Source organism: Papio anubis, chromosome 1 (genome assembly GCF_008728515.1).
Source record: "Papio anubis isolate 15944 chromosome 1, Panubis1.0, whole genome shotgun sequence".
NCBI classification, from domain to species: domain Eukaryota; kingdom Metazoa; phylum Chordata; class Mammalia; order Primates; family Cercopithecidae; genus Papio; species Papio anubis.
In genome coordinates this window covers 123,642,392-123,703,339 of record NC_044976.1, presented here as the reverse complement: position 1 = coordinate 123,703,339, position 60,948 = coordinate 123,642,392, and the positions used below count along the sequence as shown (strand labels likewise).

Below are 60,948 nucleotides of genomic sequence, written 5' to 3'. Positions count from 1 at the left end.
GTTTCAGACTTGCATGGGGTCTGTGGCTCCTTTGTTTTGGTTAATTTCTCCCATTTGGAAGGGGAACATTTACCAAATGCCCATACCCCCATTGTATCTTGGAAGTAACGAACTTGTTTTTGATTTTACAGGCTCATAGGTGGAAGGAATTTGCCTTGTCTCAGATGAGACTTTGGACTTGGACTTTTGAGTTAATGCTGAAATAAGACTTTGGGGGACTGTTGGGAAGGTGTGATTGTTTTTGAAATGTGAAAAGGACATGAGATTTGGGAGGGACCAAGGGCAGAATAATATGGTTTATCTCTGTGTACCCACCCAAATCTCATCTTGAATTATAATCCCACGTGTTGAGGGAGGGACCTGTTGGGAGGTAATTGGATCATGAGGGCAGCTTCCCCCATGCTGTTCTTATGATAATGAGTGAGTTCTTATGAGATCTGATTGTTTAAAAGTGTTTGGCCGTCCCCCCGCCACCCCCCTCCCTGTCTCCTGCCACCATGTAAGACGTGCCCTGCTTCCTCTTCACCCTCTGCCATGATTGTAAGTGTGGCCCCGCCTCCAGCCATGGGGAACTGTGAGTCAATTAAATCCCTTTCCTTTATAAATTACCCAGTCTCAGGTAGTATCCTTGTAAGCAGTGTGAGAACGGACTAATACAATGGTATTGTGTCCTTTAAAATATAAGAGGATAGGTTTCACATTAAGTGTTCTTACCCAAACCCAAACCAAACCAAACCAAACCAAACTAACCCATAACAACACAACAACAAAAAACCCATAGGGAAATTTTTAGAGATGATGGATATGCTTAGTATCTTGATTGTGGTGATGATATCATGGGTATATGCATATGTCTAGATTCATCCAGATGTGTACATTAAGTGTGCACAAGTTTTTGTATATCAATTATACCTCAATAAAAGCAATAAAAAAGAGTATTATAATCTCTCTTGGACCCTTTGCCCAGCTTCAAAAATTATCAACAATTTGTTATTCTTGACTTCATCTACTCTCCCACACTTTCTTTGTTCTTTTTATCACTGAACTATTTTACAGTTTCAAATATCATATCATTTCACCCATAAATTTATCAGTATGTGCTTTTAACAGATATCTTAAAATAGCCACAAGATGATCATCACACTTAATGAAATTAATGATTATTCTACATGTAATCTAGAAAAGATATATATGAAACTTGCACCTTAAGTTCTAAAAGCTGAGCAATAATTCACAAAGTACAGATAATCACTGACTTATGCTAGTTTTCCTTACAATGTTTTGATTTTATGATGATGCAAAAGTACTGTGCGTTCAATAGAAAATGGTATGATATTCTTGGGTGATGCTGGGCAGTGGCAGTAAGCCCCAGCTTCTCAATTTACCATGTGGTTTACCCTGTAAATTGAGGAGATCTGTACATTTGAATAAAGCCAAACAATCTTGTTCTGACCTTATGCACAGGGTGACATTCAGAAGAAATATTAGTCTGAGTTCTAAAAAGGAAAAACAATTGAAAATCAATTTAAATACTGATGTTTACTTAACAAATGGCAAACTGGAATTATATTGCAATAAAATAACTTAAAATCCTCTTTATCTCTCTCCCCCAAATTTGTACTCATTTTTGCATGGCAGCTGCCCTAACCTTCTCTTTTGCCTTTTCTGTCCTTTTTAGTATGACTCTGTCTAGGCTTTCTGGTATTATTTTAGTCCTCTTCTTTATCCATTATCTGGTTCAATATAACAAAACAAACTTCTCTACTAATCAGCAGTGGGCAGTGAATGGTGAGGGTAAGGGGGGATAGAGAAAACTGTGTATTTAAATGTACTGCTCTTACCAAATGTTATAAAAATAATATTTAATATTCTACTACCTCTGTCACAGGAGACATGAACTAAAGAAACTCTGCAATGTCAGTGTCTTTTAAAATTCTTTAGACAATTCCTTCTGTAATCCACTGGTAAGATGCATGGTGTTTACAAAGTTATTCAGCAATCACATGCATTGGGACAAATTGTCATGGAGTATCCAATTATAGGAGCCCCAAATCTAAATAGTCAAGGCTCTATCATCTGTAATTCCAATTGCTATAGGTATGTATGTGGATTTTCGCAGGGTTAATGTAGTGGAAAGATGAGATGTCTGGAAAATCATGAAATCACATAGTAATTCAGTAGAATATTAAATGTTATTTTTTTCTAGTCACAGAGGTAATAGCATATTCTTTCCCCCAGAATTCACAAGATTGTTGTGACACTCATGTAAGTCAACAAAATTTAGGAACTAAAATCATTAATTTTTTTTAACAACTATTTATTTAGCATTACTGTGTTCCAGGTATTGGATCATGTCGAGTGTAGAAGGTGAAGTTGCAGTCCGACTGTTCAAAGCACTTGCAAGCTCATGGGAAAAGGATATGGGTGGGAAATCAGCTTAATGCAGATGGGTTGCACTAAACACTTAATGCAAAGCTCAGAGTGTTTTATGGGACTCTTAGGTAGGGGCACCTGCCCTAATGGGAAGGATCCAGGAAGGCTTTTCATTGAAGTGATGGCTTTTAGACAATTGTGTGGACATTAACCTGGTAAAACAATAACAATATGGCATATTGCAGGTTAGTAAATAAATTAACTGAGGATAGAAAAAACTTGTATGTGGGCAAAATTACACAGTTTGATACATGATAGCACACAGCTCAAAAAGTGGAGTAATAAGGAATGAGGCTACAGGCAAAGGAAGGACTATGTAATGGACCTAGAACTTACTCTTGTAAGTTAAAGTATTTTAAGCAAGCAAGTGATGTAGTCAGATTTTACTTTTTAACGTATTACTCTTATGGCAATGGAAAGATGGATTTAAATCAAACAAGACTGAGGAAGAGAGCTATATCAGGAAGCTATAGTAATAATCAAGCAAGAGATGAGGAGGCCCTGAACTAGGGCATGGCAGTCAGCATAGAAGGAGAGATATGGATTCCAGAGATACTCAGGCTGTTGAACTGTCAGAATGAGGTGTTTAGATAAGTAGCATGTAGCAGAAGGGAAAATGTCAAGATAACTCAAGTAGCTGGGTGATTATTGGTGTATAGGATAGAGAATACTGGAGGTTCTAGTGGTTTGTGGGAAAGATGATCAGTTTCTTGGTACTTGAGGATATTTGGACAGAGATATCTAGAGGGCAAGGGGTTATTTAAGTTTGAAGTGAATTCTGGAGTGCAAGTGTAGATGTGTGAGTTAGTAGATTTGCGATGACTGAAACCATAGGAATCATTGATATTGTCACTAGAGAATGCATATGATGGTAAGATCCATGGAATGAACAGCAAAAGACTCCATTTGGCATTTAGAGGAGGAGGTTCAGATCAAGGAGGAGAAAGATTAAGCACAGGAGTAGGAGAATATTAAGTGGATGTTATGAAAACCAGTAAGTAGAGACTTTAGAGAAAGATGGAATGATTGCCACTGTGACATGTAGCAGAGAAGTCTAGGAAGATAAAAATGGAGAATGACTCAGTTTATCTGACAGAAAAGTTGGAATAATTTCAACAGATGGTGGGCTAAACCCAGACTGCCATGGGTTGAAGGGTTAGTGAGATGTGGGACAGAAGAGACAGCAGTTGTAGATGACTCATTTGACAAACCTCTAACTAGACTAATAAAGAAAAAAGGAGAGAAGATTCAAATTAATAAAATCAAATATGAAAGAGGAGATATGAAAACTGATGCCATGGATATAAAAAAGATCCTAAGAGACTACCTATAAAAATTAGAATTGGATAACCTAGAAGAAATTGATAAATTACTAGAAACATGCAACCTACTGAGACTGAATAATGAAAAAATAGAAAATCTGGACAGGCCACTAATGAGTAAGGAGATTAAATCAGCAATGTAAATACTGTGATAAAAGAAAAACTCAGGGCCACATGGCTACAGTAGTAAACTCTACCAAACATTTAAAGAACTAATGTATTAATAAATTATTATGAAACTTTTCCAAAAATTGAGGCGAGATCACTTCCAAATTCATTGTATGAGGACGGCATTACCCTGATACCGAAGCCAGATATGAACACTACATAAAGAAATTACAGACCAACATCCCTGATGAATATAGAATAAAAAATCTTCAACAAAATACTGGCACACCTAATTCAATAGTTCATTAAAAGAATAATGCAGCATGACCAAGTGGGATTTATCCCTGAGATGCAAGGATGGATGGTTCAATAAATTTCCTTCTTTCCTAAAAAAAAAGGATGATTCAATGTAGGCAAATCAATAAATGTGATACACTACAAAAACAGAATAAAGGATACAAATTGTATGATCATCTGAATAGAGACAGATAAAGTTTTCCACAAAATACGACATCTTTTCATGATTAAAACAGTCAATGAATTAGGTATAGAGGAAATGTATCTCAACATAATAAAGGCCATATATGAGAAACCCACAGCTAATCTACTCGAGGGTGAAAAATTAAAAGCTTTTCCTCTAAGATCATGAGCAAGGCAGGGACGCTCACTCTTGCCACATCTGTTCATTTCTAATTCTATTATTTTTAATTCTATATTCTCAGGAACTTAAAGACATATTTTGTAGTAGCAGCATATCTTTATTTATTTATTAAAATGGAAATAATTTTATCTGGAGCATAAAGTAGTAGGCTATAAATGTTAAATCAAGTAAAATCAAATGGTCCTTGGGAAATGTCATCATCTCTCTCTTTCCCTTTTCCTCTTCTTTCCACTCCCCTATCTTCTACCCTCTCTACCTTCCTTCATTTCTTCATTTCTGGGACTCCCATAAAATAGCTTTGTCCTACTTTCCAAAATCTTTAGGCAAATCAGGAACTTTGGGACCAGGTAATTCAGCTTCATAATTCCCAGCTTTCCACAGTTGTTTTACTAGGCTTACTATTTAATTTATTTTATTTGCACCTTACGAAAACATCCATCGGAGAAGTATTATTACTACCATTTCTCAATGAGGAAGCTGAGAATTGAAGAAATGTTAAGAAAATTGCTCAAAGTTACACACCTAATTAGGACTTAACTCAATCATTGTGTTTATACCATGGCAATTTGCTAACATAGTTTTTACTCACAGATTTATTCATTTCAATTTAAAAATATCTTTGAACATTTAAATATTTAAATATTTTGAATAAGCAAAAAATAAACATGATACCAAAATTCAAAAGAGAAGAAAATGGTCATGCACTGAAAAGTTAGTCTCTCCCCCACTCCTATCCCCTAGATACTTAACTATTCTCCTGAGATAACCACTGTTACTAGTTTATAAGTAAACTCTAGCAAACCTTCATGTAGAGACTACGTGAGTTTCAGAGATTTAATTTGCACAGAGTGTTTCAAGTACCCATTATATGTGAAAAATGAGGATCATCTGTCCTTTAGCTATTTTCTCTTCATACAAAAAAATTATTCTTCTTTGTGAAGCTGGAAAATCTCATTAAGCATTCTTTTCTTTAAAAAGCCCAATCCTCCATCAGTTTATCAAGCATAATTGATAAACCAAATAATTTATTGGTAAAAATAACTTTGGAATCTATTAGTAATTCATGAGGCAAAAAAAGTAGGTCTAAAATTGTGTTGATAGAACTGTTTTAAGTCACGTAATCCTTAGCTAATTCTTCAGCATGCATCAGCTATAGTTTCTAGGATTTCAACATGAGAAAGAATGCTGTGAAAGTGCCTCACCCATCCCAGGAGCATCCCTGTTCCTTCTGGCATCCCTGAAGTGTGTCAGTTTCCTGATAGTAACTTAGATGACTCAATTGTTTGGTTTCAGAGTACTAGGGAGGGATGACTAGACTCATGTTGTTCCTCTGAGATGCTGAGAAAGAATTTAATAGTAGGACTCAACTCAAAGACGTTCCTACCTCTTCAAATTCCCATGTTAGGTCCTCAGTTTGTTTCTATTTCTCTATTGTACCAACCCCATCAAGTTTGAAACATTGCAGATACAACACAGCATTATTCTAGTAAAGAGAACAAGGCATGAAATCTTCCCTCAGATGGTGAGAGGAGGTTTCTCCGGAAAACAAGGTGGTGACCCTGCAGGTGCTATGGTACCCATGCCGTCTAATTAGTAGTGACTACAGCTGGAAGAACGGGGGATGCAGGGCAAGGATCTTCACTGAATAGGCCTTACTCCAAACAATGGCATTCTTTATCATCTTTTTTGACATGTTCGAAATTATTGGTTAGTTATGATTAGTTATTAGTTATTCTTATTTCTTCTTCATTTTAGAGTTTATATTTCTTAGAAGACCCACTATGTAATGTGCATAATTTTAGGCCCCCCTTTGAGTTTTTGCAGGAGACTTTTGTGGTACGTATATTTTTTATTTTTGTTTTACAGCTGTGTAAACTGTGTTTCAAGGAGGTTAGGAAATATTTAATGTCACACAGTAGTGGTGGCTGTAGATGTATGCATAACCAAGGTACTCAAGTTTTCTCCAAGTTGGGACAGTGAGCAATACTAGCTGAAGTGTTAATATGGTTAAATAAGCTATACTAAGAAATTATCCGTGGGATCCGTGCCAGCCATATTTTACTTATTTAGGTAAAAATATCCATGAAGTAAATGGCGGGATAAATAGCTTTACAGAACTTCATTCCTTGAACATGCAAAGAAAGGCTGAAATCCTACTAAATTCATTTCAAAAGAGAGAAATTGTGAAGGAGTAAATTGAATTAACTTGTAGGAGAAAGTAACACACAATATTTAAAGAGTATGAGTGGAAAAGCTTCAAAATGGATGCAGCACATACATTAAGTCAGTTTGGGAGAAAATGGGAGAAGATGAGTTTGGGTTTCTAGTAGACCACAGGTCGCTCATAGTTACAAGGGCCATAGAGATGAGGTTAGTGTGTAAATCTGCAAACGTGAAGCTTTAATGAGGGTCCCCAACATGACTCTCATGGCCTAGGAAACTGAGGGATGGTGTTGCCTTGTTCAAGCCCATTAATACCATGTCGGAACACACCCAGGGTGGGGCTGTCAGCATCTAGGAAGCTGATATATGATTTTGTGGCCCTGTTCAAGTCAATTAATTGTCAAGAAAAGCCTAAGGATCAATAGGCCATGATAAAAGGGGAAGTTAGTTGTAAAGAAAAACTGCAGTTGAGGGTTAGGATATAGCCAGGCTGCAGGATCAATACATACTGGTCTCTACTAAAGAGAACACAGCTGGATACTGGGCATGTGAAATTGAATGGGAGTAGTTTTACATAAAAGACACTTTGGAAGCTGGGAAGTAGGAGAAGCACCATCTCTAATTATAGGAAAGCACCACAGTTGTCAGACAATTTGTCACATTCTACAATTGCCACTGGCATGAGGAACCTGAGATAATGTCCCAAGTGAATCACTGTGCACTTATCCTGCTGTGGAGGATCATGGACTAGGAAATTTTGTGACACCAGCGTGGATTGCATGTAGGTGGTATTTTGGTTGGGAAATAAGCACATCATGCTAGTCCTGGGCTGTTCCCTGTGTAGGGCTGCCTGCCCCTTATAAAAGGACTCTCCACCACACAGGCTATCTTCTTGACATTCAGTTGTAGATCTTTGGAGACTCTGGTGAGTACAAATCTTAGAAGCCTTTCTTGCACTTGGCTGGTGTGAGGGTTTAACTTGGGGACAGAAATGCCTATTTGTTTTAACCAATTTATCCTCATGGATAGGAAAAAGAAGATAATGAGGTCTTGAAGGTAAATTTTAGCTGGTATTTGGTAGATAAACATGAAGGTGATGAGGAACCTGGAGTCAAATAAACAAAATCTTAAACTAAAGGAGAGTGAGAGACACAAGATGCTGTTCTGTCTCGTGCTTCACATCTGTTCCAAATACATCTTCTTGGAGTGCAATCTCCTTGGGTGAAGGGTGCAAGTTTTTGCAATTCTCTTCAAAAACTCATGGCTCAGCACCACAGTCAGCTCATTAAAACTGGTAACGAGGGCCTCATGGAAGATACAAGTACAGATTTGTTTGGTATTGGCTAGAATTTCAATATCTGAGTTTTTCTTCTTCAGATAGTGTTTGTATTCAGACAACACTTGTTGCTGTCTCATAGGCAATTTTATTTTCAGAAAAAGGTAGAATGAGAGAACAGCCAGAAAGACTGAAGAACTGAGGGTAAGAGGTCCTAAAAGTGAAGTGTGAAGAAGCAACATAAAGTCATAAAGACTGTATTAGGGATCAGAGTTGGTCCTTAGATACTGGAGATTTGATGTTCTAGCTAATTGCTCCACCAACAGGACTATCTCTCTTATGAGCACTGTTGCTTGTGTATCTTTCAGATTCTCTGAGACTGAGGAGAGATGTCTTACCAGCAGCAGCAGTGCAAGCAGCCCTGCCAGCCACCTCCTGTGTGCCCCACGCCAAAGTGCCCAGAGCCTTGTCCACCTCCGAAGTGCCCTGAGCCTTTCCTGCCTCCTCCTTGTCCACCTGAGCATTGCCCACCTCCACCATGCCAGGATAAATGCCCTCCTGTGCAACCATACCCACCCTGCCAGCAGAAGTATCCACCCAGGAGCAAGTAACATCACTAGAATTCATCAGGACCATGAAACAACAAGATCCAGTGGCTCTTCTTAGTCCCAGCACTCCATCATCTTCCCTTCAGCTGTGGTGAGAGGCTGCATCTTCCCTAACCTCTGCCTGGCTTGAGAGCTGACAGAGAAAAGGCTTAGTTCTGAAAGCCGATATCATGTTGTTGGAAGATGAGCAGCCAGATCATTGCCTAATCTCGCCTTGCTGTCTGTGATGTAGATGGTGGTTCCTATCCCGAGAGCAAGTGTGTTTATTCTTTTGCTTCTCCCCAATAAAGCACATGTTTCATGGTTAGGCCCACATTGCTTTTGTTTGCATTTCGTGTCTTTAACCTCTTCTGTTAACTAAACCAAAGTGAGTGTTTCTTTTCATTCCTATTGAATTATTAGAATTATTAGGCTTTTCCATCACTGAATTCAGTGTTGCTTGAAATGTGTGTTTTGGATTGGGTACAACAATTGATTCTCTTTTATTGGTTTTAAACTCATTTTTACCCCTTCTAGCTTGTATGGCTGAAAAAATTACCTAAACTGTCTTAGCTTCAGTTTCATCATCTGTAAAAAGTAAGAGAGCATGTATTCAGCTGAGTGTACTTATAGCAATTAACTTATTCACAAGTGTTTCCTAATTGTCTATCATGTGTCAGCCAGTCTTCTATGCCCTGCAGATAGGGATGATGATGACCAAACAAAGTCCTTGCTCTTAAAGAGTCTATAGTCTTAAGGGAGTTACATATTACCGCCCCCCCCAACCTACAACCTCCACACATGTCCCACACACATAGGACAAATTATAATAATGCATGGGCTATATTTAAATAAAATTATTTAGAAAGACTCTTTGAAGTGACTTTTGGCTCAAAGACATGAATGACTAGAAGAGGCAGCCATGGGTATATCAGGGGTAGATTGTTCCAGTTGGAAGAGATGGCCAGTGCTAAAGAAATACAAAATAACAGAAAGGAAAATGGTGGTCAAGGAGAAATGTTTGCAAATGAGGTCAGAGATGTTGGATCTCTAGGATACAGTCATGATTTCGATATATATTTGAAGTTTGACAGTCATCTTATGAGGATGGTCAAAGTCCTAAAATTTTATTGTATATAACCCAACAATTATATAATTACTTTTGCATAGCATTTTAACCAAAAGTATATAGGGTGTTTCAAACATATATTTTTTAAAAAGTTGAAAAGAACTGAGGAATAGATTAAAACTCTTTTGCTAAGAGGGACTGCCCAAATGAAAAGTAGGTGTACCTGTTTTCACATCTTTTTTTTTTTTTTAAATTATACTTTAAGTTCTAGGGTACACATGCACAACATGCAGGTTTGTTACATATGTATACATGTGCCATATTGGTGTGCTGCACCCATTAGCTCGTCATTTACATTAGGTATATCTCCAAATGCTATTCCTCCTCCCCACTCCCCACAACAATAGGACCCGGTGTGTGATGATCCTCTTCCTGTGTCCAAGCGATCTCATTGTTCAATTCCCACCTACGAGTGAGAACATGCGGTATTTGGTTTTCTGTTCTTGTGATCGTTTACTGAGAATGATGGTTTCCAGCTGAATCGTGAATGAACTCCCATTCCCAATAGCTTCAAAGAGAATAAAATACCTAGGAATCCAACTTACAAGGGATGTAAAGGACCTCTTCAAGGAGAACTACAAACCACTGCTCAGTGAAATAAAAGAAGACACAAACAAATGGAAGAACATACCATGCTCATGGATAGGAAGAATCAATATTGTGAAAATGGCCATACTGCCCAAGGTAATTTACAGATTCAATGCCATCCCCATTAAGCTACAATGACTTTCTTCACAGAATTGGAAAAAACTGCTTTAAAGTTCATATGGAACCAAAAAAGACCCTGCATTGCCAAGACAATCCTAAACTAAAAGAACAAAGCTGGAGGCATCACACTACCTGACTTCAAACTATACTAGAAGGCTACAGTAACCAAAACAGCATGGTACTGGTACCAAAACAGAGATATAGATCAATAGAACAGAACCGAATCCTCAGAAATAATACCACACATCTACAGCCATCTGATCTTTGACAAACTTGACAAAAATAAGAAATGCTGAAAGGATTCCCTATTTAATAATTGGTGCTGGGAAAATTGGCTAGCCATAAGTAGAAAGCTATAACTGGATCCTTTCCTTACTCCTTATACGAAAATTAATTCAAGATGGATTAGAGACTTAAATGTTAGACCTGTTTTCACATCTTACAGGGAAACGTATTTGATTAGTTTCATCAAATTGCAGCTAGCAGAATGCTTAGGAAATTTTGTTCTTGCTGTGCTCCAAGCCCCAACAGGAATGTTAGAGGGTAGAGTTTACACAAGGCAATACAGAATAACTCCAAGTTATTGTCTTAACAGTAGGCTGTTGAATAAAGCTCTGGCTTAATATTGTTGACAGTTCCTCTTAACCCCAGGCCACATTTTGTCTTTAAGAAAAACAAAAATAAAAAATCCTTCATTTTAGGCGAAATATAATCAACCCATTCAGAAAGTTCATAAACTTTAGCTGTACAGGGCGAATAATTACAAGCTAAGCACTCATGCAACCAATGCCAAATTCAAGAAAAATGACATTATCAAACCTTCTAAAGACCCCACATTGCCTTATTCAATAACACTCTACACTTTCATCACTGGAAGTAAACCCTCTGCTGACATTTAACATAATTACTTTCTTGCTTTTTATTTTATTTTTTAACCATTAACATAGAGGTGTCTATATTAATAGACATAGTTGAGTTTTCCAGTTTTTGAATTGCATATAAATGGAACCATACAGTATGTCATTTTTTTGCCTGTCTCCTTTCAACCATCATTGTGTAATTTTTGCTTATTCATGATTGCATTGTAGCATATCATTGTATAAATATACAATACTTTTGTTTCTTTATTTATTCTACTCTTGGTTGACATTGGGTTGTCCCTATTTGATATTGTTATGAGTAGTGCCATCATGATGTTTTCTTCCTGCCTGTGGGTGTACATGATCACACATTTCTCTAGGGTATATGCCCAGAAGTATGTGCATCTTCAACTTTGGTAGGTGATGCCAAACTGTTTTCTAAAATGCTGTCCCAATTTAAATGCCTAGAGCTGTGTAGTAAATTTTATGCTTCCTTTCCTTCTTTCAGTTAATCAATCATTGTCACCTTTCTAAGCTTTACCTATCTGGTATTGGCATAATTATCTTTTATTGTGCTTTGAATATGCATTTTATTAAATATTAATGACCTTTAGAAGCTTTGAAAAATATGTTTATTCATTTTGACATATATTCTTGTGAAGTGCCTGCTGAAGGCTTTTACCCATTTCTATTGAGTTGTTTTTTTCTGACTAATTTTTATGATTTCTTAATATATTTTGGATACCTAGCTTTAATGGTAACTTGGCTAACCCACTGTAACTAAGATTTTCTCCTGTTTTCCTCCAGAATTATAGAATGTTTTATTTTTATCTTAGTGATACATTTTGAATTAATTTTTGTATGTGTGAAGTAAGAATCCATATTCACTATTTCCCATATCAATGTCCAATTTCTTGAGTACCATTTGCTGACAAGTTTCTTTTTTTTGCCCATTAAATTACTTTGACACCTTCATTGAAAGCCAACTAACTATATAGATATAGACACATATCCATGTGGGTCTGTTTTTGGACTTTATTCTATTCTATTGATCTCTATGTCTATTTTTATGCTGATACCACATCTGATTAGTTTGGTTCTAGAATAAATATTCATTTGTGCTGCTCCAAGTACTATATATTTCCACAGGTGTTTTATAATTAGCTTGTTCATTTCTTTAAAAAACACTGAGGGGTTTTGACTGAAATTATATTAAATCTATGGCTCAATTTGGGAAGAACTGACAGTATTGACAAAATTTAGCAGTGTTGGCTTTTTGACCCATGAACAAGGAGTATCTCTCCATTTATTTACTTTCGAGAAGTACACAGTGTTCAGTGAAAGGTCTTTCACATCTTTTATTAAAGTTTTTTGGTATTTACTTCAAAGGTTATTATAAGTGGATTTTAACATTTTATTTTTGAATTGTCTGTTGCTATAGATATTGCTATGACCCTGCTTGAAGTCACCTGAATGTCTGCATTATTTCTACAGCCTCCTTACTCTCTCCCAGTTTTCATCCTTGCTCTATATAACAAATACTCAACACAGTAGTCAGAATTAACCTCTCAAAGATAATGTCACTTTTCTAGTCAGATAATTCCCTTCTAAATCAGAATATGAGACACAGTCTCTACAGTGGTCCACAAAGCCCAACATGAACTGAAACTCATCTCTGAAATCTACCTCATCTGTATTTATTCTTCCTTCCTTCTCTCAGAAAAGCTTAAGTAGGGTAGGAAATTGCATAGTCATATTATGAGGTGAGAGGCAGCATTTTTTTTCTCTCTAAAATTTTGTGTACCATTTTATTATTATATAATACATATTTCATACCTACTACTAAAAAATACAATTAAAATGTTCAAGCTAGTCCATTGAAATAGTAAGGTACTGAATGAAATGATTTGTTTTGTCAAGTGTTTTCTTTGATATGTATTTACCATATGTTTATCCTGGATTTCTTTATCTTTTGTTAGTATTTATGTAGTTCAGGCAGAAAAACTTGGGAAAGTTACTAAGACTAATACTTAAAACACACATGCAAGCATCTTCTTTTTTACAAAACGGGGAAAGTCTGTAATTGTTTGATTTGAGACAGATTATTTTAGCTCTTCTTTTGTTTTCATCTTACTCTCTTTCATTTCTTCCTTCTTCCCTCTGACATACCCACCCTATTTACCTGATTTTTCCTTCCTTCTTGCCTTCATAAGTTTTGAGTATATATTTGCCAGGCACTAAGCTCAAGGGATAAACGATAAGCCATTTTGCTTGCCCTCAAAAACCTTAGAATCATATGTGAAATAAAATAATTGCAATTCTGGTATACATACTATGTTAAAATTATGTTTGAAAAGCATAATTGGGGTGATTTGATTCTACTTGAGAAGATAGGGGTGGAGCTAGGAAAACCTCCAGATGAATCAGCAGATTGTAGAAGCATATGCAGGTGATCATCAGGGAGATAGGAGAGCTGAAAGGTGAAGTATTCCAGATGCAGGGACATCAGAGAACCCACACAGACGCAATATTCCAGAGACTGCTTTGTCGTTCAGTAGGTCTGGAGTAAATGGTGCAATTGTAGGTGTTGTGTAAAGTTGTGTTAGAGTACACACAGCCCAGTTGTGAACCTTCTTGTGGTTATCTACCAAAATAGCTACCATTTCTGTCTTATTTACAATGATACTGCTATAAAGTTAAAAAACTTCAACAGCACAGAAAAGCTATGATCCTCTCTATCTGAGTCTATGCTCTTTCTTGTTGTCCAAAGATAATCACAGTTTATTTCCAAAGTAACCATCATTAACATGAACAGCCATCATTATAGATACTTTTCCATGCATAGTAAGTAGAAAAAGAGAAAGAATAGAAAAGTGCCGTAGCTGGAATTTTAAATGCATTCATTTAACTTAACAGAGGAAAAGGAAATCAAGATGATAATTAAGAATTGTCAAATGTCAGGAAAAATTTTCTCCAGTGCTCAGATTTCTGCAACATTGTGAATAAGCAGATCTTAAAATGCAAAGCATTTGGAGTCATTATTTTCTTATCTCCACATTTCAATATCAAATAGTATTACAGAATTACCAATATAAATGTTGAGTAAATTTGTATCTTCCCAACCCATTTTCACTTCAACATTTTTGCTAGTCATATAGAAATTTTCACATTGCTAGGGTTTATAAATACTGATGCTCTGTTTTATGACCTCAGTTCGTACATATGATTATGCTTATTTCATTATTTAAAATGATACACTGCAAACTACTATTTATCTTACCATAGCTCTCCACCTATGGGATGTTTAGTAGATTATATCTCTTGGATGGTTGTATTTGACAAAGCAGTTTTATAAGAATTTACTGCAGGAGCTATATTTATTAGCTTCTTCCACATCTATATTTTAAAGCTTCAATGGCCTTTATTTTCTTGTTGGATTTTTCGAAAATTTAAAGGATGATTTAGAGTCTGTTCTCCTTCTTCCTTTTCAGATGGTCATTTCTGGAGGTTTCTGTTTGTTTTTTTCCAGTCTGTGCTGACAGCTCTCCAGGTCTTCTGTACACCCCTTGTCCTCTCTCTTCCCTTCTTAAAGTAATTTCCTGGATTAAACTCACCATTTCTCCGCCTTTCTGTTTCTTGAGCTTATGCCACTGCTCATTGAAGAATATCCTTATGTAATTCCTTAATGAAGAACGTGTGGGAGAAATATTGTCTCAAAGCAGATACAGGACTCAGCTATCTTCTACAATTTGTGCAGCTAAGAGGAAAAAAAAAAACACATTGGGCTTTCCCTCATCATTCTACTCTGTTTCTCTTTCTTTCCTCATCAACTCTCATACCCAATCAGGAGGACTTTTGGCTCCTTTGTGCCCTGAATTTAAAAGATCCTCTTTAATTGGGTCTTCAAGTCCACCTCCAGATTTATAAAGAAATTCCTCTTCTGAGTAATTCTTAGCATCAAACACTGTATCAGCAATACAGGCTGCTAGGAGTCAATGGATAAAGACCTTAAAATTCCGAGTGAAGTTTATTTTTATTTTTCCAATATGGTGGATTGGAGACATTGTTAGCATGCCTCTCTCACTTGGAAAGACAAAATAGTGTGTAGAGATCCACACTGTGAACTTTTTCCCAAGAAGCAATGCAGGAACTTAACAGGAAAACTGAAACGAACAAACAAACAAACAAACAAACAAATGAAACAAAAAAACCACACATCCTTTGAAAAAGCTGCAGGCTGCAACCTACACTGTGAGCCAGGCAGAAAACAGAGTTTTTAAGAGTGTTAGCGGGGAAGGACTGCCTCCAGGATATACACCACTAGGTAACCTGGCAATCCAGGCCATGGGAGAAGGCCTTAACCCTCTCCAGAGCTGGAACTGATTTATGGAGCAGTGGAGAATATAAAAGTAGAAGCAGCAGTGGGAAGAGCCTTGTGTGTATTCCCAATCTCCAGAATTTACATGTGATGGTGAGTCTATGCATCTTGTTCTCTGCTGTGGGGAACCACATAGGCACGGTTCAATAAATAGGTTTTAGGGGATTCCATGCGGTTTTTGTTCACTTCTCTCCATTTCTTTAATGTGGCGATTAAGAGCACAGTTTTTAATTCCTTAAAAGGTGTATAGTACACATATTTGAGGGCAGCAAGGAGGAAAAGTGCTGAGGGGACTGTGGAATCTGTCCTAGCAGAGAAATGCCTCTATGAATTGGGTGGAAAAGACAGCTCTAAAAGTGCAAAGAATAAAGTCAAACCCAGGATTATATAGGAAAAAAAAAAGAGATGGAGGAAAAAATTTCAGACTTGAAGAAGGGTCTACAAATAGCACAATGTGGACAGTCTCCAACCCAGAGCCAAGTATGCTTTCCTGTGAATAGAGAAAAGCTCAAACCCAGGGAGGAGAAGTGACCTACCTGTGATCACAGGACTTGGCAATGATAGAACTATGTTCAGTTTCTCATTAGTTCTAGCAAATTGGCAAATTATACTAAGGGAGTAGAGGTAGAGTTGAGTTCATGTACAACAATATAGAAATCAGCTAAAGTGGATCAGAGCAGGATGCTTTATAATTCAGGGAAAGGGTAAGATAGAAAGGGATCCTTTCCCCCAATCAAGAAAGACAGCCTTGGACCACCAGTTAGAGAATCTGCCAATTTTCTCTCTGCCATAAATCACTGAAACTGAGAGCTAAGGCAGGGCCTCCATGAGTCATGAGCACTTAATTCAGCGGGAGATCTCAGAACAGGATATTTCCTTTTTTGAGATTCCCTGTCATGCCAGTTATGGATACATTTGCATTTTGGATGGGACATTACTTGATCCAGCCCATTTTAGGCAGTTCTACTTCCCCCTGGGTGGGGCAGCAGGCCCTATAAAGAGGTTCTCTGCCATATAACTCCTAAACTCCTGGTACTTGAGCACTGATCTGCTTTGGAGAACCCGGTGAGTCTGCTTCCTTGAGTTCCTCTGTTCTTTTTGCCCTCAAATGTTGAATTTAATCTGAAGACAGAAAGCATGGTTGATCCAAACCTCTGAATACAGTTTCGACACTACTTAGTGGATGGAACCTGAGGATTAAATCATAATGATACACTGTTTTAGCTTTTTTTTGTAAGCAGTTTGGTATTCATATGAACAGAGAAGTTAACAGGAAGGCTTTGATTTGAAGAAGCGGTAAAAGCAAAGTGTTTTTCCTTTTTTTGATATCTTTCTGGTGTCCTTTTCAAACATTTGTGTTTTAACAGGTGTCAGAGCCTGCAGTTCTTCCCAAACGGCCCTTTGCTCTGTGGCCATCAGCCCACTGGGACTTTACAACAGATAATGATGATAGGAATAGCTTCTGAGATTGCCCAGGGTGTCTGAACTTGTGACTGCCTTTCTCAAAGTGATTATTTTCATGTTTGATTCTTTATAACAGAGATATTTTCTTTGGAAAAATTGCATGAGAAAACAGAGGATTTCCCAGGGTTGATAAAGCAATTTGCTAAAGTGGAAAGGATAAACCAGAGTCATGAAAAGGGAATGAGGAGTTTAAATAATTTTTTGGAGATTGGAGAAATAATATCCCATAGTATTACATAAACGTTGGCTTTTCTTTGTGAGAGGCCCTTCCTGTGAACACTGTCATATCATTTCTTTCAGATTCTGAGACTCCAGCAGGATGTCTTATCAACAGCAGCAGTGTAAGCAGCCCTGCCAGCCACCTCCTGTGTGCCCCACGCCAAAGTGCCCAGAGCCATGTCCATCCCCGAAGTGCCCTGAGCCCTGCCCACCACCAAAGTGTCCACAGCCCCGCCCACCTCAGCAGTGCCAGCAGAAATGTCCTCCTGTGACACCTTCCCCACCCTGCCAGCCAAAGTATCCACCCAAGAGCAAGTAACAGCTTCAGGGTTCATCAGGACCATGAATGGATGAGGATAATTAGCTCACCTCGTTCCACAACTTCACCTGCATCTTCTCATCAAAGTCATCCAGGGATACACGGGAGCTTCTTTCCCCTTAGCCAGTGATCTCCCCGTGATGTTCCCTGACAGCAAAAGCTTCCCTTTATGATGCTGCCATACTGCCACTATCCAGGTGGAGACTTAGATAGGAAGTCCTCAGCTGTACCGGCCTTTCAGAGCTTCTCCTTGGGTGCCATCGAAGAATTCTGTTGATGTTTTCTGTGTCTGTCTGTCTCCTGGGCATGAGTTTCTACCACTTGTGCATTTGTCACTTTCCTTTCACTCCCTGAATAAAGTAGCTATGTATGTATTTTTGTGAGTGGATATTTCGTTTCTTTTTAAACCTACTTTATTAACAATATCATATGATCATTTGGATTTACTTCTATCTTTCTTTGGTCCCCAGGACCAGGCTTTCATGATTATTGTAGGAAATTTGGGTCATACTAAAAATTATTTCTGTATTATTTTAAACCCGTGTTATTTTCCTTAATTAGCATTTGATTGATTCGAGGAACATATGATTCAACTTCTCCAAATGTCAGTCTCTTTACTGCAAAGTGAGCAAAATAACATTTACATAACAAACTAGTCTAAGGCATAAAATTGAATTACTATCTGAAATTTGGTTGGCACAATGCCTGACACATAATTAGCAGTCATTTAATTGAGGTTTATTAGCAGGAATATATCATCATTGTCTTCATCATCATCACTATCATCATCACCAGCATCACTACACCACTACAACCACTACCATAGTTGCTCCAGCAAAAGAGTAGCTAGCTTGGATATAACTAATACAGGAAATAAGAAGAGTCTCTATTGTTATTTTTTATGAATTTGTAATACTTGTACACAATTACGGGGTACATATGATATCTCGTTACACGGATAGAATGTGTAATGATCAAGTCAGGATATCAGAAAATTTAGATTATCCATCACCTGGGGTATTTATCTTTTTTCTTTGTTAGGAACATTTCAATTTTTCTCTCCTAGCTCTTGTGAAATATAGAATACATTGTTGTAAACTGTAGTCACCCTACTCTGCTATCAAATATTAAAACTTATTCCTTCTATCTTTTTGTTTGTACCCATTAACCAACATCACCCCATCCCCCACAAACACCCTTCCCTGCCTCAGGTATCTATCATTCTATTCTCCATGATATCTATCTTCATGATACTGACTTTTCTAGCCTCCACATATGAGTGAGAACATGTGATGTTTGCCTTTCTGTGCTTGACTTATTTCACTTAAGATAATGACCTCCAGTTTCATCGATGTTGTTGCAAACAACATGATTTCATTCTCTTTTTACAACCAAGTAGTATTTCATTGTAGGTATATACTATATTTTCTTTTTCCATTCATTCGTTGATGGACACTTAGGTTGATGGACACTTAGGCTGATTACACATCTTTGCTATTGTGAATAGTGCTGAAATAACCATGGGAGTTCAGGCATCCCTTTGCTACACTGATTTATTTTCCTTTGTATAGACACACAGTAGTTACATTGCTGAATTGAATGGTAGTTCTATTTTTGGTATTTTTTTGTGAAATTGCTATTATTACCTCTGCTTTTAAAGTCTTACCGGAAAACTCCTTGCATACTCTAACATCATAGAGTACGTTTCCTGTGTGTTCTTCTAGTAGTTTTATAGTTTCAGGTCTTACATTTAAGTCTTTAATCCATATTGAGTTGACTTTTGTATATGATGAGAGATATAAGCCCATATTTCATTCTTCTGCATATGAATTCCATTTTTTTCTGAACAATTTATTGAGAAACTTGTCCTTTCTCCAATGTATATTCTTGGCATCTTTGTCAAATTCAGTTGGTTGTAAATATGGGGGTTTATATTTGGGTTCTTTATTATTTTCCATTGGTTTATGTATCTGCTTTTATATAATAGCATGTTATTTTGTTGACTGTATCCTTGTGACATATTTTGAAGTCAGGTAGTGTGATGCCTCCAGCTTTGCTCTTTTTGCTCAGGATTGCTTTGGCTATTCAGGGTGTTTTTTGGTTCCAAATGAATTTTAGAATTGTTTTTTCCTATTTCTGTGAAGAATGACACTGGTATTTTGATACGGATTCATTGAATCTGTAGATTGCTTTGGGCAGTATGGTCATTTTGACAATAGTAATTCTTCTGATTCATGAGTATGGAATATCTTTCAATTTGTTTTCGTGTTCTTTTTTTTTCATCAGTGTTTTGTAGTTTTCTTTCTAAAAAGTTTTCATCTCCTTAGTTGAATTTATTGCTAGGTATTCTATTTTTTCTTTTGTAGGTGTTCTAAATGGGATTGCCTTTATCATTTCTTCCTTAGCCAATGCATTATTGGTGCATAGAAATGCTACTGATTTTTATTTTGATGTTGTATCTTGTAACTACTGAATTTATTTATAAAATCTAAGAGTTTTTTGGTGGTGTCTTTATGCTTTTCCAGATACAAGATCATGTCATCTGCAAAGAGTAACAATCTGACCTCTTCTTTTCCAATTTGGATGGTTCTCTCTTGTCTGATTGCTCTGACTAGAACTTCTAGTACCTTATTGAATAGGAGTGATGAACGTGGGCATACTTGTCTTGTTTCAGTTCTTAGAGGAAAGGTTTTCAGGTTTTCCTCATTTAGAATGATGTTGACTGTGTGTTTCCCATACATGGACTTTATTACATTGAAGTATGTTTCTTCTGTGCTTAGTTTGTTGGGTGTTTGTATCATGAAAAGATACTGAATTTTATAAAATTCTTTCTCTTCATCTATTGAAATAATTATATGCTTTTTCCTTTATGCTATTGATGTGGTGATTTATATTTATAGGTTTCTTTTCTTTTCTTTTTTTTTTTTGGGACGGAGTCTCGCTCTGTGGCCCAGGCTGGAGTGCAGTAGTCGGATTTCAGCTCACTGCAAGCTCCACCTCCCGGGTTTACCCCATTCTCCTGCCTCAGCCTCCGGAGTAGTTGGGATTACAGGCGCCCACCACCGCGCCCGGCTAGTTTTTTGCATTTTTTGGTAGAAACGGGGTTTCACTGTGTTAGCCAGGATGGTCTCGATCTCCTGACCTTGTGATCTGCCCACCTCCGCCTCCCAAAGTGCTGGGATTCCAGGCGTGAGCCACCGCGCCCAGCTCTATCATTTCTTACATGGGAAATCTAGGAGCAATGAACAGCCTCAGGTTTTGATTATCAGAGAATGTTATAATTTTGCCCTCATTTTTAAGTACAATTTTGCCAGAAGCGAAATTCTAGGTTACCAATTTTTCCTTTCAGCAGTCTTATTATATCATCCCACTGCCTCCTGATCTCCAAGGCAACTGATGATAAATTGATCAACAGTCTTATTAAGGATCACTTATATATGAAGATTCACTTATCTCTTGTTGCTTTAAAGATTCTGTCTTTGATAGTTTGATTATAATGTGCCTCCATGTAGTTCTCTTTGAATTTGTTTTACTAAGGGTTTGTTGAACTCTTTGGATGTGTAAATTTATCTTTTACAGCAGTCACATATGTGAAACCTTAAAGTATGTAGCCTTTAAGGCTGACTTCTGTTACTTATCAATTTGCATTTAAATTTCAACTTTGTCTTTGTGAGTCTTGATAGGTCATTCCATTTTGTCACTGTACAGTATTCCACTCTGTGGATGTGATATACTACAATTTATTTATCTATTCATCTACTGAAGGGCATTTTGGTGGATTGTAATTCTTGGAAATTATGAATGAAACTACTATAAACATTTGAATATAGGTTATTTTTTATGGGCATATTTTGAAATCTGTTACATGAATTTCTAGGAGTCATGATGGTGGATCCTATGGTAAAATTATGTTTAGCTCTGTGAGATCATGAATCAGCTTTGATTTTTCTGTTTATATTTTACTTAACTTCTCTTTGACTTATGGCACAATGCTGTCAGCCTTCTTCTATGTTAGAGTTTAAACTGCTTTTCCACTCCAGAGTTTTTCATAGTTTTGTCCAGGTTTACTTGCTTTCCTTTATTTATTTATTTTTTGTGTGTGAAGGGAGGAAACTTTAAATCCATGCACATTCACTGTTTTAAAAGATTCTTAAGAGAAGTGTCAGATTTATTCTGTTTCTTAGCCTATGTTTTAAATCTCCCTAACACAAAGCATATAAGATCATCCTGTATTTCTGATAGCTCTTGAAATTATTCTTTTAACTAGTCTGATCTAACATTTACAGAAAATAAAACTAGAATTTACAGGCCCTTTTTGCTTTGGGAAGGTTAATGCTAATGAATGATTCAGTTCCTTATAAGGACTTAAACTGAAATTTAGGTAATCTGCCACCAGAAGAAACATGTTATTTAAGTGAGAGAATTTTTTATTGTCCTGAACAGCTAATCATAGTAATAGTAAACTAGATTAGAGATTACATTATATATTTTTATACAGAATGCTAAATATTTACAAATGTCAATTTTCTGTAAACTAACACAGTTAACATATTGCATTTATCATATTTAGTTTTTTATTTTTGTACTTAACAGTAGTCAGAAGACAATCTTAGTCCAAATAACTAGGAACAATTAAATTATCTTGTTTCTGTACTTTATTCTACATTTCTTCTTTGATTAACTCTCATTTTCACCACAAAAGAGTAAGTATCAAGGTTAGCCCATCTTATTATTTCACCACACCTCATTCAAATAAAGTATTTTCATTTGCTTCCCCCTAAAATCTTCGGGCACTGACCTAAAAGAAATATGATATAAAAGATCTTAAAGATAAAGCAAATAATTTACTCACCATCAAACACACCTCAGACTTGATGTTCTGGCTCTATTTCCTTGATTAACAATGTATTACATTAGTATTATGAGTACTATCTGTAGTCATAAGTCTAAGCACATAAAGTACTAAGTCCTAATGTACCTAATTTAATGGTAGCTATTATTATTATCATTATGTACTATTATTATCACTATGTTCTATTATCCTTACCACCTGTCTTAGTAACCATCAGTTTCTTCCAATTTCATCATAATCAGACCAATTTTACGATTTCTATCTTTCTGGCTCTTGGATAGTAGACAAACTCATTCCTGATGTTTTTACCCTAGTATGATCTCTCAATTTTGGTGAACTGTTTCATAGACACGTATGGCTATTGGGTGCTTGTGGCTTCCCTGTGTTTATGTCACTGGTAGAAGAAAGGGTGATTATTATTAGGATTTTTCTTCAAGAAAGATTATAATAGGGAGGTAATTAAATATTGGGGTATAATAATAAAACAACTCCTACTCACATCTGGCCCCACCTTTAGTGTTTGACCAGAGATGCTTAAAAGGAAGAAGATCATTATCTCACTAATTGAGCTATGGACAGACTTGTTTCTTGTCAGCTTTTCAAAGAAGAATTTTAAGAGTCTTTACAAAATAATAGGTAACATTTGGAGAATATTTTGAAAAGGAAAATAAGAAAATAAAAATCATCTGTAATTACAGCAACCAAACAGAATCACATTTAATAAAATGTTTTAGGTATTTCTTATCTTTTCATAAATAAATGTTAAAATGTTGTCATGCTTTATATATGTTTTTACTATAATTTGAATGTTTTAAATAATATTAAATAGTCTTCTAAAACATCCTTCCCAATGATCTTAAGAATTCTGCAGGGCCTGGATGTCTCAGGGCCTGGATGTTCTAACTAGGGGAAGCTGTGACCGCTAGCTGCCCCTCTTCATGTTGTGGCCATTCCTCATGTAGCTGGTCTGTGAGGAACTCTGAGTTTCAAGTTCACCATCTCAACTTGTAAAGTGACCCTGTCTGAGATGCTGGAAGCACTAGGGCTGCTGGCACTCTGGTGCCTGCACTGCTGTGATAAGCAGCCTGTTTGAGTGGGGTGTCCTCAGAAGGGGAGTCTCAGGGAGTGACCCAAACTGTATTATCTCACACAATGATCTCATTTGGCAGCAAATTCTCCAATTTTGCATGTCAGAAATCAGACATTTCTCTAAGGATTTGTGTTTTAGATGTGATGTGAGGCTGTTGGGGAGTAGTAGGTGACCTATTGAATAAAGGCCGTTTACTTTGTCGTCTGATGTGCTTGGCATGTGTAATAGTTTGTAGGGATCATTTGGTGAGAACACCATTTGTAAACACCTCACTTTAAGGTGCTGACGCTGACGTGATGTTTTTATTTCTGTACTGTCCTGGCCAGTAGTGATCTTGCCTCAAAGCCCTTCCTTACTGACAGGAGCAATGGCAGTTCTGGGAACCTAACCTGCTTAACTGAGGGATGTGATGCTTGGTTGATTCAGCACTTCTGCCCTTCCTGGAGCATAGCTGGTGACTGCTCCAATGATTTTGAGTCTTTCGTCTTCCTCATTTTCCTTTCTTCTTCTCCAATTATAAACCACATTCTTGCAAAGCTTCCTTATTATTGGTCTAAGGAAGCTCTAGCAACATCACCTTAAATATTCAACATACCGTGTTTAGTAAGCCTCACTGATTGCAGGAAGAGTTTATGAAAGATATGAAAGAGGAGTCACTATATGTGTTGACAATATATATGTTGAGTGAACAATATGTAACAAAATGGATAGATGAGAGGTGTACATTGGGGTGTGACTTGATAATCTAGCAGGTCATGGGACTAGGGGGCTTATGGAAAAGACAAAGAAAGAACATGAAAACAAATTAAAAAACACCGAGAAACTCCTAAAACCTGTTTGGAAACAGACAGGAAGAATACATTTTAGATTATACTTAGTTTGTATTTTCCCCCAGATTTCAGACTTTAAGTGCTCTGACCATCTCCACTCTGCAAACCTACTTCTAATTATTTACATATGATAATGTGAGTCTGTGCAGCTTGTTCTCTATAGGACGGTTACAGGGAATCACATAGGCATGGTTCAATACCATGAATGCTTGTAATTTTGTTTCACGTCTCTCCATTTCCTTAATATGGTGGCTAAGAATACATTTTTATAAATAAAAAGACAATAGTACACATCCTTGATGGCGGCAAGTAGCAAATGTGCTCTCACCCTGGAATCTGTCCTGGGTGACAATTGCCAGTACAAATTGGATGGAGAAGATAGCTTCAAAGGGGAAAGGAAAATCGTAAAATCCAGGGTCCTATGAGAGAGAAAGATAGAAGTGGAGGAGAAAGTTTCTGGCTTGAACAGGGTCAGCAGATGGCACAATGCGGTCAGCTTCCAACTCCAGAGGTAAGTGTGATTCTCCCCTGCTTATAATCCCAGGGAGGAGAGGTGACCTGGCTATGGTCACACAACTTAGCCAAAAAAAAAAAAAAAAAAAAAAAAAAAAAAAAAATCTGGGGCTAGAATTCAGGTCTTTGTTAGGTCTCCCCTTCCTTCTAGCACATTGGCAAATTGTATAAGGAAAGTAGAGGTAGAGATGGGTTCATGTACCACAATATGGCATTCAGCTAAAGTGGATCAAGGCAGGAAGTTTTATGATTTAGGGAAGGTGTAAGACAGGAAAGGATCATTGCCCCCAGTCAAAAAAGAGAGCCCTTGACCACCAGTTAGAGAATTTCCCAATTCCTTCTTTGCCATAGGTCACTGAAACTGAGATCTAAGGCAGGGCTTCTGTGAGTCAGGAGCACTTAACCCAGTGGGGAGATCCCAGAACAGGATATTTCCTAGTTTGATAATCACTGTCAGGCCAGTTATGGATACATTTGCATTTGGCTTAAGACAATACTGGATCAGCGTAGGTTTTGGCAGTTCCATTTCCTGTTGGGTGGTGCAGCAGGCCCTATAAAGAGGTTTTCTGCTGCAGTGCTCCTGAACTCCTGGTACCTGAGCACCGATCTGCCTTGGAGAACCTGGTGAGTCTGCTTCCTTGAGTTCCTCTGTTCTTTGTGCCCTGAAATGTTGAATTTAATCTGAGTACAGCAAGTTTGGTTGATTCAATCCTATGAATGTTGATTTGATACTATTTAGTGGATGGAAATGTACGATTAGAGCACAATGATATGCTATTTTAGCTTTCTTTTGGTACACAGCTAGGGGTTCATATGGACAGAGAAGTTAGTTAAGGGGAAAGCTTTGATTTGAACAAGAATAAAATAACAAAGTATTTTTCTTTTTTCTTTGCTTTTCTGGTGTCCTTTTCAAAGGTTTATGTCGTAGCAGGTGTGAGAGCATGCAATTCTTCCCAAACAGCCCTTTTCTCTGTGCCCATGTGCCCATGTCAACCCACTGGGATTTTACAACAGATAACGATGATAGGAATAGCTTGTGAGGTAGCCCTGGGTATCTGAACTTGTGACTGCCTTTCTTGAAGATGTTATTTTCATAGAAATAACATGCTTGGTTGTTTACTACAGAGGTATTTTCTTTGGAAAAATTATATGAGAAAACACAGGAATTCCCAGGGACAATGAAGTAATTCGCTGAACTGGAAGTGAGAAACCAGGGAGTCTTGAAAAGGGAATTAAGAGTTTAAATAATTTCTTGGAGATAGGAGAAATAATATGTCATGGTATTACATAAGCTTTGGCGTCTCTCTCTGGAGGAGTCCATTCCCATGAACACTGTCATATCATTTCTTTCAGATTCTGAGACTCCAGCAGGATGTCTTACCAACAGCAGCAGTGCAAGCAGCCCTGCCAGCCACCTCCTGTGTGCCCCACACCAAAGTGCCCAGAGCCATGTCCACCCCCGAAATGCCCTGAGCCCTGCCCACCACCAAAGTGTCCACAGCCCTGCCCACCTCAGCAGTGCCAGCAGAAATGTCCTCCGGTGCCACCTTCCCCACCCTGCCAGCCAAAGTGTCCACCCAAGAGCAAGTAACAGCTTCAGGATTCATCAGGACCATGAAAGGATAAGGATAATTGACTCACCTCGCTCCACAGCTTCACCTGCATCTTCTCATCAAAGCCATCAAGGGATACACAGGGAGCTTTTATCTGCCTGTGATGATCCCTGATAGCAAAAGATTTCCTTTTTGAGGCTGCCATACTGCCACTGTCCAGGTGGAGACTGAACAAAGGAAGCCCTGGGCTGTGCCAGCTCCCAGAGCTTCAGAAGAAAGAGCAGCTGTCTCCCTGGGAACCATCAGAGAATTCTGTTGATGTGTTCTGTGCCTGTCTGTCCCCTGGGCATGAGCTTCTACCACCCGTGCAGTTGTCACTTTCCTTTCACTCTCTGAATAAAGTATCTATGCATAATATTTGTGAATGGATCTTTTGTTTCTTTTCAAATCTGCTTTATTAGCAATATTTTATAATCATTTGGGTATATTTCCACCTTTCTTTCATCCACAGGCAGGATCTCACAATTTGGGACATATCAAAGATTATTTCTGTACAATTTTAAACCTGTTTTATTTTCCTTAATTAGTGTTTGGTTGATTTGAGGAACATATTATTCAACTTCTCTGAATGTCAATCTCTTTACTGCAAAGTGAGCAAAATAACATTTACTTAACGAACGTGTCTAAGGCATAAAATTGAATTACTATCTGAAATTTTATTGGCACAATACCTAATACATAATTGGCTGCCATTTGATAGAGGTTTATTCACAGCAACATATCATCATTTTTTCCAGCATTATGATCATCATCATCATGATCATCATCATCATCACTCCCCATGACAACCACTACCATATTTGTTCCAGCAATAGAGTGGCTTGGTTGTAACTAATATGGAAAATAAGAAGACTCTCTTTGCTATTTTTTATTGATTCTTAATACCTATACACATTTTGGGATACATGTGATATTTTGTTACATGGATCAAATGTGTAGTGATAAAGTCAGGATATTAGGAAATTTAGGGCATTCATCACCTTGAGCATTTATCATTTCTCTCTTCATTGGAAACATTTAAAACTCCTTTTAAAAAGTGTTTTCTTACACTTTAAGTTCTGGGGTACACGTGCAGAATGTGTAGGTTTGTTACATAGGTATACATGTGCCATGGTCATTTGCTGAACCCGTCAACCCATTATCTACAGTGGGTATTTCTCTTAATGCTATGCCTCCTGTAGCCCCTCACTCCCCGAAAGGCCCCGGTGTGTGATGTTCCCCTCCCTGTGTCCGCAGGTTCTCATTGTTCATCTCCCACTTATGAGTGAGAACATGTGGTGTTTGGTTTTCTGTTCTTGCGTTAGTTTGCTGAGAATGATGGTTTCCATCTTCATCCATCTCCCTGCAAAAGACGTGAGCTCATCTTTTTTATGGCTGCATAGTATTCCACGGTGTATATGTGCCATGTTTTCTTTATCCAGTCTATCACTGATGGGCATTTGGATTGGTTCCAAGTCTTTGCTATTGTGAATAGTGCTATAATAAACATATGTGTGCATGTGTCTTTATAGTAGAGTGATTTATAATTCTTTGGGTATATACTCAGTAATGGTATTGCTGGATCAAATGGTATTTCTATTTCTAGATCCTTGAGGAATCACCACACTGTCTTCCACAATGGTTGAACTAATTTACACTCCCTCCCACCAACAGTGTAAAAGCATTCCTATTTCCCCACATCCTCTCCAGCATCTGTTGTTTTCCTGACCTTTTAATGATCACCATTCTAACTGGCCTGAGATGGTATCTCACTGTGGTTTTGATTTGCATTTCTCTAATGACCAGTGATGATGAGCTTTTTTTCATATGTTTTTTTTTCTATTTTTTATTTTTTATTTATTTTTTATTATACTTTAAGTCTAGGGTACATGTGGATAACGTGCAGGTTTGTTACATATGTATACTTGTGCCATGTTGGCGTGCTGCACCCATCAACTCGTCAGCACCCATCAGCTCGTCATTTACATCAGGTATTGTTGGCTGCATAAATGTCTTCTTTTGAGAAGTGTCTGTTCATATCCTTCACCCACTTTTTGATGGGTTTGTTTATTTCTTGTAAATTTGTTTAAGGTCTTTGTAGATTCTGGATATGAGCCCTTTGTCAGATGGGTAGATTGAAAAAATTTTCTCCCATTCTGTACATTGCCTGTTCACTCTGATGATAGTTTCTTTTGTTGTGCAGAAGCTCTTTAGTTTAATTAGATCCCATTTGTCAATTTTGATTTTTGTTGCATTTGCTTTTGGTGTTTTAGTCATGAAGTCTTTGCCCATGCCTATGTCCTGAATGGTATTGCCTACAAAATCAATGTGCAAAAATCACAAGCATTTCTATACACCAATAACAGACAAACAGAGCGCCAAATCATGAGTGAACTCCCATTCACAATTGCTATAAAAAGAATGAAATACCTAGAAATACAACTTACAAGGGATGTGAAGGACCTCTTCAAGGAGAACTACAAACCACTGCTCAAGGAAATAAGAGGGGACACAAACAAATGGTAAAACATTCCATGCTCATGGATAGGAAGAATCAATATCATGAAAATGGTCATACTGCTCAAAGTAATTTAGAGATTAAATGCTATCCCCATCAATTGGAAAAAACTACTTTAAATTTCATATGGAACGAAAAAAGAGCCTGCATAGCCAAGACAATCCTAAGCAAAAAGAACAAAGCTAGGGGCATCACACTACCTGACTTCAAACTATACTACAAGGTTACAGTAACCAGAATAGCATGGTACTGGTACCAAAGCAGATATATAGACCAATGAAACAGAACAGAGGCCTTAGAAATAACACATCTATAACCATCTGATCTTTGACAAACAAAACTTACTCCTTTTATGTATGTTTATGTTTGTACTCATTAACCAGTGTTTTTTCATTCTCCACCCCCTGAACACCCTTTGCTGCTTTTGGTATCTATCATTCTACTCTCTACCTTTATCGATCAGCTTTTGTAGCTCCCACATATAAGTGAAAACATGCAATATTTGTCTTTCTCTGCTTGACTTATTTTACTTATCATAATGACCTCCAGTTGAATCCATTTTGCTTCCAATGACAGGATTTCATTCTTTTTATTACAGTGGAATAGTATTTCATTGTGTGTACATACAATATTTTCTTTATCCATTTATTTGTTAATAGATGCTTGGGTTACACATCTTTGCTATTGTGAATAGTGCTTCAATAACCATGGAAGTTTAGACATCCTTTTCATAATCTGATTTCTTTTTCCTTTGGAGAGATACACAGCAGTTGGATTGCTGGATTGAATGATAGTTACATTTTTAGTTTTTTTTGGAGAAATCTTCTTACTGTTTTCCATGGTGGCTGTACTAATATACATTCCCACCAAGGGCATATAAGACTTTTTTCTTTACATCCTCTTCAGCACCTGCTATTTTGCTTTAAACTTTTATTTTAAGTTCAGGGGTACATGTGCAGGTTTGTTATATAGTTAAACTTGTGTCACAGGGGTTTATCATACAGTGATTTCATCACCTAGGTATTAATTCTAGCACCCATCAGTTATTTTATCTGATCCTTTACTTCCCCATAACCACCACCCTGTGGTAGGCCCCATTGTCTGCAGTTCCCCTTTATGTGTCCATGTGTTCTCATCATTTAACTTGCTGTTTTAAGTGAAAACATGTCATATTTGGTTTTTTGATTCTGCTTAGTTTGCTAAGGATAATGGCCTCCAGCTCCATCCATGTACCTGTAAAGGACACAGTCTCATATCTTCTTATGGCTGCATAGTATTTCATGGTGCATATGTACCACTTTTTCTTTATCTAGTCTATCATTGATGGGCACTTAGTTTGATTCCATGTCTTTGCTATTATGAATAGTGCTGCAATGAATGTAACACATTCATGTATCTTTATGATAGAATGGTTTATATTCCTTTGGGTATATACCAAGTAATGGGATTGCTGGTTTTAATGGTAGTTCTTCAATTTTAGTTCTTTGAGTAATTACTACCATGTATTCCACAATGTTTGAATAAATTTACACTTCCACCAACAGTGTATAAGCATTTATTTTCTCTACAACCTCTCTAGTACCTCTTTTTTTTTTTTTTGACTTTTTAATAATAGCCATCTGACTGGTATGAGACTCTATCTCACTGTGGTTTTGATTTGCATTTCTCCAGTGATCTGTGACACTGAACTTTTTTTCACATGCTTCTTGGCCACATGTATGTCTCCTTTTGAAAGTGTCTGTTCCTGTCTTTTGTCCACTTTTCAAAGGGGTTGTTTATTTTTCTTGTAAATTTGTTCAAATTCCTTACAGATGTTGGATCTTAGACCTTTATAAGATGTGTAGCTTGCAATATTTTTAGCAGAGATGGGGTTTCACTGTGTTATAGTGCTATAAATTTCCCTCTTACCACTGTTTTAGCTGTGGCCCAGAGATTCCGGTGCTTTGTAGCTTAATAACTTCTTGATTTTTTCCTTAATTTGATTATTTACCCAAAAGACATTCAGAAACATGTTACTGAATTTCTAATTAATTGTATGTTTTTGAGTGAATTTCTTAGTCTTGATTTCTAATTTCATTGCACTCTGGTTTGAGGAACTGGTTGTTATGATTTCAGTCCTTTTGTATTTGCTGAGGAGAGTTTTATATCCTATCATGTGATGGATTTGAGACTATGTGCCATGTGGCAATAAGAAGAATATATATTCTGTTGTTTTTAGGTGGACAGTTACGGATTATTAGCAGGTAAATTTGATCCAGTGCTAAGTTTTGGTAGTGAGTAGCATTGTTAATTTTCTGTCTCTGTGATGTGTCTAATACTGTCCATGTGATGTTTCAGTCTCTCACTATTATTATGTGGGAGTCTAAGCCTTTTTGAAGGTCTCTAAGAACTTGATTTATAAATCTGAGTTTTCCTGTGTTGGGTGCACACATATTTAAGATAGGTCTTCTTGTTGATTTGATCCCTTTACCATTATGTAAGGCTGTTTTTAATCTTTTTTTGATGTTTGTTGGTTTAAAGTCTGCTGAAATTAAGATGGCAACCCCTGCTTTTTTCTGTTTGTTTGTTTGTTTGTTTGCTTGGTAGATTTTTCTCCATCCCCTTACTTTGAGCCTATGTGGGTCATTGTATGTGAGTTTGGTCTCTTGAAGACAGCATATGAATGGATCTTGGTTCTTTTTCTAGCTTGCCACTCTGGGTTTTAATTGGGGCATTTATCCCATGTGCATTCAAGGTTAGTATTGATACATGTGGATTTGATTGTGTCATGATGTTAGCTGGTTATTCTGAAAATTTGTTTATATGGTTGCTTTATAGTGTCACTGGTTGTGTACTAAAGTGTGTTTCTGTAGTTGCTGGTAATTGTCTTTCTATATTTACTGTTCCCTCTAGTAATGTAGCTCTACTGATAACAAATTCCCTCAGCCTTTGCTTGTCTGAAAATGATCTTTTTTCTCTTTAACTTATGAAACTGAGTTTGACTAGTTATGAAATTCTGGGTTGATATTTCTTTTCTCTAAGAATGTTGTATATTGGCTCCCAATCTCTTCTGGACTATATGGTTTCTGCTGAGAGGTCTGCTGTTAGTCTGATGGGCTTCCCTATATAGGTGACCTGACCTTTCTCTCTAGCTGCCTTTAGCATTTTTTTCTTTCATTTGACTTTGAAGAATCTGATGATTATGTGCCTTGCAGATGATGTTCTTCTGTAGTATCTTGCTAGGGTTCTCCACATTTTCTGAATTTGAATGTCTACCTCTCTAGCTGGATTGGGTAAGTTCTCATGGATGATATCTCGGAACACATTTTCAAGTTGGTTACACTCTTCCCATCTCTTTCAGCAACACCAATGAATCACTAATTTGAATTCTTTATAAAATAACATATTTATCCAAGGCTTCAGTCATTCCTTTTCATTCCTTTCTCTCTTTTCTTGTCTGACTGTCTTATTTCAGAAAGTCAGTGTTCGAGCTCTGGGATTCTTTTTTCTGCTTGGCTTATTCAGATATTAATGCTTGAGATTGCATTAGAACATAACAAACAATAAATTTTGTAGTGTTTTTCAGCTCTATCTGGTAGGTTATGTTCTTTTCTTTACTGGCTACTTTGTCAGTCAGCTCCTGTGTTGTTTTATTGTGATTCTTAGCTTCCTTGGTTTCATCATAGTCTTACATATCAATGATCCTCCTTCCTATCCATATCGAAATTCTATTTCTGCCACTTCAGCCATTCTAGCTCAGTTCGGAACCCTTGCTAGAGAGGTTGTGTGATTGTTTGGAGGAACAAAGACACCCCGGCTTTTTGAGTTGTCAGAGTTCTTGTGCGGATTCTTTCTTATCTTCATGTGCTTATATTCCTTCAATCTTTGAAGTTGCTGACATTTGGGTGGCTTTTAATTCCTTTTATCTCATTTGATAACCTTGAGGTTGTGATTGTGGTATAACATCAATTCAGATGACTGACTTTATTTCTGAAATATTTTAGGGTCCCAACACTCAGCTCCCAACTCCTGGACTGCATGCCATAACTCTGAGGGAACTATGTCAGGCTTGACTTTGTCCTTTGGCTCCCCCAGGTTAGGAATCCACTGTGCTATGGAGGCTGAGGTGCTCCTTGAACCCTGTTCACTACACTCCGATGAGTGGTGTCAGCCAAGGTGTTTTGTAGTGTGGTGACAGTGGGGTCCATTCTTGTTTGTATGTGCCAAGAGCAGTGGCAGCATGGCAGGGGGCATACTATTGGGCTGGGGGCAGTGTTCTTGCAGGTGCTAGTGTACCTGCCTCTGCGGGGATGTTCACCACAATGGTGGAGGCAATGTGGCTTGGGGGTGTAGGGGGTCCCTGCTGGTTACTGTGTGTGTTGTCACACTTGTAGTGTTGTTGGTATATGGTAGGGTGCTGGCGGGTGCAGGTCTGTGCCCTTTTTCTGTGTGCTGCAGTTAGGGTGGTTGTTTGGGGTGCAAGAATTTCCATTGTTTTCAGTGCCTAGTTTCACTCCCATGGCAGTGTTGGCACAAGGGTATTCACTGGCATGGGCAGTGGACTGGCAAGGTTGGGATTGGCTGGCTCTGTGATTGCAATGGCTATCACCAGGGAGAATGGGCTGACTGTACTCTCAGCAGTAGTGCAGCAGTGACAGGGCAGGATGCACACTCTCACATATACTGGTGAGGAGAGGAAAGCAAAACCCACTCATGCACTCACCTGCTGGCGAAGTGATATGGCGTGTTACTTTGGGCCCAGGGTAAGCTGCAGTGTTAGGAGTGATCAGGTGGGCCTGTGGGTGACCCTGGGCGGCTGCCCTACTGGAGCTCACCATTTGTTAGCTGTGATCTCCCAGCACAGAGGCTAAAATGTGGGTCCCAAGGTCCCCCAAGTTTGCCCTAGAAACAGGTGCATCCAGGCTGGCACCTCAGGAGAGACCAGCTGACCAGGAAGTGCTTAGGTCAGACTGGTGCCATCTGAAGGGCAAGATTGCCCTGCAGAGTTCAGGTCCAACAGTCCCCCAAGGGCTACAGTCTGCTAGGTGAGTAAGTTGAGCCTAGGGAGATGGCCATCCCTAGCCCTGTTCCACTATAGACAAGCCCCCACCAAACCTGTTGAGCTCCACATCAGCTGGCATGCTGCCCCTGTCACTTCTCTAAGCAGCTCTCCCTGTCAACTGGAGTGTCCCTGGTGGTTGAGGGAGTCGCCTCCTGCCGGGATTCCAGAGGCCCATGGGGAGAGTGGGTTGCTCCTTGTCAGTTCATCTCAGCTGTTCCCCTGGATTCACTGGAGGCCAGGAACCAGTCCTGGTGTGTAGTGTCTCCGGGCAGAGCTCCTAACTTTTTCCTTTTCAGCCTCGTTTCTGGGTCTTCCCTTGGTTCACTCTCAGTGCCTTCCCTCTGAATATCTGTTAGAAGTGCACTTGTTATCTTGGTGCTTTAGCAGCAGCTGTTCCTCCTGGCTGCATCCAGTTGGCCATCTTGCCCAGAGCCAAAAGAATTATCTGGGATTCTAAATGTTTTTGAGTCTTTTTTAAGTCAATATTCATGAGGAATATTGTTCTGTAGTTTTCATTTCTTGTAGTGCCTTTTCTGACTTTTGTGTCAGGGTAATGGCGGACCTCATGGAACAAGACAGGAAGTAGTCCCTATTTTCAGTTTTCTTTTTTGAATGATTTTGAGAAGGATCGGCATATATTTCTCCAGTAAATCCTTCTGGTTCAACACCTTTCTTTCTTGTGAGATTTTAGATTAGTGATTCAATCACCTTACTTATTATAAATCTATTCAAATTATCTATTTCTTCATGATTTGGTTTGGTAGACAGTATATTTCTAAGAATTTGTTCATTTTAACTGGGTTATTTAATAAGCTGACATAGAATTATTTATAGTTTCCTCTTCAGATTGTTTTCATTTCTGTAAAATCAGTAGTAGCGTTACTCCTTTTTTTAAAGAATTTAGGTATTTGAGTCTTACATCGTTTTTTATTCCTGTAGTTAATCTGTCTAAAGATTTGTCAAATTTGTTGACTTTTTCAAGGAAATAAAACTTAATATTATTGATTTTTCTCTACTGTTTGCTTGTCTTTTATTAGTATCTCTATGCTAGGCTCATATTTTCTTTTTTTGGGGTTTATCTTACTTTACTTTTTGTAGTTTCTTAAGTGTAACATGAGGTTATTGGTCTGAGATTTCTTTTTTCATTAAAAATGTATGTGGTTATGGCTATAAATTTTCCTGTTAGCACTGCTTTCTGCTGCAACCCATAAGTTTCAGTATGGTGTGTTTTGTTGCGAGTAGTCTCAAGTGAGTTCTAATTTTCCCTGTGATTTCATATTTGACTTGTTGGTTGTTTAAGAGTGTGTTGTTTAATTTCCACAAATTTGTGAAATTTGCCATTTTAATTTGATTATAAGTTTTTCGTTTTATTTCCTTGTAATTGGAAAAGTCCATTGCATGATTTTAGACTTTTAAAATATATTAACTTGTTTTGTAGCCTAATATGTGGTCTATCCTGGAGAGTGTTCTTCCATGTTCTCTTGAGAAAACTGTAAGGTGTATCCTGCTGTTGTTAGGTGGAGTGCTCTATATTTGCCTATTTGGTTGGATTGGCTTATATATTTATGTCGTCTATTTTTTCAAACTTCTATTATTCTAGCCATGAGAATTCACGAATGAGAATTCACTCACAATTCACTAATGAGAGTGAATTATTTGAGTTTTCAACATTTATTATAGACCTATTAACTTCTTTTAATTTCTCTCACTGTATCTTCGTATACTTTGTAGTTCTGATGTTTAGTAAATGTATGTTTATAACTTCTATATTTTCTTGGTGAATAAATCTCTATCAATAAATGTGTCCTTATAACAGTTCTCAACACTATCTTAAAGTTAATTGTGTCTGATGTTAATGTAGCCGCCTATGGTCTCTTTTGGCTACTATTTACATGAAATATCTTTTTCCATCCGATTACTTTCACCTCCTTTGTGTCTTTAGCTGTAAAGTTACTCTCTTAAACAAAAAATAGTTGAATTTTTTTTTCTTTTTGATTCTTTATTCTAATTTGTGTTGGTGGGGAGAATTTAATTCATTCACGTTTAAAGTAATTACTGATAAAGAAGGTCTTCTTTCTGCACTTACTGTTTTCTGTATAATGTTTGTTTTTCATTACTGTCTGATTTATGTTTATTTGATTTTTTGTAGTGAAACTAGTTTATTGCCTTTTATCTTTTGTGTATACTCGAAAATATTTTTGTGATTTCAATGGGGATGATATATAATATCCTAAAGTTATAGTAATCTATTTGAAATAACACTCATTTAACTTCAATTGCATCGAAATGTTGACTCATACCCCGCCTGGACAACATGGCGAAACCCTGTCTCTACTAAAAATACAAAAATTACCTGGGTGTGGTTGCACATGCCTGTAATTTCACTACTCAGGAGGCTGAGGCAAGAGAATTGCTTGAGCTCAGAGGTGGAGGTTGCAGTGAGCCAAGATTATACCACCACATTCCACCCTGGGTGAGGCAGTGAGATTGTCAAAAAGGAAAAAAAAAAAAAGCAAAGTTGAATCATACAGCCCTATCCTGTTTTTATGCTGAGTTCACAAATTACTTCTTTATACATTGTGTGTTCACTAACTTAGACTTGTAATTATATTGTATTTATTTGCATTTTAAACCTTGTAGAAAGTAAAAAGTGGAGTTACAAGCTAAAATTTCAATAATGCTGGCTTTTATATACCAGTGTACATTTATCAGAGATTTTTATACCTTCATATAGTTTCTCTCCAGCATCCTTTTATTTCAACCTGAGCATCTCTTTTTATAATTTCTCATACACAAAATCCAGGGCCAATGAAATGCCTCAAGTTTTAATTTCTGGAAACGCCATAATTTTGCCTTCATTTTAAAGGACAGTTTTGCCGTGTATTCTAGGTTGAAAGTGTTTTCTTTTAGGGCTTTAAATATGTCACCCCACTACCTCTTGATCTCCAAGGTTTCTGATGAGCATTTGGTCACCTACTTCTTAAGGATTTCTTAGATATGATGGTTCACTTCCCTCTTACTGCTTTCAAGATTATCTCTTTTGATAATTTGATTATAATGTGTGTCACGGTGGGTGCCACCGAATTCATTGAACTTGGAGTCTGTTGCACTTTTTGGAAGTGTAATTTTGCCTTTTACAGAAATCACATAAATGGGCCTACAGCCTTTGAGGCTGACTCTTCTTATGTATCTGTTTGCATTTCAAATTCAACCACGACTTTGTGAGTCTTGACACGTCATTCCATGTTATCACTGCACAGCATTTGACTGCTTGGTTGTGATGTACCACAGTTTATTGATTCAATTATTGAAGGACATCTTGGTAGATCACAAGTAGTGGATATTATGACTAAAGCTGCTGTAAGTATTTGAATGCACATTATTTTTTGTTGAGATGTTTTAAAATGTACTAGATCAATTTTTGAATGTGCTATTGTGGGATCATATTATAAAATTATGTTTATCTTTTAAGATTGTAAGTTAGTTTGGATTTTTTAATAGTGTTTATATTTTATTTAACCATTCTCCAACTAACAGTATAATTTTCAGGTCTCTCGTCCTATGTTAGAATTCAGACAGTCTTTTCTCTCCAAATTTTGTTCACAATTTTGTTTGTGTTTCTTTGTTTTCCTTTTGACTTTTTTTTGAGGGAGACCACAGCCTATGCACATTCACTGTGTTGAAAAGATTCTTACAAGAAGAAGTGTCTGATTAATTCCATCATTTACCACATAGCCTTCTTAATCTCATTAACACTAAGCATACTGAAGTACTTTGTATTACTAATAGCTCTTAAATTTTGCTCTTAAATATTCAGGTCTAACATAAAGAGAAAATAAAAGTAGAATTTATAAGGTTTATACACTTTGGAAAGATTAGTGCTAATGAGGTATTCAGGTTTTTATAAGGATTCAGCTAAAATTTAGGTAATTTGCCAGCAGAAGTTTGTGATATTTAAATGAGCAATATTTTTATTGTCCTAAACAGCTAACCACAGTAACAGTAGACTAAATGGGAGATAACATTATATATTTTTTTCACACAGAACAAACCATTATATATATTTTTACACAGGATAAAAATATCTATACATGTTAATATTTTGTGAATCAACAAATCAACATACTGCTATTTATTGTTTTTAGATTTATTTTTTCTTGTACTAACTGAATTGAGAGGAAGTCTGTAGAGAGCTCAAATAACATGGACAAATTAAAACACTTTTTTCCATCCTTTGTTCTAAGTTTCTGCTTAGGTTAACGCTCATTTTTAATACATAAGAACAAATGTGCAGAACAGCCCATCTTATTATTTCTGCACATTTCATTCAAATCATATATTTTCATTTGCTTTTTCCTAAAAACTTCTGGCACACACTTAAAATAGGGATGATATAAACAATCTGAAAGAGAAAGTTAATACCTTTCTTAACCATAAACAACTTGAAATCTATGTTTTGCCTCTGTTTAATTAACCATGTGTTTCTTTACTATTTTGAGTACTATCTGTAGCCTGTGCTAAGTACTTTATATGCAGTCTCTGATTTAATTTTTTTTCTCATGACAATTTAGTGGTAGGTACTATTGTTATCACTATGTTCTATTATCTTTATTACCTATCTACCCATCTTCCATTACTTCCAGTTTCATCATATTATGGCCAATTTTATGATTTCTATCTGTCTGGGTCTTGGATAGTAGACAAACTCTTTCCTGATTGTTTTTTACCCTAGGAAGATCGACCAATTTTGGTGAACTTTTTTTACACATACATATGGCTATTGGGTGTCTGTGGCTTCTGTGTACATATGTCACTGCTATGAGGACGGGGGATATTATTGGGGTTTTCTTCAAGAGAGATTTTAGAAGGGATGTGATCAAATGTAGAGCTATAACAATAAAACAACTGCTACTTGCATCCAGCCCCACCCTTGATCTCTGACCAAAAATGCTGAAAAGAAAAAAGACCATTATCTCACTAATTGAGCAATGGACAGGCTTGTCTCTTGTCAGCTTTTCAAAGCAGAATTTTAAGATTCCTTCCTCAATAATAGGTAACATTTGGAGAATATTCTGAAAAGTAAAACAAGAAAATAAACATCATCTGTAATTTCACCAGCCATATATTAATAACATTTAATATATTGTTTCATATGTTTCCTACCTTTTAATAAATGTTGATGAAAATGCTGTCATGCTTTACATATGTTTTTCGTACAATTAGAATATTTTAAATTATATTAAATAATCTTCCAAACCATCCAATTTAATGATCTTCACTATTCTATGATATGTATGTTCTGTAATTTATCGGATTCAGCATGGAAGGACAATGGAGGCTTAGCCTTTTATTCAGAAATAAAAGCAGAAGGCAGATATGTGATATGCATGCGGAGTTGCAGTTAGCGTATCTCTGAACATATCAAGAATATTTTCCCATAATTTCTGTTTTTTAATTTTTTTCTATTTAATTTTAAAATTTTATTTGCCAGTACTATTTTGTTTAGTGGAATGTATAGTATTGAAATGTGAGATAAAATGTTGAATCAAGTATTAGACAAAATTAAAAGTGCTTGCACAAAGTGAATGGACTGCCATGACATTATGTTATGTGAAAAAAAGAGCAGTTCTCAAAAGGTTACGTGATGTATAAATTCACTCAAATATTCTTAAAATAATGAAATCACGGAGATGGATAAAAGAGTAATATTTACCAGAGGTAAGTATTTGGGAAGGGAGGGGTGGTTATGACTATAAGTGGGGAGCAGAGAAGCCTTGTGGAAATGGAATAATTGTGTATCTCAATTGTAGTAGTAGTTAGCCAACACTATGTACGTGATGTAAACTTCTTAGCATTATAAACATACACAAACACAAATGAGTGAATATATAATTAATAAAATTCAAATATACTGTCGGAATCAGAAAATGTTAAAGTTATTTGTTCTTTCCTGTCATTTTAAGTATGAATAATTCATACTTAATGATCCCCTAAAAATTATGAAGTAGAAGTAATAGGAATGAACCTAAAGCTATTAGACTCTTAAAGAACATAAAGCTAACCTCTTTAGACATGTAGATAGATGACAGATAAAGACACATGGTCTGTGGGTGTGAGTGTGTGTGTGTGTGTGTGTGTGTGTGTGAAGTATGCCTCGCTCTGTGTCTCAGGGCCTGGATGTCATAACTAGGGGAAGCTGTGACTGGTAGCTGCCCTTCTTCATGTTGTGGCCACACTTCATGTAGCTGGTCTGTGAGGAACTGTGAGTTTCCAGTTCGCCACCTCAACTTGTAAAGTGACCCTGTCTGAGATGCTGGGGGCACTAGGGCTGCTGCCACTCTGGTGCCTGCACTGCTGCAATAAGCAGCCTGTTTGAGTGGGGTGTCCTCAGAAGGGCAGTCTCAGGGAGTGACCCAAACTGTATTATCTCACACAGTGATCTCATTTGGCAAAGAATTCTCCATTTTTTCATGTTAGAAATCAGACAGTTTTCTAAGGATTTGTGTTGTAGATGTGATATGAGGCTCTGGGGAGGAGTAGGGGACCTATTGAGAGAAGTCTGTTTACTTCACCCACTGTGCTTGGCATATGTAATGGTCTATAGGAAGTATTTGGTGAGAACACTATTTGTAAACACCTGGCGCAAAGGTGCTGACATGATAGTTCTATTTCTGTAGCATCTGGCCAGTGGAGATCTTGGCCAAAAGCCCTTCTTCATAGACTGGAGCAATTGCAGATCTGGAAACCTAACGTGCTTAACTGAGGGATGTGATGCTGGGTTGATTCAGTGCTCTTGCTCTATCTGGAGGATAGCTGATGAGTGCTCCAAAGAATTTGAGTCACTCTTCTTCCTCTTTTTCCTTATCTTCCTCTTCCTTCTTCTTCAATTATAAAACCACATTCTTGGAAAGCTTCCTGATCATTGGCCCAGATGAGAAAGCTCCAGCAACATTATTTTAAATGTTTAATATACAATGTTTAGTAAGTCCCATTGATTACAGGAAGAGTTTTAAAAAGATGTGAAAGACATTCACATGAATAACATTTGTATTGAGTGAACAATGATAAAAAGGTCAGATGAGAGGTATACATTGGGATGTGAGTTGATAATCTAGCAAGTTGTGGGGCTGGAGGGCTTTGGGAAAAGACAATGGAAGAACATACAAACAAATAAAAAAATACTGTTTTTCAAACACTAAAACCTGTAGAGAAAGCAAACACATAGGATCACACTTTGTTTATGTTTTCCCCTTGATTTCAGACGTTAAGTGCTCTGACCTCTATTGTGGAAAACTTCTAATTATTTACATCACATACTGTGAGTCTATGCTTCTTGCTCTCTATAGGATGTTCACAGGGAAACATACAGGCATGGTTCAATACAAATATTTAAAATGAATGCTTGTAACCTTGTTTCCCTTTTCTCCATTTCCTTAATGTGGTGAATAAAAGTACAGTTTTACAAATGAAAAGGTTCTAGTACAAGTCCTTGATGGCAGCAGTGGTAAACGTACTGGAGAGAGTGGATCTCACTCTGGTATCTATCCTGGGACACAAGTGCCCCTTTGAGGGCTGTAGAAGACAGCCCTCAAAGAGGAAAGGAATATACGTAAAATCTGGGGTTCTGTGAGAGAAAGATAGAGGTGGAGCAGAAAATTTCAGGCTTGATCAGGGTCAACAGAAGGCAAGATATGGTCAGTGCCTTCAAAACCAGAGGTAGGTATGATGCTCCTCTGTTTACAATTCCAGGGAGGAGGGTTGACCTGGCTGTGGTCATACAACTTATCAAAAAAATTTGGGGCCAGAGCTCAGGTCTTTGTTAAGTCTGTCCGTCCTTCTAGCACATTGGCAAATTGTACGAGGAAAACTCAGGTGGAGATGGGTTCATGTACAACAATATGGCATTCAGTTACAGTGGATCAGGGCAGGAAGTTTTATGATTTAGGGAATGTGTTAGACAGGAAGCATTCATTGCCCCCAGTCAAGAAAGAGAACCCTTGATCACCAGTTAGAGAATCCCCCAAATCCCTCTTTGCCATAAGTCACTGAAATTGAGATCTAAGGCAGAGCCTCCATGAGTCAGGAGCACTTAATCCAGTGGAGAGATCCCAGAACAGGATATTTACCAATTTGAGAATCCCTGTCATGCTTGTTATGGATAAATTTGCATTTCAGTTGGGACATTGCTGGACCAGCCCAGTTTTAGGTAGTTCCCCTTCCTGCTGGGTGGGGTAGCAGGCCCTATAAAGAGGTTCTCTGCTCTACAACTCCTAAACTCCTGGTACTTGAGCACCGATCTGCTTTGGAGAACCTGGTGAGTCTGCTTCCTTGAGTTCCTCTGTTGTTTGTGCCCTGAAATGTTGAATTTAATCTGAATACGGCAAGTTTGGCAGATCCAAACCTATGATCATAGGTTTCATGGTACTTAGTGAATAGAACTACAGGATTAGACTACATGATGCAGTGTTTTATATTGCTTTTTAAAAAATGCACAGTTATATGTCCATATGAACAGAGAAGTTAATAGGAAAGCCTTTGTTTGAAGAAAGGGATGAAGTATTTTTCTGTTTTCCATATTTTCCTGGTGTCCTTTTCAAAGGATTGTCTTAGCAGGTGTGAGAGCCTGCACTTCTTCCTGAACAGCCCTTACTCTGTGCCCAAGTCAACCCACCGGTGCTTTACAACAGATAATGATGATAGGAATAGCTTGTGAGATTGCCCAGGGGATCTGAACTTGTGACTGCCTTTCCTGAAGATGTTATTTTCATGGAAAAACATACTTGCTTCTTTATTACAGGGATGTTTTCTTTGGAAAAATTGTATGAGGAAAGGCAGGATTTCCTAGGGCCGATGAAGCAACTTGCTCAAGTGGAAAGGAGAAGACAGGAAGTCATGAAAAGGGAGCTAAGAGTTTAAATAAGTTTTTGGAGATTGGAGAAATAATATGTCATGGTATTACATAAGCTTTGGCGTCTCTCTCTGGAGGATTCCTTTCCATGAACACTGTCGTATCATTTCTTTCAGATTCTGAGACTCCAGCAAGATGTCTTACCAACAGCAGCAGTCTAAGCAGCCCTGCCAGCCACCTCCTGTGTGCCCCACGCCAAAGTGCCCAGAGCCATGTCCACCCCCGAAGTGCCCTGAACCCTGCCCACCACCAAAGTGTCCACAGCCCTGCCCACCTCAGCAGTGCCAGCAGAAATATCCTCCGGTGACACCTTCCCCACCCTGCCAGCCAAAGTGTCCACCCAAGAGCAAGTAACAGCTTCAGGATTCATCAGGACCATGAAAGGATAAGGATATTTGGCTCACCTCATTCCACAGCTTCACCTGCATCTTCTCATCAAAGCCATCAAGGGATACACAGGAAACTTCTTTCCCCTTAGCCTATGATCTGCCCATGATGACCCCTGATAGCAAAATGTTTCCTTTCTGAGGCTGCCATACTGCCACTGTCCAGGTGGAGACTTAGAAAGGAAGTCCTCAGCAGTGCCGGTTCCCAGAGCTTTGGAAGAAACACCAGCAGCTCTGTCCATGAGAACCATCAGAGAATTCTGTTGATGTTTTCTGTGTCTGTCTGTCCCCTGGGCATGAGCTTCTACCACCTGTGCAGTTGTCACTTTCCTTTCACTCTCTGAATAAAGTATCTATGCATATACATTTGTGAATGGATCTTTTGTTTCTTTTCAAATCTGCTTTATTGGCAATATTATGTAATCATTTGGGTTTATTTCCACCTTTTTTTAATCCACAGGAAGGATCTCACAATTTGGGTCATACCAATGATTATGTCTGTATTATTTAAACCCCTTTCATTTTTCCTTAATTAGTGTTTAATTGATTTGAGGAACATATTATTCAACTTCTCTGAATGTCAATCTCTTTACTGTAAAGTGAGCAATATAACTTTTACCTAACAAACTAGTTTAAGGCATAAAATTGAATTACTATCTGAAATTTTGTTGGCGCAATGCCTGACACATAATTAGCTGTCTTTTGATAGAAATTTATTTGCAGCAAGATATCATCATTTTTTCCACCATTATCACCACCACCACCATCATCGTCATCATCATCATCACTCCCCACTACAATCACCACCATATTTGTTCCAGCAAGAGAGTGGCTTGGCTGTAACTAATGTAGAAAACAAGAAGACTCTGTTTTGTTATTTTTTATTGATTCCTAATACCTATACACATTTTTAGGGTACATGTGATATTTTGTTACATGGATCAAATGTGTAATGATAAAGTCAGGATATTAGGAACTTTATGGCATTCATCATCTTGAGCATTTATCATTTCTGTCTTCGTTGGAAACATTTACTTTCCTCTCTTCTACCTATTTTGAAAAATACAATATATTGTTGTAAACTGTAGTCACCGTACTCTGCTATCAGATGTTAAAACGTACTCCTTTTATATATCTGTATGTTTGTGCTCATTAACCAGTGTGTTTTCATTCTCCATCCCTGAACACCCTTCCTGGCTTCTGGTATCTATCATTCTACTCTCTATCTTTATAGATCAACTTTTGTAGCTCCCACATATGAGTAAAAACATGTAATATTTGTCTTTCTCTGCTTGATTTATTTTACTTAACATAACGACCTCCAGTTGAATCTATGTTGCTTCCAATGACAGTATTTCATTCTTTTTATTACAATGGAATAGTATTTCATTGCCTGTATGTACAATCTTCTCTTCATCCATTCATTTGTTAATGGATGCTTAGGTTACACATCTTTGCTATTGTGAATAGTGCTGCAATAACCATGGGAGTTTAGGCATCCCTTTTATAATCTGAATTATTTTCCTTTGGATAGATACACAGTAGTTGGATTGCTGGATTGAAAGATAATTCTATTTTTGGTTTTTTGGAGAAATCTTACTGTTTTCCACAATGACTGTACTAATTTACATTCCCACCAAGAGCATATAAGACATTTTCCTTTGCATCCTCTTTGGCATCAGCTATTTTTTAAATTTTTACTTTAAGTTCAGGGGTACATGTGCAGGTTTGTTATATAGTTAAATTTGTATCACAGGGGTTTGTCATAAAGCTATTTCATCACCCAGGTATTAATTGTAGTACCCATTACTTATTTTTCCTGATCCTTTTCTTCCCCATAACCTCCACCCTGTGGTAGGCCCCATTGTCTGCTGTTCCTCTCTATGTGTCCATGTGTTCTCATTTTTTAACTTGCTGTTATAAGTGAGAACATGCCATATTTGGTTATTTGTTTCTGCATTAGTTTTTAAGGATAATGACCTTCAGCTCCATCCATGAACCTGTAAAGCATACAGTCTGATTTCTTATGACTGTGTAGTATTTCATGGTGTATATGTACACTTTTTCTTTATGTAATTTATCACTAATGGGCACTTAGTTTGATTCCTTGTCTTTGCTATTATGAATAGTGCTGCAATGAACATAACATGTTCATGAATCTTTATGATAGAATTATTTATATTCCTTTGGGTATATACCAAGTAATTGGATTGCTGGTTTTAATGGTAGTTCTTTTCTTTAATTTTAGTTCTTTGAGTAATTGCCACACTGTATTCCATAATGTTTGAATAAATTTACACTCCCACAAACAGTGTATAAGCATTTACTTTTCTCTACAACACTCTAGCACCTCTTTTTTCTTGACAATTTAGTAATAGCCATCTGAGTGGTGTGAGACTGTATCTCATTGTGGTTTTGATTTGCACTTCTCCAGTGATCCGAGACATTGAACTTTTATTCATATGCTTCTTGGCCACATGTATGTCTCCTTTTGAAAGTGTCTGTTCCTGTCTTTTGCCCACTTTTCAATGGGGCTTTTTTTTTTTTCTTTTGTAAATTTGTTCAAATTCCTCATGGATCCTGGATATTAGACCTTTATAAGATGTGTACCTTGCAAAATTTTTATCCCGTTCTTTTGGTTGTCTGTTTACTTTTTTGATAGTTTCCTTCAGTATGCAGAAGCTCTTTAGTTTAATTAGATCCCATTTGTCAATTTTTTTCAGTTGCTTTTGACATCATCATCATGAAATCTTTGCTAGTTCCTGTGTCCAGAAAAGTATTGCCTGGGTTGTTTTCCAGAGTTTTTTCAGTTTTGGGTTCTACATTTAAGTCTTTAATCCATCTTGAGTTGATTTTTGTATATGATTTAAGGAAGGTATCCAGTTTCAATCTTCTGCATATGGTTAGCCAGTTATCCCAGCACCATTTATTGAACAGAAAGTGCTTTTCCCATTGCTTGTTTTTGACACATTTTTAGAAGGTGTGTTGTCTTATTTCTGCATTTCCTATTCTGTTACATTAGTCTATGTGTCTGTTTTTCCACGAGTACTATGCTGTTTTGTTTATGGTAGCCTTGTAGTATAGCTTGTAGCTAGGTAGCATGATGCCTTCAGCTTTGTTCTCTTTGCTTAGGATTACCTTGTCTATTTGGGCTGATTTTTGATGAATTTTAAAATTTTTAAATAGTTTTTTTTTTTTTTTCTAGTTTTGTGAAGAACTTCATTGGTAGTTTGAAAGGAGTCACATTGAATGTGGAAATTGGACAATTGGCTCTTTTAACGATATTGATTCTTCCTATTCATGAGTATGAAATGTTTTTCGGTTTGTTTGTGTCACCACTGATCTATTTCAGTAGTGTTTTATAATTCTCCTTGTAGAGTTCTTTCACCTCTCTGATTTTCTGTATACCTAGGTATTTTATCCTTTTTGTGGCAATTGTGAATGCGAATGTGTTCCTGATTTGACTCTTGTCTTGCTTGTTGGTGTATAGGAGTGAAAGCAATTTTTGTACATTGGTTTTGAATCCAGAAACGTTGCTGAAGTTGTTTTTCAGTTGCAAGATGCTTTTGGTCTTTGATATATCTTCTAGATATAGAATCATGTCATGTACAAACAGAAATAGTTTGACTTACCCTCTTTCTCTTTTGATGCTCTTTATTTCCTTATCTTCTCTGATTGCTCTGGCTAGGACTTCCCATATTATGTTGAATAGGAGTGGCAAGAGAGGGAATCCTTCTCTTGTGCTAGTATGCCTCCAATTTTTCCCCATTCTGTATGATGTTGACTGTGGGTCTGCCATAGATGGCTTTTGTTATTTTGAGGTCTGTTTCTTTAATACCTAGTTTGAGAGTTTTTAACTTAAAAGGGTGTTGAGTTTCATCAATAACTTTTTCAGCATATATTGAGATAATCATGTGATTTTTGTCTTTAGTTTTGTTTATGTGATGAATCATAGTCTTTGATTTGCATATGTTGAACCAACCTTGCATCCCAAGGGTAAAGCGAACTTGATTGTGGTAGATAAGCTTTTTGATGTGTTGCTGGATTCAGTTTGCCAGTAATTTTTTGAGGATTTTTGCACTGATGTTCATCAAGGATATTGGCCTGAAGTTTTCTTTTTTTGTTGCGTCTTTGCCAGGTTTTGGTATCAGGGTGATGCTGGCCTCACAGAATGAGTTAGAGAGGAGTTCCTCCTCAATATTTTGGAATAGTTCCAGCAGGAATGATATAAGCTCTTGTTTGCACATCTGGTAGAATTCAGCTGTGAATTTGTCTTGTTCTGGGCTTATTTTGATTAGTACGCTATTTATTACTGATTCAACTTTGGAGCTCATTATTGGTCCTTTCACAAATTCAAATTCTTCCTGGCTCAGGTTTTGGAGGACGTATGTTTCCAAGAATATATTTGCTTCTTCTACATTTTTAACTTATGTACATAGAGGTGTTCATAATATTCTGATTTTTATTTGTATTTCTGTGGAGTCAGTGGTAATATCCCCTTTGTCATTTGTAATTGCATTCATTTGTATCTTCCCTCTTTTCTTCTTTATTTGTCTAGCCTGCAGTCTATTTATTTCATCAGTTTTTTTAAGAAGCGTCTCCTAGATTTATCGATCTTTTGAGTGTCTTTTTTTTGTGTGTGTGTCTCAGTGTCCTTCATTTTGGCTCTGATTTTAGTTAGTTCTTATGATCTTCTTGTTTTGCAGTTGGTTTTCTCTTGGTTCTCTAGTTCTTTTAGTTGTAATGTTACATTTTTACACTGAGATCTTTCTAACTTGTTTTTTTTTTGTTTTTTGAGATGGAGTCTCACTTTGTTGCTCAGGCTGGAGTACAGTGGCACGATCTCAGCTCACTGCAACCTCTGCCTCCCTGATTCAAGCAATTCTCCCGCCTCAGCTTTCTGAGAGGCTGGGACTACAGGTGCCCACCACCACGCCTGGTTAATTTTTTGTATTTTTAGTAGAGATGGGGTTTCACTATGTTATAGTGCTATAAATTTCCCTCTTAACACTGGTTAGTTGTGTCCCAGAGATTCTGGTATGTTGTAACTTAAGAACTTCTTGATTTTTTTTCCTTAATTTGATTTCCCCAAAGACATTCAGAAGCAGATTATTGAATTTCTAAGTAATTGTTTGTTTTGGAGTTAATTTCTTAGTCTTGATTTCTAATTTTATTCAGTTGTGGTTTAGAAATTGGTTGTTATGACTTTAGTGCTTTTGTAGTTGCTGAGGAGTGTTTTATTTCCTATCAAGTGATGAATTTTAGACTATGTGCCACGTGGCAATGAGAAGAATATATATTCTGTTGTTTTCAGGTGGACAGTTGTAGATTATTAGCAGGTGCATTTGATCCAGTGCTGAGTTTTGGTGGTGAATAGTATTGTTAATTTTCTGTCTCTGTGATGTGTCTAATACTGTCCATGTGATGTTTCAGTCTCTCACTATTATCATGTTGGAGTCTAAGTCTCTTTGAAGGTCTCTAAGAACTTGATTTATAAATCTGAGTTCTCCTGTGTTAGGTTCACATGTATGTAAGAGAGTTAGGTGTTCTTGTTGATTTAACCCCTTTACCATTATGTAATGCTGTTTGGGGGCCTTTTTTGATGTTTGTTGGTTTAATGTCTATTTTGTCTGAAATTAGGATTGCAACCTCAGCATTTTTTCTGTTTTTCATTTGTTTGGTAGATTTTTCTCCCTCCTTTTACTTTGAGCCTTTGTGGGCTATTGTATGTGAGACTGGTCTCTTGAAGACAGCATACCAGTGGCCCTTAGTTCTTTTTTCAGCTTGCCACTCTGTGTTTTAATTGGGGCATTTAGCCCATTCACATTCAAGGTTAGTATTGATACATGTGGATTTGATTGCATCGTGATATTAGCTGGTTATTCTGCAAACTTGTTTATGTGGTTGCCTTATAGTGTCACTGGTGTGTGTACTAAAGTGTGTTTCTGTAGTTGCAGGTAATTGTATTTTCTTTCTATATTTAGTGCTCCCTTTAGGAGCTCTAGTAATGCAGGTCTGGTGATAACAAATTCTCTCAGCATTAGCTTGTCTGAAAATGATCCTTTTTTCTCTTTAACTTATGAAGCTGAGTTTGACTAGACATGGAATTCTGGGTTGGTATCTTTTTTCTAAGAATGTTGTATATTGGCTCCCAATCTCTTCTTGCTTGTATGGTTTCTGCTGAGAGGTCTGCTTTTAGTCTGAGGGACTTCCCTATGTAGGTGACCTGACCATTCTTTCTACCTGCCTTTAGCATTTATTCTTTCATTCGACCTTGAAGAATCTGATGATTATGTATCTTGCAGTTGATGTTCTGTAGTATCTTACTAGGGTTCTTTGCATTTTCTGAATTTGTCTAGCTAAGTTGGGGAAGTTCTCATGCATAATATTTTGAAATACATTTCCAAGTTGAGTACACTCTTCCTATCTCTTTCAGCAACACCAGTGAATCACAGATTAGATGTCTTTATAAAATACCATATTTATCTGAGGCTGCATTCCTTTCTTTTCATTCATTTCTCTCTTTTTTCGTCTGGCTGTCTTATTTCAGAAAGTCAGTATTTGAGCTCTGGAATTCTTTTCTCTGCTTGGTCTATTCAGTTATTATTGCATGTGATAGCATTAGAACATAACAAACAATAAATTTTGTTGTGTTTTTCAGCTCTGTCAGGTGGGTTATGCCCTTTTCTATACTGGCTATGTTGTCTGTCAGCTCCTGTGTTGTTTTATTGTGATTCTTAGCTTCCTTGGATTGGTTTTCAATATACTCCTACATCTCAATGATCTTCCTTCCTATCCATATTCGAAATTCCATTTATACCACTTCAGCAACCTTGGGCCAGTTCAGAACCCTTGCTAGAGAGGTTGTGTGGTTGTTTGGAGGAACAAAGATACTCTGGCTTTTTGAGTTGTCAGAGTTCTTGTGCTGATTCCTTCTTATCTTCATGTGCTTATATTCCTCTAATCTTTGAAGTTGCTGACATTTGGATGGGTTTTAATTTCTTTTATCTCATTTGATAACCTTGGGTTTTGATTGTGGGCAGGGTTCTTGCAGGTGCTAGGGTACTTGCCTCTGTGGGGATGTTCTCCACAATGGTGGAGGTGATGAGTCTTGGGAGTGTAAGCGGTCCCCGTTGGTGACTGTGCATGTTGTCACACTTCGTTGGTATGCAGGTAGGGTGCTGACAGGTACAGGTTGTGTGCTTTTTCTGTGTGCTGCAGTTAGGGGTGGTTGTTTGGGGTTCAGGAGTTTCCATTGTTTTCAGTGCTTAGTTTCACTCCCATGGCAGTGTTTGCATAAGTGTATATACTGGCATGGGCAGTTTAGTGGCAGGATTGGGGCTGGCTGGCTCTGTGACTGCAACGGCCCTCACAAGGGAGAAGGAAGCTGACTATACTCTCGTAGCAGTGACAGGGCAGGAGGCACACACTCACATGTACTCGTAGGGAGAGGAAAGCAAAACCCACTGATGCACACACATGCTGGCTGGCAAAGTGATCTGGGGTGTTGCTTTGGGCCCAGGGGAAGTTGCAGTGTGTGGAGTGAGCTGATGGGCTGGTAGGTGACCATGGGCGGCTGTCCTGCTGGAGTTCTCCACTTGTCAGCTGTAATTGGCCAGCGCAGAAGCTATGATGTGGGTCCCAAGATCACCTCAGTTTGTCCTGGAAGCAGGTGCATCCAGGCTGGCACCCCAGGAGAGACCAACTGACCAGGGAGTGCTCAGGTCAGACTGGCCCCATCTGAAGGGCAAGATTGCCCTGAAGAGTTCAGGTCCAACAGTTCCCCAGGTGCTAAAGTCTCTTAGGTGAGTAAGTTGAGCCTAGGGAGATGGCCATCCCTGGCCCTGCTCCACTACAGGCACTCCCCTACCAAACCCTTTGGGCTCTACATCAGCTGGCATGCTGCCCCTGTCACTTCTCTAAGCAGCTCTCCCTGTCAACTGGAGTGTCCCTAGTGGTTGAGGGAGTCTCCTCCTGCTGGGATTCCAGAGGCTCTTGGTGAGAGTGGGTTGCTCCCTAGCAGTTTATCTCAGCTGTTCCTCTGGAGTCACTGGAGGCCAGGAACCCAGTCCTGGTGTGTAGTGTCCCTGTGCAGGGCTCCCAACATTCTCTCTTTTCAGCCTCGTTTCTGGGTCTTCCCTTAGTTCACTCTCAGTGCCTTCCCTCTGAATATATGTTAGAAGTGCATCTGTCATCTCAGTCCCTTAGTGGCAGCTGTTCCATCTGGCTGCATCCAGTTGGCCATCTTGTTCAGAGCCAGAGGAATTGTCTGGTATGCTAAATGTTTCTGAGCCTTTTTTGCATGAATATTCATATGGAATGTTGGCTAGTAATTTTCATTTCTTGTAGTACTTTGTCTGGTTTTTGTATCAGAGTTTTGGTGGGCCTCATGGAACAAGACAGGAAGTAGTCTCTATTTTCAGTTTTCTTTTTTGAAATGTTTTGAAAAGGATTGGTATATACTTCTCCAGTAAATCCTTCTGGTTCAACACTTTTCTTTCTTGTGAGATTTTAGATTAGTGATTCAATTTCCTTACTTATTATATATCTATTCAAATTATCTATTTTTTCCATGATTTGGTTTGGTAGACAGTATATTTCTAAGATTTTGTTCATTTCAACTGGGTTATCTAATAAGCTGACATAGAATTATATATAGATTTCTCTTCTAATTTTTTCATTTCTGTAAAATCAGTAGTAATGTCCCTACTCTCTTTTAAGATTTTAGGTATTTTAGTCTTACATCGTTTTTTATTCCTGTAGTTAATCTGTCTAAAGGTTTGTCAACTTTGTGACTTGTTCAAAGAAATAAAACATGGTTTTATTGATTTTTCTCTACTGTTTGCTTTTTTTTTATTACTAATCTACTGCAGGCTCACATTTTCTTTTTTGGGGTTTAGCTTACTTTACTTTTTGTAGCTTCCCAAGTGTAACATGAAGTTATTGATCTGATATCTTTTTTTTTCATTAAAAATATATGTGGTTATGGCTATAAATTTCTCTGTTAGCGCTGCTTTTTGCTTCAACCCATAAGTTTTGGTATGATGTGTTTTGTTGTCAGTAGTCTCAAGTGATTTCTCATTTTCCCTATGTTTTCATATTTGACTTGTTGGTTGTTTAAGAGTGTGTTGTTTAATTTCCACAAATTTGTGAAATTTCTTGTTTTAATTTGGTTGTAGATTTTTATTTTTATTCCATTGTGATTGGAAAAGTACATTGTATGATTTTAGTCTTTTAAAATACATTAACTTGTTCTGTAGCCTAATACGTAGTCTATCCTGGAGAGTGTTCTTCCATGTTCTCTTGAGAAAACTTTAAGGTGTATCCTGCTGCTGTTGGGTGGAGTGCTCTATATTTGTCTATTTGGTCTGATTGGCTTATATATTTAAGTCCTCTATTTTTTTGAACTTCTATTATTCTAGTCATTTTTGAGAGTAAATTATTTGAGTTTTCAACATTTATTATAGACCTATGAACTTCTTTTAATTTCTCTCACCATATCTTCATATATTTTGTATTTCTGATGTTTGGTAAATGTATGTTTATAAATTCTATATTTTCTTGGTGAATACATCTCTATCAATATACATGTGTTTTGTAGTCTCTTATAACAGTTCTCAACTTAAAGTTAAGTATGTCTGATGGTAGTGTAGCTACCTCTGGTCTTTTTAGGCTACCATTTACATGAAATATCTTTTTCCATCCTATTACTTTCACCTTCTTTGTGCCTTTAGCCGTAAAGTTAGTCTGTCGTAAACAACAAACAGCTGAACTTTTTTTAAAATTCATTCTTCCAATTTGTGTTGTTGGGGAGAATTTAATTCATTTACATTTAAAGTAATTACTGATAAGAAAGGTCTTCTTTCTTCATTTACTGTTTTCTGTATAATGTTTGTTTTTCAATACTGTCTGACTTATGTTTATTGGATTTTTTTGTAGTAAAATGATTTTATTGGCTTTATCTTTTGTGTATACTTGAAACTATTTTTGTTGTTTCAATGGGGATAATATATAATATCCTAAAGTTATAGTAATTTAATTTGAATTAATACCCATTTAATTCCAATTGCACCAAAAATTTGACTCATACCCAGCCTTGTCAACATGGCAAAACCCTGTCTCTACTAAAAATATAAAAATTAACTGGGTGTGGTGGCACATGCCTGTAATTCCATTACTAAGGAGGCTGAGGCAAGGTAATCGCTTGAGCCCAGAGGCGGAGGTTGCAGTGAGCCAAAATCATGCCACTGCATTCCAGCCTGGGTGATGCAGTGAGACTGTGTCAAAAAAAAAAAAAAGAAAATTTGACTCATACAATACTATCCTGTTTTTTTGTTGCATTCACAAATTACATCTCTATACACTGTGTGTTTGCTAACATAGATTTGTAATTATATTGTATTCATTTGCATTTTAAATCTTGTAGAAAATAAAAATTGAAGTTACAAGCTAAAATTTCAATAATGCTGGCTTTTATATACCAGTGTACATTTATCAGAGATTTTTGTATCTTCATATAGTTTCTCTCCAGAATTCTTTTATTTCAACCTGAGAGCTTCTGTTTATCATTTCTCATATAGAAAATCTAGGGAAAATGAAATGCCTCCAGTTTTTATTTCCGGAAATGCTATAATTTTGCCCTCATTTTAAAGGACCATTTTGCCAGCTGTAGAATTCTAGGTTGAAAGTGTTTTCTTTTATGGCTTTAAATACGTCATCCCACTACCTCCTGATCTCTAAGGTTTCTGATGAGCATTTGGTCAACTATTTCTTAAGGATTTCTTAGATATCATCATTCACTTCCCTCTTGCTGCTTTCAAGATTCTCTCTTTTGATAATTTGATTGTAATGTGTGTCATGGTGGGTGTCACTGCTAATTGAACTTGGAGTTTGTTGCGCTTTTTGGATGTGTAAGTTTGCATTTTACTGTAAAATTCATACAAATGGGCTTACAGCCTTTGAGACTGACATTTCTTACTTATTAGTTTGCATTTCAAATTCAACCAAGTCTTTGTGAGTCTTGATAGGTCATTCCATGTTATCACTGTGTAGTATTCCATTGCATGGGTGTGATGTACCATAGTTAATCCATTTAATTATTGAAGGACATCTTGGTAGATCACAGATAGTGGATATTCTGACTAAAGCTGGCATAATTATTTGAATGCACATTATTTTTGTTGACATATTTTAAAATGTACTAGATCAATTTTTGAATGTGTTGTAGCTGGATCATATCATAAAATTATGTTTATCTTTTAAGATTGTGAGTTAGTTTGGTTTTTCTTAGTGTTCATACTTTATTTAACCTTTCTCAAACTTACAGTAGAATTTTCAGGACTCTCATCCTATGTAAGAGTTCAAACAGTCTTTTCTCTCCAAATTTTTTCACAATTTTGTTTGTGTTTCTTTGTTTTCCTTTTTGACATTTTTGGAGGGAGACTACAGCCTATGCACATTCACTATCTTGAAAAGATTCTTAAAAGTAGAAGTATCTGATTCATTCCATCATTTACCATATATTCTTCTTAATCTCATTAACACTAAGCATATTACTAATAGCTCTTGAATTTTGCTCTTAAATGTTTGTATCTAACATATGGAGAAAGTAAAAGTAGAATTTATATGGTTTATAAACTTTGGAAAGATTAGGGCTAAAGAGCTATTCAATTTCTTATAAGGATTTAGCCTAAAATTTAGGTAATTTGTCAGTGGAAGGAATGTGATATTTAAATGAGCAATTTTTTAATTGTCCTAAACAGCTAACCACAGTAACAGTAGACTAAATTAGAGGTAACATTATACATTTTTTCACAAGAATAAAGCATTATATATTTTTCCACACAGAATAAAAATATTTATACATGTTAATATTTTGCAAATCAACAAATCAACATATTGCTATTTATTGTTTTTAGATTTTTTTTTTGTATTATCTGAATTCAGAGGAAAGCTGTAGAGAGTCCAAATAACACAGAAACATCATCCTTTGTTCTAAATTTCTGCTTAGGTTAACTCTCATTTTTATCATGTAAGAATAAATGTCAAGATCAGTCTATCTTATTATTTCTGCACACTTCATTCAAATCATGTATTTACATTTGCTGTGTCCTACAAAATTCTGGCACATACTTAAAATAAGGATGATATAAAAGGTCTTAAAGAAAAACAAATATCTTTCTCAACCATAAACAACTTGAATTTGATATTTTGCCTCTATCTCTTTGATTAGCCATGGATTTCTTTACTATTTTGAGTACTATCTGTAGCCTGTGCTAAATACTTTAAATGCAGTCTCTGATTTAATTTTTTTCGCATGACAATTTAGTGGTAGGTACTATTATTATCACTATGTTCTATTATCTTTATCACCTGTCTACTAATCATCCATTTCTTTCAATTTCATCATATTATGGCCAATGTTATGATTTCTATTTGGCCGGCTCTTGGATAGTAGACAAACTCATTCCTGATTTTTTTACCCTAGTATGATCTGCCAATTTTGGTGAACGTTTTATTTTTATTTTTTGAAATTTATTTATTTATTTTTTGAGACAGAGTCTCGCTCTGTCACCCAAACTGGAGTGCAGAGGTGTGACGCCAGCTCACTGCAACCTCCGCCTTCTGAGTTCAAGCAATTCCTTGCCTCAGCCTCCTGAGTAGCTGGGATTACAGGCCTCTGCAATCACGCCTGGCTAATTTTTGTAATTTTAGTAGAGACTGGGTTTCACCATCTTGGGGAGGTTGGTCTTGAACTCCTGACCTTGTGATCCACCCACGTTGGTCTCCCAAAGTGCTGGGATTTCAGGCATGATCTGCTGTTCCTGGCCTGGTGAGTTATTTTATAGATACATATGGTTATCGCATGTCTGTGGCTTCTGTGTACGAATGTCAGTTGCTATGAAGATGGGGATCATTGTTGAGGTTCTCTTCAAGAGAGAATTTAGAAGGGATGTGATCAAATGTAGAGCTATAACTACAAAACAACTGCTACTTCCTTCCAGCTCCACCTTTAGTGTCTGCCCAAAAATGCTCAAAAAATAAAAAAGACAATTATCTGACTAACTGAACAATGGACAGGCTTGTCTCTTGTCAGCTTTTCAAAGTAGAATTTTAAGATTCCTTACTCAGTAATAGGTAACATTTGAAGAATACTTTGAAAAGTGAAATAAGAAAATAAACATCATCTGTAATTTCACCAGCCATAAATAATCACATTTAATATATTGTTTCATATGTTTCCTATCTTTTAATAAATGTTGATGAGAATGATATCATGCTTCACATGTTTTTAGTATAATTCTAAATGTTTTAAATTATATTAAACAATCTTCCAAAACATTCACCTTAAGGATATTCAGTATTCTACCATATGTATGTTCTGTAATTTATCAGATTCAGCATGAAAGGACAATGGATGCTTAGCCTTTCATTCAGAAATAAAAGCAGAAGACAGATATGCATGGGGAACTGCAGTTACCCTTTCTCTGAGCATATCAAGAATATTTTACCATAATTTTGTTTCTTTATTTTTTTCATATTTAATTTTAAATCTTTATTTGCCAGCACTATTTTGTTTAGTGGGATGTATAGTATTGAAATGTGAGATAAAATGTTGAATCAAATATTACACAAAATTAAAAGTGCATGAAGTGAATGGATCTCCATGAAATTATGTTATATGAAACAAAGAGCAATTCTTAAAATGTCGCATGATGTATAAATTTACTCAAATATTCTTAAAATAATGAAATCATAGAAATGGAAAAAAAGAGAAATATTTACTAGAGGTAAGTATTTGGGAAAGGAGGGGTGGTTATGGCTATAAGTGGGGAGCAGAGAAGTCTTGTGGTAATGGAACAGTTATGTATCTTTATTGTAGTAGTAGGTAGCCAAAGCTACGTATGTGATGTAAATTTCATAGCATTATAAACACACACACACACACACGAGTGAATATATAATTAATAATATTCAAATATACTTTGTGAATTGCAAAAAAATTAAGTGCTTTTTCTTTCCTGACATTTTAAAATACTAATAATTCATACTTAATGATCCCCTAGAAAATTATGGAGTAGAAGTAATAGGAATGAACCTAAGATTATTAGACTCTTAAAGAAGATAAAGCTAAGCTCTTTAGACATGCAGATAGATGATAAAGACCCATGGGGTGTGTGTGTGTGTGTGTGTGTGTGTGTGTGTGTGTGTGTGTGAAGTATGCCTTGCTCTATGTCTCAGGGCCTGGATGTCCTAACCTGGAGAAGCTGTGACTGTTAGCTGCCCCCTTTATGTTGTGGCCACTCTTCATGTAGCTGGTCTGTGAGGAACTCTGAGTTTCCAGTTCACCAGCTCAACTTGTAAAGCAACCCTGTCTTAATCCTGTCTAAGATGCTGGGGGCACTAGGGCTGCTGCCACTCTGGTGCCTGCACTGCTGCCATAAGCAGCCTGTTTGAGTGGGGTGTTCTCAGAAGGGGAGTCTCAGGGCATGATCCAAACTGTATTATCTCACACAGTGATCTCATTTGGCAGCTAATTTTCCAATTTTTCATGTTAGAAATCAGACATTTCTCTAAGGATTTGTGTTGTAGGTGTGATGTGAGGCTCTGGGGAGGAGTAGGGGACCTGTTGAGAGAAGTCTGTTTACTTCACCCACTGTGCTTGGCATGTGTACTGGTCTATAGGAAGCATTTGGTGAGAACACCATTTGTAAACACCTGGCACAAAGGTGCTGACATGATAGTTCTATTTCTGTAGCATCTGGCCAGTGGAGATCTTGACCAAAAGCCCTTCCTCAGAGACTGGAGCAGTTGCAGATCTGGGAAGCTAACCTGCTTAACTGAGGGATGTGATGCTGGATTGATTCAGTGCTCTTGCTCTATCTGGAGGATAGCTGATGAGTGCTCCAGAGAATTTGAGTCACTCCTTGTCCTCTTTTTTCTTATCTTCCTCTTCCTTCTTCTTCTCCAATTATGAAACCACATTCTTGGAAAGCTTCCAGATTATTAGCCCGGATAAGGAAGCTCCAGCAGCATTATTTTAAATGTTTAATATACAATGTTTAGTAAGCCCCATTGATTGCAGGAAGAGTCTTAGAAAGATGTGAAAGACATTCACATTGGCAACATATGTATCGAGTGAACAATGTGTACTAAAATGGACAGATGAGAGGTATACATTGGGGTGTGAGTTGATAATCTAGCAGGTTGTGGGGCTAGAGGGCTTTGGGAAAAGACAAAGGAATAACATACAAACAAATAAAATAATACTGTCTTTCAAAGACTGAAACCTGCTTTGAAAAAGTAGAGAAAGGAAACATATAGGATCATACTTAGTTTATATTTTCCCCTAGATTTCAGACTTTAAGTCCTCTGACCTTCTCTACTCTGCAAACCTTTTTCTAATTATTTACATAAGATACTGTGAGTCTATGCATTTTGTTCCCTATAGGATGTTCACAGGGAAAGATATAGGCATGGTTCAATACATAGATTTAAAATGAATGCTTGTAACTTTGGTTCCCTTCTCTCCATTTCCTTAATGTTCTGTCTAAGAGTACATTTCTATAAATAAAAAGGCTGTAGTACACATCCTTGATAGCAGCAGCAGAAAACGTACTGTGGAGACTGGATCTCACTCCGGTATCTGTCCTGGGACACAAGTGCCTCTATGAGGAGTGTGTAGGACAACTTCAAAGACAAAAGGAATATAGGAAATATCTAGGGTTCTGTGAGAGAAAGATAGAGGTGGAGCAGAAAATTTCAGGCTTGAACAGAGTCAGCAGAAGGCAAGATGTGGTCAGTGCCTTCAAAACCAGAGATAGGTATAATGCTGCTCTGTTTACAATTCCAGGGAGGTGAGTTGACCTGGCTGTGGTCATACAACTTAGCAAAAAAATCTGGGGCCAGAACTCAGGCCTTTGTTAGGTCTGTCTGTCCTTCTGGCACATTGGCAAATTGTACGAGGAAAGCCCAGGTGGAGATGGGTTAATGTTCAACAATGTGGCATTCAGCTAAAGTGGATCAGGGCAGGAAGTTTTATGATTTAGGGAAGGTGTTAGACAGGAAGCATTCATTGCCCCCAATCAAGAAAGAGAGCCCTTGACCACCAGTTAGAGAATCCCCCAAGTCCCTCTTTGCCATAAGTCACTGAAACTGAGGCCTAAGGCAGGGCCTCCGTGAGTCAGGAGCACTTAATCCAGTGGACAGATCCCAGAACACGGTATTTCCCAGTATGAGAATCCCTGTCATGCCAGTTATGGATAAATTTGCATTTTAATTGGGACATTGCTGGACCAGCCCAGTTTAGGCAGTTCCATTTCCTGCTGGGTGGGTTAGCAGTCCCTATAAAGAGGTTCTCTGCTGCACAACTTCTAAACTCCTGGTACTTGAGCACCGATCTGCTTTGGAAAACCTGGTGAGTCTGCTTCCTTGAGTTCTCTTCTTTTTGACCTGAAATGTTGAATTTAATCGAATCCAGCAAGTCTGGTGGATCCAAACCTATGATCATGGAGTTGATGGTACTTAGTGGATGGAACTATAGGATTAGACTATGTGATAGAGTGTTTTATATTGCTTTTTAAAAATGTACAGTTACATATTCATATGGACAGAGAAGTTAATAGGAAAGCTTTGGTTGGAAGAAAAGGATGAATCTTTTTCTCTTTTCCGTATTTTTCTGGTGTCCTTTTCAAAGGTTTGTGTCTTAGCAGGTGTGAGAGCCTGCACTTCTTCCTGAACAGCCCTTTGCTCTATGCTCAAGTCAACCCACTGGTGCTTTACAACAGATAATGATGATAGGAATAGCTTGTGAGATTGCCCAGGGGGTCTGAACTTGTGACTGCCTTTCCTGAAGATGTTAATTTCCTGGATTAACATGCTTGCTTCTTTATTACAGAGATGTTTTCTTTGGTAAAATTGTATGAGGAAAGGCAGGATTTCCTAGAAGCAACTTACTAAAGTGGAAAGGAAAAGACAAGAAGTTATGAAAAGGGAGCTAAGAGTTTAAATAAATTTTTGGAGATTGGAGAAATAATATGTCATGTTATTACATAAGCTTTAATGATATGCCATGGTATTACATAAGCTTTGGCGTCTCTCTCTGGAGGATTCCTTTCCCGTGAACACTGTTATATCATTTCTTTCAGATTCTGAGACTCCAGCAGAATGTCTTACCAACAGCAGCAGTGCAAGCAGCCCTGCCAGCCACCTCCTGTGTGCCCCACGCCAAAGTGCCCAGAGCCGTGTCCACCCCCGAAGTGCCCTGAGCCCTGCCCACCACCAAAGTGTCCAGAGCCCTGCCCACCTCAGCAGTGCCAGCAGAAATATCCTCCTGTGATACCTTCCCCACCCTGCCAGCCAAAGTGTCCACCCAAGAACAAGTAACAGCTTCAGGATTCATCAGGAGCATGAAAGGATAAGAATAATTGGCTCACCTCATTCCACAGCTCCACCTTAGTCTTCTCATGAAACCTGCCATGGATACACAGGGAGCTTCCTTCCCCTTAGCTTGTGATCTGTCCATAATGTTCCCTGATTGCAAAATGTTTCCTTTCTGAGGCTGCCATACTGCCACTGTCCAGGTGGAGACT

At 37.3% G+C, this 60,948-nt stretch overlaps 5 protein-coding genes and 1 long non-coding RNA gene across 6 annotated transcripts in view; 5 read left to right on the top strand and 1 right to left on the bottom strand.

Moving 5' to 3' along the window:
• Nucleotides 1-6,266: 6,266 nt before the first annotated feature.
• Nucleotides 6,267-8,884, top strand: SPRR2G (small proline rich protein 2G). The gene has a single exon (XM_021923847.2). It carries the CDS (start codon nt 8,353-8,355, stop codon nt 8,572-8,574), a length of 222 nt encoding a protein of 73 aa, XP_021779539.1. The 5' UTR covers nt 6,267-8,352; the 3' UTR covers nt 8,575-8,884.
• A 7,988-nt stretch (nt 8,885-16,872) lies between these two features.
• LOC103876048 (small proline-rich protein 2E-like) lies at nt 16,873-17,976 on the top strand. Its single transcript, XM_021923849.2, has one exon. The coding sequence runs from the start codon at nt 17,409-17,411 to the stop codon at nt 17,625-17,627; it is 219 nt and encodes a 72-aa protein (XP_021779541.1). The 5' UTR covers nt 16,873-17,408; the 3' UTR covers nt 17,628-17,976.
• A 7,156-nt stretch (nt 17,977-25,132) lies between these two features.
• Nucleotides 25,133-27,565, bottom strand: LOC110740924. The gene is made up of 2 exons (XR_002516228.2): nt 26,554-27,565; nt 25,133-25,574 (listed from the first exon to the last, which is right to left on the bottom strand). It is a non-coding gene; the product is annotated as an uncharacterized LOC110740924 (long non-coding RNA).
• On the top strand, nt 26,177-26,541 carry LOC103876050 (small proline-rich protein 2E-like). Its single transcript, XM_021923859.2, has one exon. It carries the CDS (start codon nt 26,285-26,287, stop codon nt 26,501-26,503), a length of 219 nt encoding a protein of 72 aa, XP_021779551.1. The 5' UTR covers nt 26,177-26,284; the 3' UTR covers nt 26,504-26,541.
• Nucleotides 27,566-39,559: 11,994 nt separating the features above from the next.
• Nucleotides 39,560-43,719, top strand: LOC100998899 (small proline-rich protein 2D). Its single transcript, XM_021923845.2, has one exon. It carries the CDS (start codon nt 43,107-43,109, stop codon nt 43,323-43,325), a length of 219 nt encoding a protein of 72 aa, XP_021779537.2. The 5' UTR covers nt 39,560-43,106; the 3' UTR covers nt 43,326-43,719.
• Nucleotides 43,720-59,483: 15,764 nt separating this feature from the next.
• LOC103875546 (small proline-rich protein 2D-like) overlaps nt 59,484-60,948 on the top strand; it is a 1,654-nt gene continuing 189 nt past the window's right edge. The window contains exon 1 of the mRNA XM_021923842.2: nt 59,484-60,948. This exon is cut by the window's right edge and continues 189 nt beyond it. Coding sequence (XP_021779534.1) covers nt 60,524-60,742 — 219 coding nt within the window. The 5' untranslated portion in view covers nt 59,484-60,523 and the 3' untranslated portion in view covers nt 60,743-60,948.

What these genes read in the sequence shown, in the direction of transcription:
- SPRR2G (XM_021923847.2), top strand. Translation starts at nt 8,353, where the DNA reads ATGTCTTACCAGCAGCAGCAGTGCAAGCAGCCCTGCCAGCCACCTCCT.
- LOC103876048 (XM_021923849.2), top strand. Translation starts at nt 17,409, where the DNA reads ATGTCTTATCAACAGCAGCAGTGTAAGCAGCCCTGCCAGCCACCTCCT.
- LOC103876050 (XM_021923859.2), top strand. Translation starts at nt 26,285, where the DNA reads ATGTCTTACCAACAGCAGCAGTGCAAGCAGCCCTGCCAGCCACCTCCT.
- LOC100998899 (XM_021923845.2), top strand. Translation starts at nt 43,107, where the DNA reads ATGTCTTACCAACAGCAGCAGTCTAAGCAGCCCTGCCAGCCACCTCCT.